General features: G+C 45.0%; 4 protein-coding genes and 1 long non-coding RNA gene across 6 annotated transcripts in view; all 5 read right to left on the bottom strand.

Annotated features, from left to right (window-relative positions):
- Positions 1-2,374: 2,374 nt before the first annotated feature.
- ESYT1 (extended synaptotagmin 1) lies at positions 2,375-24,778 on the bottom strand. Its single transcript, XM_031941199.1, has 31 exons — positions 24,323-24,778; positions 22,596-22,637; positions 22,293-22,427; positions 22,105-22,178; positions 21,441-21,513; positions 21,174-21,263; positions 20,842-20,897; positions 14,933-15,056; positions 14,663-14,839; positions 14,390-14,472; positions 14,146-14,194; positions 13,910-13,996; positions 13,725-13,817; positions 13,312-13,383; positions 11,602-11,688; positions 10,041-10,190; positions 9,724-9,882; positions 9,121-9,297; positions 8,877-8,959; positions 8,709-8,757; positions 6,050-6,139; positions 5,841-5,936; positions 5,614-5,685; positions 5,437-5,523; positions 5,117-5,257; positions 4,785-4,927; positions 4,591-4,689; positions 4,371-4,502; positions 4,170-4,275; positions 4,021-4,070; positions 2,375-3,208 (listed from the first exon to the last, which is right to left on the bottom strand). Exons 1-31 carry the CDS (start codon positions 24,689-24,691, stop codon positions 3,169-3,171), a joined length of 3,285 nt encoding a protein of 1,094 aa, XP_031797059.1. The 5' UTR covers positions 24,692-24,778; the 3' UTR covers positions 2,375-3,168.
- Positions 24,779-35,443: 10,665 nt separating this feature from the next.
- ZC3H10 (zinc finger CCCH-type containing 10) lies at positions 35,444-41,021 on the bottom strand. Of its 2 annotated transcripts, none has more exons than XM_031941201.1 (2): positions 40,944-41,021; positions 35,444-38,867 (listed from the first exon to the last, which is right to left on the bottom strand). In XM_031941201.1, exon 2 carries the CDS (start codon positions 38,821-38,823, stop codon positions 37,528-37,530), a length of 1,296 nt encoding a protein of 431 aa, XP_031797061.1. In that variant the 5' UTR covers positions 38,824-38,867; positions 40,944-41,021; the 3' UTR covers positions 35,444-37,527. The 2 variants fall into 2 exon arrangements, with proteins under 2 accessions (XP_031797061.1, XP_031797060.1); XM_031941200.1 differs by lacking the exon at positions 40,944-41,021 and adding an exon at positions 40,298-40,473.
- Positions 41,022-41,459: 438 nt separating this feature from the next.
- Positions 41,460-42,977, bottom strand: LOC100924059. The gene is made up of 4 exons (XR_001121220.3): positions 42,899-42,977; positions 42,756-42,780; positions 42,097-42,119; positions 41,460-41,835 (listed from the first exon to the last, which is right to left on the bottom strand). It is a non-coding gene; the product is annotated as an uncharacterized LOC100924059 (long non-coding RNA).
- Positions 42,978-48,665: 5,688 nt separating this feature from the next.
- On the bottom strand, positions 48,666-55,900 carry PA2G4 (proliferation-associated 2G4). Its single transcript, XM_031941202.1, has 13 exons — positions 55,687-55,900; positions 53,860-53,988; positions 53,509-53,614; positions 53,297-53,366; positions 52,927-53,019; positions 52,175-52,238; positions 51,864-51,942; positions 51,698-51,776; positions 51,444-51,577; positions 50,874-50,968; positions 50,582-50,709; positions 50,381-50,434; positions 48,666-50,164 (listed from the first exon to the last, which is right to left on the bottom strand). Exons 1-13 carry the CDS (start codon positions 55,772-55,774, stop codon positions 50,099-50,101), a joined length of 1,185 nt encoding a protein of 394 aa, XP_031797062.1. The 5' UTR covers positions 55,775-55,900; the 3' UTR covers positions 48,666-50,098.
- A 1,826-nt stretch (positions 55,901-57,726) lies between these two features.
- LOC100924586 (receptor tyrosine-protein kinase erbB-3) overlaps positions 57,727-69,214 on the bottom strand; it is a 16,519-nt gene continuing 5,031 nt past the window's right edge. Inside the window, exons 3-28 of the mRNA XM_031941203.1 lie at positions 69,050-69,214; positions 67,875-68,000; positions 67,208-67,273; positions 66,855-66,973; positions 66,556-66,697; positions 65,904-66,017; positions 65,679-65,799; positions 65,236-65,309; positions 65,021-65,111; positions 64,659-64,864; positions 64,335-64,467; positions 64,082-64,172; positions 63,664-63,818; positions 63,223-63,276; positions 62,802-62,943; positions 62,073-62,192; positions 61,678-61,776; positions 61,294-61,479; positions 61,006-61,161; positions 60,663-60,738; positions 60,352-60,498; positions 60,123-60,220; positions 59,860-60,036; positions 59,663-59,734; positions 59,202-59,490; positions 57,727-59,042 (exon numbers count right to left, since the gene is read on the bottom strand). The exon at positions 69,050-69,214 is cut by the window's right edge and continues 22 nt beyond it. Coding sequence (XP_031797063.1) covers positions 58,510-59,042; positions 59,202-59,490; positions 59,663-59,734; positions 59,860-60,036; positions 60,123-60,220; positions 60,352-60,498; positions 60,663-60,738; positions 61,006-61,161; positions 61,294-61,479; positions 61,678-61,776; positions 62,073-62,192; positions 62,802-62,943; positions 63,223-63,276; positions 63,664-63,818; positions 64,082-64,172; positions 64,335-64,467; positions 64,659-64,864; positions 65,021-65,111; positions 65,236-65,309; positions 65,679-65,799; positions 65,904-66,017; positions 66,556-66,697; positions 66,855-66,973; positions 67,208-67,273; positions 67,875-68,000; positions 69,050-69,214 — 3,752 coding nt within the window. The 3' untranslated portion in view covers positions 57,727-58,509. The remainder of the gene's footprint in view (positions 59,043-59,201; positions 59,491-59,662; positions 59,735-59,859; positions 60,037-60,122; positions 60,221-60,351; positions 60,499-60,662; positions 60,739-61,005; positions 61,162-61,293; positions 61,480-61,677; positions 61,777-62,072; positions 62,193-62,801; positions 62,944-63,222; positions 63,277-63,663; positions 63,819-64,081; positions 64,173-64,334; positions 64,468-64,658; positions 64,865-65,020; positions 65,112-65,235; positions 65,310-65,678; positions 65,800-65,903; positions 66,018-66,555; positions 66,698-66,854; positions 66,974-67,207; positions 67,274-67,874; positions 68,001-69,049) is intronic.

Genomic DNA, 69,214 nt, shown 5'->3' on the forward strand with positions numbered 1-69,214 from the left:
TAAATGATCAAAAGATTAACTATGCCCAAAGGACTATAAAATCATGCATATCCTTTGACCTAACAATATCATTACTAGGCATGAATCCCCAAAGAGAGTTTTTAAAAAAGGAAAATGATCTTTATGTACAAAAATATTCATAGCAGCTCTCTTCTCAGAGCAAAAGCCTGGAAATTGAGGGATGCCCATCCATCGGGGAATGGATGAATAAACTGTGGTATGTGATTATGATGGAATATTATTGTTCTATGGGAAATGATGAGCAGGATGCTCTCAGAAAAACCTGCAAAGTCCTTCATGAACTCAAGCAAAGTGAAATGTACCGTGTACGAAGTAATAGCAATGTTTTGGGATGATCAGCCGTAAATGACTTTGCTCTTCTCAGCAATACAATAATCCATGACTACTCTGAAGCACTTACATTAAAAAATTCTATCCATACCCAGAGAAAGAATTGTGTCTGAATACAGATGGAAACATTCTCTTTCTCAATCTTTTTAAAAAACTCTTTCTTGAATTTTTTTTTAAGGAGGCAGATTTCTTTTCTTTCACAATATGACTTTTATAAAGGAAATGTTTTACATAACTTCACATGTGCTTTCTTAATGAGGACTTGGGACAAGGATAAGGGCAAGAATCCAAAACTCAAAAGTTTTAAAAACAAATGTTAAAATTGTTTTAAGTGTAAATGGGGAAAAATTTTAAAAATATTAAAGAGAATAAAAGATAAATAACAGTATATACGTTACCTATACTATACATAGCATATGTGTCATGGCATATATGGCCCATATATATATACCTATATACAGGTAACGTTTATTTGGCATTTATATATAAAACTTATATGCTAAAATAACTCTTAGGACATGTATGCTTATATTGCATTTAATTTATACTTTAACATACTTAACATGTATTGGTCAACCTGTTATGGGGGAAGGGAATTGGGGAAGGAGGGGAAAAATTGGAACAAAAGGTTTGGCAATTGTGAATGCTGAAAAATTACCCATGCATAAAGAATTAAAAAAATGCTAAAAAAACACAAAACCTATATGCTACAGGTACACATATATACATGCACATTATAGGTATGGGTATATAATTTTTTCTGGTACTATGGTTGAGCGTGTTGAGTCTGCATCATGAAGAAGAAAATCAATGTGGCAGCATGGGCATTAGAACAGCGAATACCTTTCATGCTAAAGTGTTGGGAGGTTTTTCTCATGATATTCTCATAGGGACAGTAGCGGATTGAGAGGCCATCCAGTCCAATCCCTTTGCTTTAGAGAGATGGAAACTGAGGCCCATTGATTTACTCAAGTTTACAATAAGCAACAGAAGTGAGATTTGAACCCATACCCTCGGACCAATGCTCCTCCCTGGACCAGTGTTTATTCTCAGTCACTTGAAGTCATATCATGCCCCCCACTCAGGACAGTGCTATTCTCCCAGAATTCATTGCTAAGCACAGACATCATGACTCAGGCCAATGTCCAGCCCACACTCCAGCTTCTGACAATTGGTACCAAAGCCCATTTGAAGAGAACCCATAATTGCCTTCTCTGAAGTCGGCTTCAAAGGGTCTCCAGGCCAGAAGCCCAGCATGTTTTTCCTGATGTTTTGATCATGTCTCTTCCTCCACTCGTTTGTTTTCAGGGAAACATATAAAACAGTTGTTCTTAGCCATGAATTTCAGTAAGAACTCCCAAGAGAGGAAAAGGTTGAAGCCAAATTTCAGAGATGGGGATTCAACATTATAAATGGCTTAATCGGCTGTCTCTCTGAATATGGCTGAGACCTGCTGGTAGGAAGGAGGCAGACTGACTTAGAATCCCTGCCCCAGATATTTAAGAAAATGGATGAATGAGTTGTGGGATGTTACCAGCTGCAGCAGCTCCTAGTTCAGCCAGCTATCTGCATCCATGACTCCAGAGAGGTTGCAGGATGAAAGGGGCTTGTAGTGGACTGCTAGTGACAAGACCTGGGTTGGAACCCTGACTGTGTGTGATTCTGAACAAATTACTAGCCTCTCTGAGACTTAAGTTTTTTCATCTGTGAAATGAGAACGTTGGACCAGACTAATATCTTAGTTTCCTGAAAGCTTTAAATCTATGATCCTTCCAGTTGGGTGCTGCTTAGATGAGGTGCTTAGAAAGTGGTTTGATCCAGAACTTATCACACACTTTAAAAAAAAAAAAGGGGGGGGGGGGAAGAATTTTAAACTAGGAATGGGGAGAACAGATGAGTGCTATTCATTAAATTTTGGAAATTGTTTCACCCGGTTGGACTTTCTAGTTTCATTTCCCTCTCCGTGCATTACTGGGGAAGCAGGTCTCAAATGCCCACCTAGTGCTCAAGGAAAAGGCCCATGCCACGGACAATATTATTGGCATTTAATATAAGATACAGTAGACAGGCAGAGTCGATGCAAACAAAAAAGGACCAGAAGCAGATCCGGTTGTTGAGTCAATAGCTCAGGCACTTTAACAAAAACAAAAAACCAGAGTGTGGACAGCAGGGCTGGGGAGGCCCTCAGCTGGTACCTCACCTGCTGGAGGCCTCAAGATTGAAAGCAGTGAACTTGCTGCTCGGGGCCTCGGACAGACTCCTTAGCTGCCACAAAGAGATCGGCCCCAGCACCCCAAAAGGCTAGATGGTGGGAGGGCGAAGAGGACCAGGGCCCCCACATGCAACAGTCCTGGGGCAGCCGATCAGGATTTGCAGCCCGCTGCCTCTCCATCCCCTGCCCGGTACGGGGAAGGGAGCGACAAACAGGCTAAATAAAAACCAAGAGGTCTTTTTAAAAAAAAGCAGAATTTGGCATAAGCTAATGCCTTGGCTTGTGTTGCCAATGGCCAGGCACAGGTATAGAGGTCCCGGGGGAGAGGTACAACAGTGCAGGGTGGGGGGGATGGGGCAGGGAGCAGCCAGCTCAAGTACCTGCCCCAAGGGCAGGCCGTGCAGAGGGTCAGGGGGGGAGAGAAAAGTGTGGTCCTTCTCTTTGGTCAGGCAATGGCCCTCAGCCTGGGCCTAGTGGGGGAAAATGGGGAAGGATCTGGGGGCTCAGCCTCAGCCCCCAGCTTTAGGCTCTTCACATTGAGGCGATGATGCAGTGAGTCAGGCAGGAGTCAAGGGGAGAATCTTGGGCTTGCTAGCTCCTGGCTCCTAAGAGTTGTTCCTATCCTTGTCCTCCTTGAGGTCATACCTGAAAGAGCAAGGAAAGGGATGATTTTCTATGTTCCCGATGAAATCAGTAGTAATTACTCACATTTGTGTAGCACTTTGGGTTTAGTTTTTCTCACAATTGCTCAATCACTTATTAATAAAAATCAAATCAAGCACTTATTAAACTCCTATTGTTTGCTAGATGTTAAGAGATCTCAAATGCTTTCTACTCTCTGGAAGGAGTATAAATCCCTCCTTGAAACAGTATTCTAGGGACAATGGTGGATATTTTTATCTATTGTGCTTTGATAAAATTTTATTAAGGCAATTGCATTTAAGTGACTTGGCTCAGGGTCACACAGCTAATAAATGCCTGGGTTTGAACTCGGGTCTTCCTGACTCCGATGCTCTATTCACTGTGCCACCTAGCTGCCTCTATTTGTTTTTCTTAACTTGTGATTACATCATTCAAGAACTCAAGGAGTAGTACAAATAGTGTGTGAGAATCTTAGAACTCGATTGTTAGAAGGGTCCCCCTTTTGTAGATTAGAGGAAGAGCTCAGAGAGGGTGGCTTTCTTTGGGTCACAACTAGCAAAGCTGTGATAGTCAGAGACTTGGATCCAGATCTTCTGACTTTGGCACTTTTCCCAAAGCATAGTCCCTATACTTGGGAGGTAGCACCTGAGGGAGATGTTGTCCTTGTGGAATGTATTTTCCAGCTGAACTATAAGGTTCTCTAGACTTCATTCAACTGAGATTTCTCACCTTCTAAAACTCCCACCCAAGAAGTCACCCTTTTCTTTCTAGCTCTCTCTCTCATCTCTGGGAGAATCATCCACACCCAGACTCACCACTGAGCCGCACCCTGGGACAGATCCATCTCTGACAAGTTGAGCTGCACCTGTTGGGGAGAGGATGCTTTATTACTCTCCCCTCATTAGGGACCTGGAAGGCATTGCCTATATGCTTCTCCCTCTCCTTGTCCAAACCACCCTCTCACCTTCCCCAACAGTTCACGATCCCTTGACATAAAGGAAATATTGGACTTCACAGAGACATCGAGCTTTCGCCGGAGTGCTTCATCGAGGGGCAATTCCCACTCAAACCTGAGGTGGGGGGAGATAAAAAGTAGAGGCAGGGATAAGTAAAGGAAGCAGGGTCCCTCCAGCATCCCGGGCCAATGGTGAGAAGGCATTCTAACCTCTCACTGAATTCAGGATTCAGAGTTCTCTTCTTTTGGGAGGTCTTTCTCTTGGAGCCCCGGTTTTTATCCGGTAGCAACAGCAGCGACACATAGGGATCAGGGGGATCCCGGCTACTTTGTCGTAAGCCCCTACAAGAAAGAAGGTAAAAGTAAGAGACCTGAGTGCGCGAGACTCCCAGAGCACAAAAGTGGAGACTGGAAGGAGGTAGGGGCTCACCGACAGCTGTGGACAATGCTAACCAGCTTGCGTTCCTCACTGTAATACCAAACAGTCAACTTCACTTGGCCTAGAGGCCCAGCAGGGATTTCAGATGGACTGTGTTGAGATGGAGAGAGAGAAGGAGAGCCATGGGAAGTTATATATGCCTTACCACATTTCCCCCCATCTCTCCCCATCTGGATTTTCCATACCTCTCACTGTGGGGCAGACGCTGTCGGAGTTCAGGGGCTGAGGAGGTGACAAGGGGCAGCACCCCCCATGGCTCTGCCTCCTCACTCAAGGGAGAAGGACTATGGCTGTGAGCTTCCACCCCTGAATGCTGGGACACGAGAATCTGGGATGGGGAGCAAAGAGTTGTTAACTAGGCTGGAGAGCTTAGCGGCTCGAGTAGGCACTGACACTCCTTCCCAGCTGGGCCATCCTCATCGCTCTTTATTTTCCCGTTCCTCTTTTCTTCTTCCTGGCCCCCTCCTTACCCTCCCCACCCTCTTAAAAAAAACAAACAAACCACCCAAGTACTTACCCCCAGCTGTGCTCTGAGTAGCACCTGCCCCTGCCCATTGCTGAGTGGAAACCACCGATCCAGGCACAACTGGTCAGCGACAAGGAGGTCGGAGAGTTGCAAGGAAACTGAGCCCAAACTACTAGTCCCTTCTCCCCGTACCTAGAGAGCCAAGGAGCAAAGGTGATGGGCTGGACATAGGAGGTGTCACGGGTGAGTCTCTCCCGGCATTCTGGATTGGAAGGCTGGTACAAAGTGGAGGTGGTGACGGTGAGGGGCTTCTCGCCCCCGCCCCCTTGGAGAGGAGAGAGGGAGTCAGGGAACTAAAAAGAGGGCAGTACCTGAAGTTCCAAGCTCTCAATGTGCGGCTTTCTTATGAGGAAGGAGAAACTCTCATCCCATATCGGGGCGGAGGTCTGAGGACAAGTCTGGAGGAGACAATGGGATCTTCATTTGTGGGGAGAAAGACTCATATTCCCTTTACCCTTACCATTTTCACCCCTCACCTAGCCCCTTACCTTGGTCTTATAAGAGGCATCCCCTACGGTGAGGCTGGCATATGGGCTTGGGGGCTTGGTGCCCTTACGGAGCTGCCAGGGGAAATACAGCATTAGGCAGAAGGACAGACTTCCCCAGGCCTGCCCCACCTCAGCAAAGGCCGTCAGGGCCCAGCCCCCCCAAAACCTTGTGGCTTCAGAGCCAAAGACTGGGGCCAGGGAGGGAGGGAGGGAGGAGCATCTCTCACCGGCAGGTCTTCTGCCCGCTCCAGGTACACAGAAAGAAGGGCAGCGGCCAGCTCTGCACTCTTCTGGGTTTGGATAAGACTATTGACCTGTAGCACCTGGGAGGAGAAAGTGGTTGAGAAAGCCCTGAGGAACGGGACCCAGGCAGTCTTCCTTGGGTCAGGCCTTCCCCCTGCCCGTCTCAGATTTACTACCTGGGGTCTTTGTTTACCTCTTCCAGCTCCGTGGCAGTGGGCCGGGGTGTCAGACGCTCCAGGCGCAGGTGCAGGCGGCCTGATGGAACATCCTCCAGGGGTAGCCACTGGGAAACAAGGAAGGGGTTTGGGCTCTAGGAGAGCTCTACTTTTTTTTTTTTAAGGTTAAACATGTTTGATTCTTTAAAAAAATTTTTTTGGTTTTTTTTGCTGAGGCAATTGGGGTTAAGTGACTTGTCCAGGGTCCCACAGCTAGAACATATTAAGTGTCTGAGAGCAGATTTGAACTCAGGTTCTCCTGACTTCAGGGCTGTGTTCTAACCACTATGCCACCTCGCTGCCCCCCCAAATTTTAATAGCTTTTCATTGTCAAAATATATGTAAAGATAGTTTTCAACATTCACTCTTGCTAAAGCTTATGTTCCAAATTTGTCTTCTTCTGCGTCGTACCCCCTCCCCCAAGCTCTACTTTATACAAACAGGAATCAGAAATATTTACTTGATCTTTCCACTCCCACTAATTCTTCTCCTATCACTCTTCTGCACTTTGAAGCTGAACTCTTGAAAAGGCCATCTCCCCATTTACAATAGGTGTCTCCTTTATCTCTCTTCTCATTCTTTTCTTGATTTGTTTAAATTCAGCTTTTGACTTTGTTATTCTTCTGAAATAGTTATTTCCAAAGTTCCTTCTAGTTGTCAAATCAAATGGCCTTTTCTCCTCCTTGATATTCCCTTTCTAGGTTTTTGAGACATAACTTTTTCTTTGTTTTCCTATCTGATCATTCCTTCTCCATCTCCTTTGCCAGCTCTTCATCCAGGTGTCCCCTAGGGTTTGGTCCTGGTCCTCTATATTTCACTTGGTGATCTCATGCATTCAATTAACATCTTTATGATGATTCTCAAAACTACCATCCTGTCTATCAAGCACTGTTTTTCCAGTGCTAAGGCCAAGCAAGTAGGTTGTGCCCTGAACACGAAATAACAATCCTTTGTATTCACCCTTTGGCAAAATCACATAATTCTTGTATTTCTTTGATCCCTAGTTTCTACGGGCCTGGGAGCCTAGAGGCAGCCAATATGCTGCAGTAGAAAGTGATCAATACTGTTTCCTGACACCTGTACTTACAACCGCTAAGTGAACTGAATCAAGGACTGCACTCTTATTCCTGCTATGCTGTGTTCTGTATTCCACTTATGATTGTTCAATCATAAGGATCAATAAATCTGAAGACTTGAAACAATCACGAGGTTCAATGACAATGATTCGAATAACTTAAGGACTGTTCCCACAGGACTCATGAGCTTGTATATTTTCTCAAGAAATGTCAACTGTGGAAAACTGTTTTACTTAAGACTTAAGAATAATTGTGTTGTATTTTTGTCTTATTGTGATTTTCAGACTTATAAGATCTATCCCTGCCCCAGCATGTTAAGTCTTCCTTCTCAGGAAGGATTTCTGCTTGCAAGTATTTTCCTTACTTTGAAATTAAATTTCTGTTTGATTCCTAACTCTCCTGTCTCTAGCCTACATTGTTTGGCCAATTGACATGTCCCAATCTCTCTGCTGACCTCCAGTCTCATTCTCCAAACGCCTTAAAGACATTTTGAACTGGACATCCAGTAGACAGCTTAAACTGAGTATGTCCAAAATGGAACTTAACGCCCTTTTCCCTAAACTACTTCTATATTACTGTCTTGGCAATAGCAACTTTCAATTCCTCAAGTTCACAACTTGGGACTCATCCTGGATTCCTCACTATCTCTCAGCATTCACATATCCCGGCCCCCATTATCTTACCTGTTGATTTCCCCTTTGCAGTATCTCTCAAATATCCCCTCGTTTCTTCTGACACTGCCACCATTTTAATGCACCCTAATCACCTCCCACTATTACAATGGTTGACTGGTGGATTGACTTGCATCAGGTCTCTCCCTATTCCAATCTCTTTCATTCAACCAACAAAGTGGTTTTACTAAAATTCAGGTCTGATTAGGTTACTCCCCTACTCAATAAAAATCCAGTGACTCCAATTGGCCCTAAGATCAAACATGAAACTTTCTAGTATTCAAAACTCCATAATCTGTCCCCTTTCTACCTTTTTAGTCTTCTTCTTTTAGTGGGGGGGGAGGGGGAAGGGGAAGGGAATGTGTGGGGAATGAGGTTATGTGGCTTGCCCTGGGTAACATAACTAGGTTAGATTTGAAACTCAGTTCCTCCTGACTCTGGGGCCTGTATTCTACCTACCGCACCCCATCTGCCTCCCTTTCCAGTTTTCTTATATATTACCTCCTGACATGTACTTTTCATTCCAGGGATACTGGTCTCCTGGCTGTTCCAAGAACAAGACTTTTGGCATTCTCTCTGGCTGTCCCCACGTCTGAAACACTCTCTTCTCCACGTTCCATCTATACTAATTTCTCTGGCCTCCTTTAAGTCCCAATCAAAACCCTACCTACTACAGGAGTCTTTCCTAATCTCTCTTAATTGAAGTGCCTCCCCTCTGCTAATTATTTCCTATTTACTCTTTGCATATATTTATTTGCATGTTTTCTCCTCCATTACATTGTGGGTTCCTGGAGGACAGGGACTGTCTTTTGCCTCTTTTTGTAACACTAACGCATAGTGCCTCCAACGTAGAAGCAGCTTTATAATTGTCTATTGATTCTTGCGCTCACCTCATCAATGAAGCCACTGCCAAGGACCCTGGTGAGACTGACTTTACATCTGAAGAGAAACAGGAGGAAGAGAAAGGTAGAATAGAGCTCCAGGTCTTTTCTAACTTTAGAGCCAGGATAGTTTGACCTCCTCCCAACCCAGTCCCAGCTCTCCAGCCACCCCCTCACCGGCCCAGAAAGTCATCCTTGTCCAGGTCCTTGTCAAAGACATCCACCTCCAACTCTTGCCCTGGAATCGCTGTGACAATCACCTATTGGGAAAGAATGGGGAGGGGCTCTATTGACAGCTCTTCACAAAGGACTGAACAAAAATACTCTCACTCCTGCTTCTGAATATTTCTCTGGTGTTGGGGGCTGGGAGGATAAGAATCAATCACAGCAGTTCTAGGATTTGAGCTGCTAGAATCCTGACCTCGAAGACTTCATTCCAGCGTGGGTTGAGTTCTTCACGTACTACTCGGCTCCGGAAGCTCTTCCCAGCCAGCCGAAGCTTGACATAGGGATCTGACTTGCCTTTCACCAGCCCTCCCAGGAATCGGTCTTTAGCAATCAAATCCTGGGCTTCCAACACGTGAATTCGGAGCACATTCTGTAGGGACAAACAGAGACACGCCATAGCTAGTCCTGGAAAGGCTCTGGGCCATTTAGGATGGGCAGATGAACCCATGAACAGATGCCAGGACAGCTATACAAATGATATTCTAAGATGACAGAATTAGGAAATCCCACCTTAAGACTTAATATAGCTGGGGTAAAGTGGCACAGTGGATAGAGTCCTAGCCCTGGCATCAGGACTGAGTTTAAATCCCAATTCAGACCCTCATTAATTGTGTGACCCTGGGCAAGGCACTTAACCCTAAGTGCCTCCCTCACACCATGAAATATAAGTTTTAACAGTCACTTAACCCAGATTCTCATCTGTAAAATGCAAGGATTGAATTCCATGAACTCTAAGGTCTCTTCTGATTCAAAATCTATGATCCCCACCTTGTCCCTTATCGGGATCCCCACTTACCTCTGTCCCAAAGTGACTGTCTGGAGTACAATGACTTGGTCGCGGTGGGATGTCAACACTGCTGCCCATCTGGTTGCTTTCACTGGCTGTATCCAGAAGACCAGGAGAGCTCGGCGTAGTGGGGGGGAAATGCAAGTCTGAAGTGTCCAAGTACAGAATCTGTAGAGAGTGATGGTGTTACATTTGCTCAGTCAGCAGGATGGGGCAGGTTGCTCTTGTCTAGGAAAGCCCCTTCCATAGCTCCCATCCATCAGATAAACCTTCATTAAGTGGCAAATCATTTACCCCCAAACTTCCCACAGGAGAAATTTCCATACCCTCAGAACCAGTTTCATGTAGAGTCGGGAGGTGGGGCCAGAACTAGCAAGCTGGAACCACTGATCCAAGGTGAGGTCAGGAGCAGTAAGCAGATGGGCCAGGGGTAGGGTCAGTGCTCCTAGAGTCAAGGCCCTGGAGTCATCCTTCACCTGTGGGGAAACACCAATGTGGGAGCCAGTAGAAGAAGGAAAAATGAGGGAGATGAAGTGAGCAGATCACACTCTGGTCCCACTTGATTTAATCCACTTTATTTCTCTCTATTTTCTAAGTGGTCTGATTGCTGGCCTTCCAAGTACAGTCCCATCCCAACCAGATCAAAGCATAACACGATAATAGATCATAATGTAATAAATAATAATAATAAGATATAATTGGAAAATCTTTGACAAATAAAAATACAACACAGATAATGCTCATTTGTAGTTTTCTGAGAACCCTTTCTATCTGAGGTTGATAACACTACCTTGCTTACATTGCCTTCTACAGGGGATCTTCTTTCTCCCTATCCAAATACTATCATTACTTCAAAGCCCAGCTCAAGCTCCCTCTCTTCCAGGAAGCCGCACCAGATCATGGATCATTCTCTCCCTTCTAGCTCTGATTTCCTGAAGCTTTTAAAAGTCTATCCCCTATCTTCGACAAAGAGAAGATCTAATTCAGTTCCAATTGATCAATGATGGACAGAAGCAGCTACACCCAGAGAGGGAACACTGGGAAATGAGTGTGAACTGTTTGCATTTTTGTTTTTCTTTCCAGGTTATTTTTACCTTTTGAACCCAATTCTTCCTGTGCAACAAGAGAACTGTTTGGTTCTGCACACATATATTGTATCTAGGATATACTGTGACATATTTAACATGTATAGGACTGCTTGCCATCTGGGGGAGGGGGTGGAGGGAGGGAGGGGAAAAGTCAGAACAGAAGTGAGTGCAAGGGATAATGTTGTAAAAAAAAAAAAAAAAATTACCCAGGCATATGTTCTACCAATAAAAAGTTATAATAATAATAAAAAAAAGTCTATCCCCTACAGTTTAGCACTTCATTGTTCCTAAATTATTTCACCTCCCTAAAGCCAAGCTTCCTGAGGTTAAGGCATCTGGTCTTCAGTTTTCCTTGTTTCCCTGGGCATCTAATTTGTTGCTGAGAAGTGTAATTGACACTCAAATACCAATTTATCTAAGGGAGTTTCTTCACAATCCTCAAAAACAAAACAAACAAAAAACCAAGGAAAAACAAATAAGAAGAAAAATGCAGACAAGAAAACTGCTTAGAAATCCACACAAGGAAATTTAAATGAGTCAAAAGCCAATGAGCAAGCCCAAGAAAGGCTTGAATAAAAGAAATAAAAGAAAGGCTATGAATAAAAAAGTCATATGGAGACTGAGGGAGTAAGTGTGAATAGTACACTTGCTATTTTTCAACAGAGTTATTTGTGGACGTAGCTTATCTTTCTAATTGTCAGGCTCCAGAGGGCTTGGGCCTCATTTCTTTGAATTTTCCACAGAACCCAGAATAAGCCCACAGTAACTCTTCTTCCATGAGGGTGGGCTACAATCTCACCTGCACATCCAGCTCCTGGCTTTTTGGGTCCTGTAGGAAGAACCGGAATGCTTCTTCCCACACTGGGGAATTGGTGTTATAGACAGCCTGAGAAAGAGGGGAAAGAAGAATTTACATTAGCCTTCACCCAAAGGTAATCATACCTGTCATCAGGAAGCAGTTTCCAAGAGTATTTGAAATGACAAAGCACAATCGTGTAAAGAGAGGTTTGGAGAGGGTGCTGCTACCCTTCTGCACCCCAATCCCCCTGCAGAAATTGGGGAAGGGGCCAAGAATCCACAGAGATGGAAATTGCATATAATGTCAGATTTTTATCAATGGTCAGTTTTGCTCAATATTATTTCTCTTCCTCTTCTTAAAAAAAATTCTTAAAAGGGACTGGCCTTCATTTCCAAAACATATAGAGAATTGACTTTAATTTATAAGAAATCAAGCCATTCTCCAATTGAAAAATGGTCAAAGGATATGAACAGACAATTCTCAGATGAAGAAATCGAAACTATTTCTAGCCATATGAAAAGGTGCTCCAAGTCATTATTAGTCAGAGAAATGCAAATTAAGACAACTCTGAGATACCACTACACATTTCTCAGATTGGCTAGAATGACAGGGAAAGATAATGTGGAATGTTGGAGGGGATGTGGGAAAACTGGGACATTAGTACATTGTTGGTGGAGCTGTGAACACATCCAGCCATTCTGGAGAGTAGTTTGGAACTATGCTCAAAAAGTTATCAAACTGTGCATACCCTTTGATCCAGCAGTGTTACTACTGGGCTTATACCCCAAAGAGATACTAAAGAAGGGAAAGGAACCTATATGTGCTAAAATGTTTATGGCAGCCCTGTTTGTAGTGGCCAGAAACTGGAAACTGAGTGGATGCCCATCAGTTGGAGAATGGCTGAATAAATTGTGGTATGTGAATATTATGGAATATTATTGTTCTGTAAGAAATGACCAACAGGATGATTTCAGAAAGGCCTGGAGAGACTTACACGAACTGATGCTGAGTGAAATGAGCAGGACCAGGAGCTCATTATATACTTCAACAACAATACTATATGAGGATCAATTCTAATGGACATGGCTATCCTCAGCGATGAGATCAACCAAATCAGCTCCATTTGTTCAATAATGAACAGAACCAGCTACACCCAGCTAAAGAACTCTGGGAGATGGGTGTGAACCACTACATAGAATTCCTAATCCCTCTTTTTGTCCACCTGCATTTTTGATTTCCTTCACAGGTTAATTGTACACTATTTCAAAATCTGATTCTTCTTGTGTAGCAAAATAACTGTATGGACATGTATACTTATATTGTATTTGTATAAAATACATGTTAGTATATGTTAGAAAACTAACATATACTTTAACATATTTAACATGTATTGGTCATCCTGCCATCTAGGGGAGCGGGTGAGGGGAAGGAGGAAAAAAATTGGAACAAAAGGTTTTGCAATTGTCAATGCTGAAAAATTACTCATGCATATAACTTGTAAGTAAAAAGCTATAATAAAAAAAAAAAGGGACTGGCCTGACTGCAGCAAAGGCTACTGATTATAAAAGTGACTAAACAGAGTAGAGTTACAGTTTGATCTATTTCCCCTTCTTAGGAAAAAAAAAAAAAAATCAATAAACATTTTTGAGATGGAACTTATTCCTGATCATGAGACACGCCCTCCTCACAGTGACATCTCTTGGCCCTCACCTTGCTTTCTCGAGTCACATCTTGAACAGAGAGCTGCACCATTGGATTGGGTTCCTTGTTTCCTTTCTTCAGCTGGGGAGGAAGAAAAGTAAATATGGAAGTGCTGCCTTTCCTTTATTAACCAGGAGGAAAGAGAGGGGGGCTGGGAGTGGGGTACAGAAAATTCCTGCTATGTATGTCCTAGCTTCCCTCCTTCAGGCTCCTACACTGAAAGAACAACTTCTAGAACAAGCAGGTTAGAACTAAGTAGGGAAAGGGCAAAGGACTCTTATCTAATTGCACTCCTTCCCTTGGCCCATTTTTGGGAACAGAAGTCAGAGCGCTAGAATCTTTACCCCATCTCTCCCCTGTCACACACAACTTCCCTTTTAACCCCATGTCTCCAGCCTATCCCAACCAATCCCCAAACTCACAGGTAGATCTTGGGCTCTGTCCAAGTAGACAACCAAGATGGCAGCCGAGGGAGGTTCTGGTCGGGAAGAAATACCTCTATTCCACTGCAGTACCTGGGAAGAGATATTGAGAACAACTGATTTCAACTTTCTTGGTTACAGGTTCCTTCCCTTGCAGGTACCTATTCCCTACCTCCATCCATTACCTGTTCCAGCTTGTCAACATCTGGTAACAATGACAACCACTCTAGCCGAAGGTGAACTTGGCCCTGGCCTCCTTGTAAGGGGAACCACTAGGGAGTCAGAGGAGAAAGACATGGAAGGTGCTAAGGTGGGATGCAGTCAAATTCCTCCTTCAAATTAACCAACCATTTGTCTATATTCTGATGCTCACTGGATAAGATGCACAACCCCAACCCACCACCAGGCCCTCCTCACTCACATTGTCCAACACTTGAGCTTCGAGCACCTTCCCCAAGTCCAGCTTCAGTCTGAAGGAGGGAGGGGGAACTGCCATTATTATTTGGGAGTCAGCAAACCCCAGCCCTCCAAGTCCCTTTTTCTTTTGTCCCTAGGAGGATCTGATAGGTGGGACATGGGAACAAGGCAGAAAGGGGAGCAATAAATGCCATTGAGTCAAAGACATCCATTTGAAGAGTCCACCTGGGACTCCACCATAGTCTCACCTGCCTAGAAAGTCATCTTTGTCAGGATCTTTGTCAAATACTTCCACTTCTACCTCTTGTCCTGGGACCTCATGTACCATCACCTAAGGAGGGGAGAGGGAAACTTGGTTTTCAAAGGGTGTTTTCTGAGTAGTCAGGAACCTTCTCAAATTATACCCTAACTAAACTATGAGGTACCCTTTGATCTTGAGATTCTCTCCTAGGCCCACCATACCATCTTCCCAGGTTTTCCTCATCCCTCAACCCCAGGATCTACTTCCACAAGTTTCCTACCTCGTAGGTCTCTCCCCACTGAGGATTTAGGTCTTCATTAATGACACGGCTGCAGAATACCTGGGTCCCCACACGCACTATGGCATATGGGTCTGATTTGCCTTTAATCAAACCTGGCACATAGGTGTCCTTGGAGCTCAGTGCCCGGGCAGCAAGCAAGTGAATCCTCACAATTCCCTGAAGGGGAGGGAAGGGTCTACAATGAAGTATCTCAGGGCTCACAGTAAAGTCTGGGACAGTGAATTTAGGTGGGGAGGGGAAGGAACATACCCGAGGCAGTGGAGATCGAAGTTGGGCAACATCCTGCAAATCTGGCACAAGAGGTACCAATAGCCGGTTGGGCAGTACAAGGAAAGCAGCAATGGAATCCATAATCATTGTGTCAGAGAGAGAGCTGAGAAAGAGACAGGAAAAAAGATGGTCACAGCACTTATCTTGGTCTCTTTCAGATTCCTTTGTGCCCCTTCCTTCTCAGAGAACAGCCCTTCACTTGGGGAGGGAAGGAAGCATTTGGTTCATCCCTGTCCTCCTCAATAACCCTATGCACCCCTGCTTCTCCTCAATTTTCTCTCTGATTTCTCCTTCCCTGACAAGATTCCTTGATTTTCTCTTCTAGCTCCCTAATTACAAGTTTTTTTCCCCCCAAGGTTCTTTCCCAAATCTTCTCTTTTCTTTCCCTTGAAGCAATCCAACCATTCTATTCTCATGATCTCAATTTCTGCCTTTATGGTAGACAGCGGTTCTTAACCTCAGGTCTGTAAATTCATTTTTCTTTTTAATGTTCATAATTGTATTCCAATATAATTGATTTCCTTTGCAATCCAACATATCTTATTTTATGCATTATATGTTGGAGGGGATGGGGGAAAACTGGGACACTGATGCATTGTTGGTGGAGTTGTGAACAAGTTATCAAACTGTACATGCCCTTTGACACAGCAGTGTTACAGCTGGGCTTATATTCCAAAGAGATACTAAAGAAGGGGAAGGGACCAAAATGGTTGTGGTATTTGTAGTGGTTTTGTAGTGGATAGAAACCGGAAGAAACTGGAAAATGAATAGATGCCCATCAATTGGAGAATGGTTGGGTAAATTGTGATATATGAATGTTATGAAATATTATTTTCGGTAAGAAATGACCAGCAGGATGAATACAGAGAGGCTTGGAGAGACTTACATGAACTGATGCTAAATGAAATGAGCAGAACCAAGAGATCACTATATATTTCAACAATGATACTATATGAAGATGTATTCGGATGGAAGTGGATTTCTTTGACAAAGAGACCTAATTCAGTTTCAATTGATCAATGATGGACAGAAGCAGCTACACCCAAAGAAAGAACACTGGGAAATGAATGTAAACTGTTTGCATTTTTGTTTTTCTTCCCGGGTTATTTTTACCTTCTGAATCCAATTCTCCCTGTGCAACAAGAGAGCTGTACGGATCTGCACACATATATTGTATCTAAGATATACTTTAACCTGTTTAACATGTATGAGACTGCCTGACATCTAGGGGAGAGGGTGGAGGGAGGGAAGGGAAAAGTTGGAACAGAAGTAAGTTCAAGGGACGATGTTTTAAAATTACCCATGCATATGTTCTGTCAATAAAAAGCTATAATAAAAAAAACTGCCAAAAAATAAATAAAAACCATTATTCTGAAAAGGGGTGCCTAGTTTTCACCTGATTGTGTCCAAAAAGGGTTAAGAATTCCTGGTCTATGCCAATGACCCTAATTCCATCTCTGGTCCTAAAAATCTCTCAGTCTTTAATCAATTCAAGGTAATGGAGATATTCATTTTCCCTAACAATTAAAAAAAAAAAAAAAACTCACCTTGCTTCCCTTTCTTTCATCCCTCTCTCCTCAGTTATTTTATATATAGGGAAAAAAATAATATGTAAGTTCATATGAAAGTTAGTTCCTAGAGAAGGCACTAGACAATGGAGAGGGGGCAAGAAGTGAGTACAGATCTAAAAAGATCTCATGGCTTGGGATAAATTTTGAAGGATTTCAAGAGTCAGGAATGCATTCATTCTGAATTTTAGGCATGACAGATATTTTTACTTGAATGTTACTTCAAACTCAATGTGTCTAAAATTAAGTTAAATGTTCTCCCCCAACGTCTCCCCCCACCAAAATGATCTACTTTCTTCTCCATTTCTATCCATATATGAAATCATCCTTCATCTTTTCAGATCCCCAGTCTAGAAATTTGAGTCAAATTAAGGCTAAGGAGTGGAACAGGGATCAGACCTGTGATTTCACTGGTATAAGTAAGGGAACTTCCAATGCGGTCAAAGCTTTCTCTGCAACTTATACTTTTAGAGAACTACCTAGAGATTGCAAGGGATAAATTGGAAAGAGAAACCACTAAGTGGTGTGAATCAGGATTTGAATTCAGGTCTTCTTGGCTTTAAGGTTTCTCAAACAGCAACAAAATTCACTGTAAATATAATAGTCAATGATCCCAACTTAGACTCATTAGAGCTGGATCCTTCCCTCTTCCTCAACCCTATCTTCCAGGGCCCTGCCCTGAGGCTTGATAGAGGATAACCCAGTCTTGAATCCATCTTCCTTTAACTCAAAGCATTATTCCCATTCAGGTCTTTGTCTCCTCCCTCCCGATTTGTGGCAATAAACTCCTGATTGGTCTTCTTGAATCCCCTCCAAGCCATCCTTCATATAGCTGCCAAATGGATGCTTCCAGCAGAGGCGGGACAATGTCAATAAACTCCAATGGTTCCCTATTGTCTTTCCAGTAAAATACAAACTCTTCCATATGCTTTGTAGTAATCATAACTTGATCTCAATCTAGCTTCCCAGGCTGATTAAACAGAACATCCTCTTATATCCAATAGGTATTCCCAGCCAAACTGGCTTTCTTGCTATGCCTATATATTGACAATTTAATGATCTCACTTCTACCCTTTGGAACTCCTGCCTCACTTCTGGGCTCCACTCAAATGTCACTTCCTTTAAGATATCTTTTCCAGTCTTTCCAGTTGTTAGTGTATCCCTGCTTTCTTCCCAATAAAACTAAGCTCCATTTTTTGAATATCTAGTGCTTAACACAGTGATGAGCATAGAGCAGTTAGTTGAATGAATGAATGTTCCCATGCTTTGTTAAAGTAAATGCTCTAGTCTTTTTGATTGATACACTGGTCAGTAACAGGAAAAAAAGCTCACTCTGTATAATCATCTGAAACCACTGTGTATTTTTTCCTTTTTTGGACTGAGCCAGTAATTTTATGAAGGGAGATTCTGGCAAGGAATTTCCTTCAGCAAAGACAATCAGCCTTTTCTCAGCAATTTATAGTCTTAGGAAATTGCCTGTGGCATAGAGCCCGCATGTGGGGAAAGTGGGGCTTGAATCTGAGTCTGACTCCTAGGCCAGCTAGAATGTGCCATGTTTCATGATTCCCTTCAACCACTTCTTCAGGTTGTTCCCATGAATTTTTTTTTCAGAGTGTCCCTTCCCTACTTTGGTTTTGTTTACTCTAAAATGGAAACAAAAAAATAAAATTAACCAAACCTCCCAAATCTAATCCAAGAAGCGCCAATTAAGCCCTTATTATGTGCAGAATCCTACTCTAGGTACTACATTAGATGGAAAGACATAATGAAAAATAGTGCCTGCCTGCAGGAAGTTGGCATTATATTTGGAGCAACAAATGGAAAACACCCGCTGAGCCATATGATCAATTAAAGAGGATATAACCTTCAGCACCTAGGGGGAACAGGGAAGGTTTCCTACAGGAGGTGGCTCATGAGATTCTAAGAGGTAGAGGGAGTGAGGATGGAGGGAATGCCAGCATGGGGACTGTCCTGTGTAAAGTTACTGAGGCGAGGGCTGAGAAAGCTAGAGTCCAAGAACAGCAAGTGGACCAATTTGGCTGGAATGCAGAATCTGTGAGGGGGAACAGCATGTGGTGAAGACTGGAAAGTCAACAGAAGCTCAACTGCAGAGGTTTTCAATGTCAGGCCAAGAAGTTCTGCATTTTATCTATCCTAAGGGCAACATTTTTATTCATGAGAGATATAGTCACACCTTGCCTTAGAAAGATGATTTTGGCAACTGTGCAAAGATGCATTAAAGTTAATGAAAGTAAAACCAGAAAAAAAAAAGTGGAACCAGGCAGACCCCTGAGAATGCTATTTACTACCACAAAGACAAAGAGTTGGGGCAAGAAGGAATGAAGACCTGGCCTAGGGCAGTGGCTACCAGAGAGGAAAGAAAGAGACTGCCTTTTATGGAGATAGAATGGACAAGACTTAGTCACTGATTGGAACTGGGACACGACTTGCTAAGGATTTTTCTCATATGGATAAGAATCAAAGATGATCCATTTTAATGCTTATATCCATACATACTCTTTCTATATATTTATCTATATCTACCTGGATATAAATGTGTAGAGAGTCAGTACTGAGTGGGTCCATGAGCGGGAGCAGTCCACTCCAGGTATTGCTTGGGACCCGCTCTCTGTGAGGGTTTGGCTTGAGGCACTGGCTCACCATCTCCTTAACAATCAATAAAAACTGTACTGGAAACAAATTTAGGATAATCTTGAAGGACAATGCATGTGACAGGAACAAGACATCACAATTATGCTATTTATGACTGTCTTGGTAGATACATTGGTATGATAACTTCTGCTATTTATGATTGTTTTGATAAATACTTTGGTATTGATAAACATCACAACTATTCACAATTCTGTGGGTATTGATAAGCATCACAACTATGCTAGTTACAATCCTGTTTTGATAGGTACCTTGATATTGATAGCTAAGGTGGATACTGAAATGTCAAAGTGTAGTTTATGTATTAACTCTGGAATGTAAATGGCATCACCTGGAGGTAGCTGGTGTTAATGTAAACACGAGCTTAAAGAGTATATAAACCCCGGCACTCAGATTAATAAAAAGAAATTTCAAAGCATATCTTCCGCCTGGTCTTAAGATATTCATTGACACTCTAGGTATTCACTGGAGCTGGACTCCGACATAAATGAATATATAACATTATCTATCTACATATATGTATATATTGTGTATCTATACATATACACACACAAATGCAATGCTTATATGCATAGATCCAGTGGGTTCTCAATCTTCTTATGTCATGGATCTCTTTGGTAGTCTAGGAAAGTCTTCTGGGTCCTTTCTCAGAATCATATTTTCAAATGCATAAAATGAAATCCACAGGATTACAAAGGAAAACAACTACATTAAGATATAAACCTCATATTCTATCCGGGTGACCTCCATTCTTCCTTTCCTACATCCACCCCTCCCTCGGCACTCTAAGCCCTTATCAATCCTGACTTAGACTATTATTGTAATGTTTTATTAATGCCTTTTTTGGCATCACAATTATCTCTCAAAACAAGATCCTCTCATACACACATACACACATTTCTAAGAAGAGATCAACCAAATATCTTCTAACAAAAATGTACAACATCCACCTCCATAGTCCCTGACATTTGTGGGAACAGGAATGTCTCGCAGCTAGACTCTTGCAATAAGGTAAAGGGTTTACTTTTTCCAATGTTCAGATTAGTCTTCCCGAAGCTCTTTTATCACATCTCACTCCTTCGTTTAGATTTCTACATGGCTGCCTAACAAGAGGTTAATGTTCAAACTTTAATCTGACATTCAAAGACTATCCACAATCACAAGGTGATTCATTTAGAATTGGAAAGTACCTTAGAGGCATCCAGTCTAAATGGTCTCATTTTAAAATAAGGAAATGGGGCCCAGTAGATGGTGATGTTCAAACTGAGTCTTTTTAAAAATTATTATAGCTTTTTCTTGACAAAACATATGCATGGATAATTTTTCAACACTGACCCTTGCAAAAACTTCTGTTCCAACTTTTCCCCTCCTTCCCTCCACACACACACCCCTAGATGGCAGGCAGTCTCATACATGTTAAACATCAAACTGTGTCTTAAAAAAAGAGAGGGATTCTATGTTTACAGGATGGAATCTACACTTATCCTGATTTTCAATGACTTCCACAGGTTTAGAATCATATCAACAAAGCCTAAGTTATCTTGTATCCACTAAGTACACTGTAAACTATTTGAAGGCAGGTACTTTTCTGTACACCTTATAATTTCATAGTGCAGTGCTGAGCACTTCACAATGCTTGTTAATTCCTACCTAAGGCCTGGGATATCTAGCAGATTGGTCATCCCCGTCCAGTTGATGTCCAAGGTCTGAAATAAAAATAGTAAGGCAAATATCATACTTTAGGTGGAACTTTTGAGATGATTGTTCAACTCTTTTCTTCTCCCAACCCAATCCTCTTTCCCCATAGCTAGAATGCCATTCTCTTTCTCTTTGATCTTATTTCCCCTGGGATCTTCTTCAACTGTAGGAAAGAAAGTCTGAGGGCTGATCACCTCTCCATTGCTATGGGGCATTATCTTTCTCCTAGGTCTTCTCCTCTCACTGTCCACCCCTACCCTTTCCCCTCAATAATTTCTCCTTACTGGACGACGGATGAAGAACATGGAAACAGCTCCAACGATAGGAAGGTCTCCCATAAGTGGTTCAAGAATCACTCTTAGGATACCATGTAGCTGGAGCAAAAAGAGAAAATCAGACTTTTTTTAATCATGTTTGCCTACCCAAACCCCCTACCTCTACCCAATATACTTAACTAGGACTTCTGCAACTCTTACCCTCTACTTTTTTATAGCCTCTCACAACTAAAAGCTAAGATATATGAATATAGAGGATATTACCCTATAACTCACCTGCATACCTTTGACTCCAGCTTTGCAGAAATATTTCTTCACTTCCACATCAATCTGCACATCTCCAACATAGCTGGGGAGTGGGAATGGGAGGAAAGGAAGAGGCAGAATAAAACAAATAATGTTAGGAGTTTAAGTGCAAAAATATTGGTAGCAACTCTTTTTGTGGTAGTAAAGCATTGGAAAAGGAATGGATGCCCATCAATTGTGGAATAGTTGAACAAGTTGTGGTATATGAAGGTAATGGAATATTGTTCTTTAAAAATGATGAACTAGAATAGAAAGGCCTAGAAAGATTTACATGAACTGATGCTAGTGAAACCAGCAGAACCAGGAATGTACAATGATCAACTATGAAAGGCTTGCTTCTTCTCAATAGTTCGGCGATCCAAGACAATCCCAATAGACTTTGGACAGAAAATGCCATCCAGAAAAAGATCTAAGGAGACTGAATGTAAATCAACACATGATTTTTCTCTCCCAATGTGATTTATAAAGCAATATGTATTAAAAACAAACTTACTAAATAAAATAAAAATATAAAAATAAGTAAATAAAAAATTTAAAAAGGAATTTAAGTTGAAAAGGGGATGGGAGAGCTTAGGAAAAGAAGAGAGACACCAGGAATAGATAAAATGAAGTAGAGTGATGGCAGGGAAAGTACCTGACATTTAGATCTAGCAGGATCTGCTGTTTGTTCTGACCAGTGTGAACCTTGACTCCCAGGATACGTAAAGGCTGAGAAGGGAATAGATGGAAAGCAATACACATTTGGGGTTAAGGGAGTGTTCCTGCACGATGACCCCCAAATTGAACCCTCCCCATCCTCATAACCTGTGCCATTCACCTCACCTTTTCACCTAGTTCCACCCGAGTAAATGTGAAAGTCTGCAGATGAGTATTAGATGCCCGAACAGCCGGGGCCACTGTTTCTGCCAAGAGCTTCTCCATATACTGGCCCAGGAAGGGCCACGCCTGGGCCACAATCTTGGGATGACAGAAGAAAAGTCATGGGGAGGATTCACCTTTTCTCTTCCTCATGTAGTCAGCCGCTCTCTATGAACTCACTTCCCCACTTTAAAGAGGGGACAAGACTCGCTTAGAACTGGGAGCCTTCCTGGCTGGCTGTCACTGCCCACCCAGGGGCCAACTCACCTTATTCAACCACTCCACTTTCTCCACATCGGGGAAGTTGACCTGGAGGAAAGGAAGAACATTCGTTTGGATCATTCAGCTCAGAGATGCTCAACCTTTTTCTGTGTCATGGACCTCTCTGGTAACAGAACTCTAGTCAATGTTTTTCAATGTATGGAATACATAAAGTTACAAAGAAAATCAAACACATGACAAAAAGACGCCATTTCCCTCGCAGAGTCCCGGACCCCCGTTAGAAAAGCTGCCCTCGCTCTGTGGCGGGCCTGTGTGGTTAGGTCTGAGGGTGCTATCAGCGGGAGGCAGGAAGTTCCTGTGTGTGTGCCAGGGTGCCCACTGACAGTGCTGCTGAGTGGGGGAGCGACTAGTGGTTTCTCTTCCAGGAAAGCCTCCGGGGGGACATCTCTAGGGGTGCAGGGGCGAGTTCTTCTCGTGTTACTAAGTCAGGCTCAGGCAGCACAGGAGCCCCTTTGTTTCCTAATGGCTCCTTTGCGGGGGAGGCGGCAGTCACAGCTGCGGGGCCTAGCTTTGGTACATTCTTTAGGAGGAGGAGTCCTCTGCTCTGGACATCGAGGCTCATAATAACACTTAGCGAGAAAGAGAAGGGCACCTGGAAGTTACATTTCCCCACTCCGACAGCGCTTGGGGAGGCCAAAGGGTTAAACGAAGCGGAATAAGGGAATTGGCCCGAGGCACCCCTTTTCAAGGGGGGGAGGTGTGGGAGTGGCAGGAGGGCTGGAAGCAGGGGGTGGGGAGGAGGCTCCGGCTGCACAGTCCCACACCAGAGCAGGGCTCCAGGGCGGAACTCCAGGAGCCCCAGCCGCTCCTTCAGGAGCCCAGTGGCACTCAGTCTGTGCTAAGCTTGGATTCCCTTCTGGATAAGGCAACTCTGCTGGAGGTGTGAAAGGGAGGGGCCCATCTTGGTTCCTGGGCTCAGGCTCTGTTTCCCCGCGGCTACATCCGGCCTGTCCCTACACCGCAGAAAAAGGGGGTATTTCTGGGTCCCCACCCCACCTCTACCTCTAGCCCTTTCCCGCTCCGGGGTCTGAAGAACTGGGTGGGGCTGAAGGAGATGGGGGAAGGGTGTGGGCAGCAGACACTGCAGCATCTGCTCACAACTCCCTCCCCTCCTCTCCCCCCTCTCTCTCTCCTCTCCCCCCCCAACTCCTGCAGCCAACCACAACCACTACCGCAGTCTAAGCAGGAGGCGATGCTGCTAGAGATGCCCAAGGAGGAGCGAGGGAGGGGGACAGGCTGGGTCCTGACGGCCTCAAAGTTGGGGGCGCAGGGGGAAGCCGTACAATAAAGTAGTAAAAACGCCCCGGGGGGGGGGGGCAGGAGGACGCAAAGGAGGGCAGGGAAATCCCTCGGAGCAGAGCCGGCGGGGAAGGTGCCCGGGGGAGGGGGAGAGGGAGGATGAGGCGGCACCCGTGGCAGCGGGGGGCAGGGGGAGGCGGCCTGCCTGAGATGAGGTGCCGGAGAGCGAAATGAGAAGGAAGCATAGGGGGCCTTGGCAGCACCCACTAGAAGGGGATGGGAGGAGGAGAAAAGAATCTGGGTAGGAGCGGTGGCGGACCCGCCAGAGTTAGGGAAGACGGAGCTGTAGGGTTCGGGGGGAGTCTGGGGGACCGTCCCGGGGACGGCGACGCCCGAGGACGGAGAGCGGACGAGGTGGGGGGAGCCTCCCGAGCCCCGGCCGGGGGCGGTCCCGGGAGGGAGGCCCGTCTCACCCAGGCCGGCAGCTCGCGGTGGCTCAGGTAGAGGGTCTGCGCCGTGAGCCTCTCCTCGTTGTCCAGCAGCCGCCGCGCCGCCCGCAGGCTCCGCTCCTTCTCGCCGCGGACCCGGCGCCAGCCCAGGTAGAGGGCCAGGCCGAAGAGCACAAAACCCACGCTGAGCCCCAGGGCCCCGGCCAGATACACGGGCACCAGCACCAGCAGCCTCCGCCCGAAGGAGCTCAGCACGGCCAGCGCCTCGCCCGCTGCCCCGGGCGGCTGAGGCGGCGGCTCCGCGAGGCTGGGATCCTGCTTGGCCGCAGCCTCGGGGAGTTGGTCAGCGGGGTCGGCCTCGGGGCCGGGACCCTTTCCAACGGGCCGCTCCATGGTGCCAACGCCCGCACTGGAGCCCAGCTCCGTGCTGCCCCGCCTGGCTGCCCCGATCCCCCAGCAAACCGAGAACCCCGGGGGCGGGGCGGCTACTTTGGACCACGCCCCCACACGCAGCTCCCATTGGCCCGCGCCCCAAGACTAGGGATGGGCCAGGTGTCTAGGCCCCGCCCCCTTGCGAGGAGGCGGGGAAATCTATTGGGGCAGGGCCCTCTCTGATTGGGCTGTGCAACACTAGGGAGGGTTCGCTCCCGGAGATACGTGGAAAGAAGAGTGTGATTGGTCTGAAGGAGAGGAGGAGGCGTGGCGCACAATTTAAAGAGGGGAGGCCGGAGTGGGAGGTGTCCCCACATGGGATGGGTGGGGTTGGTGAGTGACGCCATGGCGAGCTTCCCCTCCACAATTGCTCTGTTTAGACTGAGCTGGCCCAAGTTTTGTGGATGTTTAAGAGCCATCACCCCCAAATATGGATGGGCTGGGAGGGACAGCCCGGGGAATAGTGGCCTCCCCCTTTCCTCAAGCCCAGGAGGGCAAGACTCTGCTCCCAGGGGTCTTTCAGAGATCCCGACGGCTATGAAAGGTTTTGCCTCCATCTTCGTCTTCTATCAACCCCGAGGGAATGGGAGTTGGAGGCACTGGAAAGAGAGCTCTGAATTTAAAGTCCTCCTCCCCTCCCCCCTTCAACTCCTGACATTGTTCTTAGTCTACGTCTGTGACGTCCACTGTCAGATTAGGGGGTGGGTTAGATTATCTCTGATTCCAAATCTGGAGAGCTGCAAGGCCAAGAAGAAATAATGAAGGCCTGCAGAAGGCTCATGAAACACTTTTTTAAATTTCCCAAAGGTTACTCTGCCACGAAACATGTGTTTGGAAATAGATGGACTTGATTGCAACTGGAAAGGATGCAGTGATTAAATCTTTGTCGTAGATAGTGAATAGACAGAGATATTGATGAATCAAATAAATCAGCAAGGTTAGATTAGATTAGATTTCTACTAAAGCGGCAGAGGCACTGAGTGGAATTAGCGGTAAGGTATAGTAGGAACAACTTTTCAAGCAACACTTTAAAATGTTTTGTAAATTTTTATTTTTCTAAAAGCTCTTCTCCAATAAAAAAAGAAGACTCCAAATCACCGATAAGAAAAATGCAAATCCAAACAACTCTTTTGAGGTTTTATCTCACACCTAACAAACTGGCAATGATGGATTAAAAAAAAAAAAAAAAAAAAAAAAAAAAAAAAAGGAATAATCAATGGTGGAAGGGCTATGGGAAGATAAGCACATTAGTGCATTGTTGGTGGAGCTGTGAATTGGTACAATGATTCTGGAAAGCAATCAGGATTTAGTCTCTTTCCCCCCAAAGTGACTAAAACTTTTTTGACAACAGTAAAGGCTCCAAAATATTTATAGCAGAACTTTTCCTGGTAGAAAATAACTGGAAATAAAATAGATTCAGTAATTGAGGAATGGCTAACTAAATTGTGATATATTTATATGTTATTGTGTCGTAAGAAATAATGAACATGATCAATGAAAAGAGGCTTGGAAAGACTTGCTAAATGGTCGAAGGTGAAATAAGTGGGACAGGAAAAACAATATTGCGACAATGTATATAGAAAGAATAGTTACAAAAAATTGTTTTTGAAGAATGTTGTGAAATTTTATAATAGCCTTGACCTCAAAGAAGAGATATGAGAATATACTTCCTCTTCTCTTTGCAGAAGTCTATGATCATGGACTTACATTTCATACAAATGTCATTTAAAAATTTTTAAAAAAATATGTCAGGTTTTGCTCATCTTTTTTCTCTTCATTTTAAAAAAAAGTTTTAGCTCTCTAGGAGGGTTACAGATACCATTAAGGGGGAACATCTAAGTGACATAAAACAAAAAGATATCAATAAAAGTCTATTGTTGGACATAAATGCTTAAAGGTCAATGCCAAAAAATTCCATTCTCAATAACACATAAGAATTTTTTTAAGAGCACTGTATTCCAATAATAAGGAGTGAACTTTTTCAAATCTCATCTACAATGCAAAAATACATTGTTCTGTGATCTACAGACATCTCATTGAGTGACTCAAGGATGTTGTAATACTTCTTTAATGAGTTTCAAAGAATCTAAAAATCACATGCTGAATTAGGAAGGGTAGAACTTCAAGTAGACTAAAGGGGGTGATGATGAAGATGTTTCTCCTGATGTTGAATGTGAAGTGAGAAGAAAGAGCACATTCTATATTCCACTTTCAGCTCTCACTGGTAACTGAGTGACTCTGGACAAATCATTTAACTACTCAGTGCCTTTAGCAATTCTTTAAGACTAACTAGACAAATCAATGGGTAAACATTTGTTAAGTAGCCTCAATATAGTAATAATATTCTAGGGACTGTGCTAAACACTAGAGATACAAAAGGAGGGAAAAGTTAATCCCTACCCTCAGGGATTTACAATCTAAGATGGGGAAACAATATGAAAACAAATACACATAAAGCAAACTGGTAGAGAAAATTTCCTCACTATATCAATGAAACCACTGGGCCTAGAAGGGGTGGAGGGGAAAAAAACTCACTTTGTGTGTGTGTGTGTGTGTGTGTGTGTGTGTGTGTGTGTTGAGAGCTGAGGATTGTTTGGGGACTGAGAAATGAAAGATGCCCTTGTAGATAGGTAAATCTATCAGAGTGAGAAGCACGAGAGTCTTGCTCTGTGTGTGATCTATGCACTTGAAGTCAGGACAGATTTAGGTTGCATCCTAAATGCAAAATTAATTAAAAATTAACTGGGTAATAGAGTTGTACAATGTCTTGGATCTTCAGGTTCCTCTTTTGTAAAATGAAGCATAACATTTGCTTCACAGCAACCCTCTGGTACTTCTCTCTCAGGGTTGTTAGGAGACACAACTGGGATAATGTAGGTACTTTGGAAAATTCTAAAAAATGTCGGTCATTCCAGTTCTGATGGATCAGGCCCTTCTCAGCAACGAGATCAACCAAATCATTTCTAATGGAGCAGTAATGAACTGAACTAGCTATGCCCAGAAAAAGAACTCTGGGAGATGACTAAAAACCATTACATTGAATTCCCAATCCCTATATTTATGCACACCTGCATTTTTTATTTCCTTCACAAGCTAATTGTACAATATTTCAGAGTCTGATTCTTTTTCTACAGCAAAATAACGTTTTGGTCGGGTATACTTATTGTGTATCTAATTTATATTTTAATATATTTAACATCTACTGGTCATCCTGCCATCTAGGGGAGGGGGGTGGGGTGGGGGTAAGAGGTGAAAAATTGGAACAAGAGGTTTGGCAATTGTTAATGCTGTAAAGTTACCCATGTATATATCCTGTAAATAAAAGGCTATTAAATTAAAAAAAAAAATGTCGGTCATTAGGCTAACAGTTTGTTGTTCAAGAAAAGGAAGATCAGAAATGGAAGGCTGGTTATGTAATGAGAGTGAGGAATAACAGATGGCCAGTAAAGAATGTTGCCCAGGTACCCATGAAATGTAAAGTTAATTTAGATCCTTTATGGAGAATCTGTGGGACAACAAGGGCACTGGATGAAACTATGTGGATAAGTTTTGATTTGCACAGGTGGAGGGAATATCCCATCAACTGAACCATGAATAGAGTTGAAGTCCTTATCTTTCTAGGCTAAAGGCCAGATTAGTTAAATTCGAATGGTTCATCCACATGTTGGCTAATGACTAATAATTTTTTTAACATCAGGAATCATCTATCAAGTGATATCTAATTTTGAAGATGTCTGTGGGGAGAATGCTCACACCAAGGAAAGCACAGGTCCTTGTAGCACAAGTTTCATTATTAAATGGTAATGCCAGAGAATCAGGCACAGCCCCGGGTCTGAGCCCCTCCCTCCCTCTGCTCAGGAACAGCACAGTTGGATGGTAGAGAAGATGTGTGCCACACTGGAAGATAATTTATCTGGCTCTTCAGGATGTGGATTTTATCTGCCATCTATTTATCTACTCTGAGCCCCTGGCAGTGTTTCATCAGACCTGCTCAGAATCTGTCCCCGCCCAGTAGTTTAACCTCAATTCTCTAATCTGGGGTTCCCATTCCCCCCCCTTTTTTTTTAATAACTCCCTGAGGCTGGTTGCAACTAGGAGCTTCACTTAGTCTGCAAAATCTGCTAAAGATCCAGACTGTTTCCATCTTCCTACCCCTTGTCATCCATCCCTCCATACCCACAAAAAGGAGTGAAGTTGGAGTAGGAGGGAAGGGCAGGATAGAGGAAGGCTGCCTGTGATTGATGGCTCCATTCATAAATGAAACAGCTTTGTTGCAGGGAGAGAAGCTCTTAAGGTAAGGGTTATTGAGCACTGGAATAATGGGGGAGGCCAGGGATATGTTATTCCTAGAAAGGCTTTTAACAAAGAGGCAATTCTTACACACACACACACACTCACACACACCCTCACTCATTGGCCCCGACTGCATCTACAAGTTAAGGAATCTGGAAGTCCCTAACCTTTCTTATCTGAGCATCGGAACAATTTGGCTCTCACTGTGATGGGCAAACAGGACAGAGAGCCCGAATCCCTCAAGTCCCCTCCCCCTCAGCTGGAGTTAAGAAGTACCCAAGCCCAGAAGCTGCATTGCAGACATCTGGTACATAAACACCTCATCTTCCTGCCTCTCCTTGGCATCCCTACTGCCTACGTGCCATCTGGTGGTGGTTGGAGGTAATGAAAAGACTGGGAAGGTGGCGGGGGAAAGGGAGGGAGATAGTGGCTATTTATCAGCAGTATCATTTCTAAAGAGTGGGGCAGGGGAAATATTGAAACTTCCTAGGATTACAACTTTTATTAATATGTAATTTATTAACATTTACTTTGTAATTACATGCCACATAATTATATAAAAATTAATCTGTAATTTATAAATATGCCTGATGCTTACTACTTGTATAAATGCTGGTAAATCACTGGGCTTTAATGTTTTCATCTATAAAAAGAAAGGGTCTCTGACGTCCTTTCCAGCCCTAGAGCTATATAAGATCCTATGTATAATCCTCTGAGCTTAATTTAAACAATCCCATGTGGCAAATACATCATACATGGGGTGTACTTTGCATGGGATTTTGTAACTGACACTAAAGTCACTCTTCAATGCCTCATTACAATTCTAAGGTTATCCTGGGTTCTTGAGGCAGAAGACCACAAAAGAAGCACCAAAGAAAAATGAATTTTAGTTTATGTCTGTAGTCCCAAAACCCATTCAGAGAAGTTTCTTAACAGGCTAGACAGAGTCTGATGGATTTTTTTAGCCACATATAGGAGGATAGGGATTGTAACCTGGTCAGAAGATACAGTACCCATGTTGACAAGAACAAAAGTCTATGAAGTATTATTCTAAGGAAATGGTCTAATTTTGGATAGTGATAGAAAATGGAACAGGTACTAGGGATCTTGTGTTGATAGAACTGGAGGAATTCCACTTTAATATGCTTCTTTGATAACGAGTCAACAAGCATTCATAAAGCATACAAAATGATTTAAAGCAAAAATGGGAATTTTGTCTTCAAGGAGTTTACATTTGTTAAAGTCCCTCTTTAAATGTAATACCCAGATCTGAATCCAATGTTAAACATAGATGTGGTCTGACCATGGCAGAGGACAATAGGACTGTCACCTCCTATTAATAGTACTCTCTCTACGCTCTCCCACACCTATCTTCTCCAAGATAAACATCCCCAGGTCTATCAATCATCCCTAGTGACATAATTACAAATCCCTTCAACTAGAACATTGTAGCATAATTTTAAGTCCTGGATTTGAAGTCAGAGGTTCAGGCTCTATTATACAACCTGAGGGCAAGCTATAACTTCTCAATTGTTTCAGAAAGTGATTTCAAAGATTCCTTACAGTTTTAAGTTTGATTTTAATGACGCTCTACTTCCCTGAATGCTTCTTATGAATGAATTTGATTTTATCACATACCATGTTGTTGACTAGTATCGGACTTGTGTTTATCCCTTGTCTTTTTCACATGAAGTGCTCTCAATATAGGAGTTTTCCCCTCCCCCCCCCAGCCCTATATGAAGTCCAAAATTGTGCAATTGATTTGTTGGATCAATTTGTAAGATTTTACTTTTTTTTTTCTCATCATGCCCTCTGGCCCTTTGATCCACTTTAAATCGATTTCAGCTTAACTTGTTTTTATGCCCCTATCTTGACTCTTGTTTTTAATGAACTTTAATGAAGCACTAACCATCCTAAGTCACAGAACTAAAATTGCCATACAGTTCTCTCCCATCTGATGCCATTACCTTTTCAATCTTCATCCTTGATAAATTCCTGATTTGATTTTTTTTTTTAATTCTTGCTCCTGGTTGCTGAATGTTACCAGAGGAAGTTTTATGTAACCCTTGTTCATCTGTCTCATATATGTATTATTTTATGATTATTTACCTTTGGCCCACAATAATTATTCATTTTTAAAAAGAGCTTGAGGACTTCTTTCCGCTTCTCAGGAAAATCAGAGATCTTATACTTGAAAATGCTCAAGAAGGTATAGTGGACAAGGCCTGGATCTTGGGGACCAGAAGTGAATGTTTCTTTCTGTTGCCTTTGGGATTCTGGATTTCCTGCTTCCTATGCAAACAGAGAATGGTGGCGCTCCTAAGAAGTAGATTAGACTTGTACCATGTGAGAAAATTGTTGAGACCCAACACTCCTTGCTGGTGATTAGAACCAGAAGAGACAAAATCACGATAAATCCTCCACTGAATCTTCAGCTCAGAAAACTGAGGTAGCAAGTTCTATACTACAAAACTGGGACTGAATTAGTCAAGACCAGAAGCTCTCCTGGATGCCCCGTGCTCCCATCTTCCCTTACAACTTTTCCATGATCAGTAAATGTGAGTGGTTTGAGAACTTCCCCCACGTCCCTAAAGAACTGGAAGGGCAATGCAGAGGAAACTTGAGAGATAAATGTTTAATCTGTTTACTTTCACTTTTGACTATATTCTGTAAGTTATTTAGCCACATGAATATTCATGTCCCACTTCAACAGTGGGAGTGTTGATGATTAAGAGAACAGATTCTAGAAGTGGGGTGGAAGATCTAGTCACGGATTTCAAATTTTTGTCATTTTGACTGAAATCTGAATTCCACCAATGTTGGGTCTTAATGCTGCAAGTGACATGCTGTGGCAGTCTGAGGAGCACCCTAAGCATTTGTAGGCTGAGCATCATCTGGTGGCCGGTGAGGATAATACAGCCTACAGGCTGACTACAGACCTATTTAAGAGAGGAACTGAGATGGTTCCTGGGCTAGGTATTGGGCTCAAGGACAGTGCCACTCCATGGACAACTTAGAGAATTAGCATAGGGACATGTTGGCTTTCTGAGGCATGGGCTAATTTAAATTAGACTGATCCTGCTGCAATGTCCCATGTAGTGTACATACAAAGCATCACATGGAATATACATACAAAATGTTGCATATGAATTTTATTTCATACAAATTTCTAATGCAAAAGCTTTCATGGATCCTCACTATTACTTGACATTTTATTCTGTTTTCATTGTCCTTCTATTTCAATTCCAAGAGGGGTTGCTTCGAGCTCTTCCCTAACTCCTTAGCTTCTAATAATCATCCTTAACACTTATATGAGATGGAACTAGCCTCCTATTTTACTCTAAGACGACTGAGGCTCCTTCAACTTTTCTCTTTTATGCCAAAAAAATTCTCATTATTTTTACCCATCCTTTTTTTTTCTGTATCAAAAGAAGGGAGCAACTAGGTGACAGTGGATGGAGCACTGGAATTGCAATCAGGAAGACTAAGTTCATTTGTGGTCTCAGACACTTATTAGCTGGGTGACCACTTAACTATTTACCTCAGTTTCCTCATTCATCTGTAAAATGAATTGGAGGAAATGGCAAACCAGTTCAGTATCTTTGCCAAGAAAATCCCAAATGGGGTTGGGAAGAGTTAAGACTCAATCAAACAAATTCTTGTTGCTAAGAGCAATCACTTCAATCCTTCAATATGCCTCCTTCTGCTTTCTTCATGACTTTGTTCCAGAACTCATCTTGTTATATTTATATGGCTCTTATATATATGGGCTTTTATTATCCCAATTTTGTAATGAGGAAATTGAGTTTCAGAAAGATTATGACTTTCCAAGTTCACATTTATTACATTTGAACTAAAATCTCTTCTGACTCAAAGTCTAATGTTCTCCCTATTTCAAAAGGTCATCAGATTATCCATATTAACTTTTCTACCCATGTAGTTAAGTTTTCTGAAGGCAAGGAAGTAGAGGGGACTAGACTGCTTAAGGAGAAGCAAACAAACCTAAGTCATTAACAGAGTCTATGCTGACCAGCAGTAGGGTCCAGCTAAGTGGCCACTGGCAAGATAGAAAGACTTGGGTCTCAAAAAAAAAAAAAAAAAAAAAAAAAGTCATGTGAAATCCAATGGTCTTTTTTCTAGCCATCATCTTTTCTTGATTTCTTTTTCATATGACATTAATGATCTCTTCCTTTTTCTGACTGTGCTTTCCTGTTTTAGTGTTTTCAATGGCCTATTTCTTTAACCAGTCCTATTCTTTTTCTTCATCCTTATTTCTTAAGAAGGGTATTTCCCAGAGTTTGTACATTAGTTCTGCTCTTTTTCTACATTCTTACCTGGCAATCTCATTGCTCCCCAAAGCATTAGCTTTCATGGAATGAGTGAATGAAAAAGCATTTAGTAAGTAATGGTTATGTGCAAATTATAAATACAACTCATCTATCTCTAGCTTTGGTCTCTCCTGACTTACAGACTTGAGTCTCCAACTGGCTAATGGATATTCTAAGCCAAACCTTTCTTATGTTTTCTATATATACCTGTCTGTAGGTGTTCTCAGAACACCTCTACTGCTGCTCTACTCACCTCAATTAAAAACCTTTCTGTTCTTTAAAGTTCAACTCAACTGCCATCTTCTTCCTGATCCCCTAATTGGTAATGATCTTTCCATATCTCATAAATATTAAAAAATTATTATTGTAGTAATTTGTTACACAGCCAGATTAAACTGAACAAGTGTAGGGACCATGTTTTGTCTAAACTTTATATTTTCCTAAGGGCCTAGCAGTGGGTTCTACACACAGTAAAGATGCTCAATAAATATTTGTTGAATTCCTATTAAATTTTTTGGCTCAATGAAGCATTGATTAAGCTCAATCAATAAGCATTAAGCACAACTATATGCCGAACATTGTGCTAGGTATGGGGCATACAAAGATAAAAATGGAATTGTTTCTGCCCCTTAAGTGTGTATATTAGACAAAATATACACATATAAGTATATATAAAATAAAAACTAATTTTCCCCCAGGTTGGGGCAGGGAGTTGAGGAAGGAAGGAGAAGAAGCACTAGTAGCAAAGGAAATAGGAAAGATTTTATATAGGAGATTGTGGTTGTTTTCAATCCTGATGGAAAATAAAGATTCCAAGCATCAGAAAGATAATTACAAGTGCATCCTAGTCACAAGAGGATCCAGCATACTAACCTGTCATTTCGTTTTGATTCTGTCACTTACAATATTAGCAATTTCTTCTCACTTTGTGTCATTCACACACTTACTAATTCATAATTAAGTCAAAGCTTCTTACTGTAAGTTTCAAGAATATGGGGGTCATGAAATTATGATTTATTATCAGTAAACACTTGATTTGTATGCCTGTTTTATATACCTACGTACCTAGAGTTGCATAAGAATTTCTCAGGTGAATAGGGGTTGTGAGTGAAAAAGCCTTGATCTAGGTCAACGATAGAAAGATTGAAAAAGAACAGAGTCCTGCAGAATAAATACCTTCATCCTGGGCAGCAATTAACTCTGGATATGCCCACCTAAACAATGCTATCATGTACAACTCCTATTTCTCCACTTTATCCACAAAACTGTCATGAATATCAAATGCTTTGAGCTTCATTATGCAAGTAAGGTTAAGGGCTCTTGGTCTAAGAAGTAGAGATTTATTTGCTAAGGGAATTGGGGAAGATGTACGCTGGAGTTACAGAATTGGTCATCCACATGAGAGATAATAATTGCAAGACAAGGGAGACAATCACATTAGCCAATTGAGATTGTATGTAGAGAAAGGAGGCAGAGTCTTGAGAGACACACACTTAAGAGGATAAAAGAGTAAGAGGCAGTGAAGGAAGGCACACAAATTAGTCAGAAAGGGAAAAGAGTCATTAGGAGAGACAGAAGAGAAGGGAATGGGGGATAATCAGAACGTCAAAATGGAGAATGAAGATTTAAGAAGCAATTACTAGATTATGCTATTATTAGATTATGCTATATTCATTAGTAATCTTAGGGACAACAGTTTCAATACTACAGTTTAGTTAGAAAGCAAACTGAGGAGGGAGTAGGAACTGAGGAAGAAAGGAAGTGTCAGTATCAAGTCTAGACTTCTTTTCTCCTGTATTAGTATTGAACTGAAGACAGAAAAGCAATTTACAAGATAGTGAGTATATGGTCACAGGGAGATTTTCATTAGGAGACTTGAACATGTTTGGAGGGTTAAGAATGAAGAAGAAACAATGAAGCAACAGATCAGTGGAGCAAGGTTATGGAGGAGAATGAAGGAAATGTGGAACAGATTTAAGTATTAATTAATAATTAAGGTTATCTTGGCAAGAAGATGCACCTTATTTCTAGAAGGAATCCACAAACATTTATTGAATGACTATGGCATATCTGAGGACACTAAAAAAAAAAAAGGGGGGGGGGGGGAGATAACCAATTCCTGTTCTCAAGAACCTTATCAAACCTTAAGTTTGATAGACTTATCAAAGGATGGTGAGAACAGAGAAATCTTAAGCTGTGGAGATGAGGGAAGAGTTCAAGGTACGCGGTTTCAATCTTCTCAGGAACATTGTAAACTAGGTGCACTTTTTGAGAAGAACAACCATTTGGGGAAACTTGCTAGGGAGCAAAAAGGATGAGTGAAAAGATTGGTAGGAGCATGAAGTGTGAGGTTCAGATTTAAGAGCAAAAATTTGTGAGGGAAGACAGCTTGCTTTTGTGACTTCCTCCAGAAACTCCAGTGCTTGTGAGGAGCAGAGCAGACTGGGACAAGAACATCACCCTGCCAATGAGCCCATGCTGGCTCCTAGCACACACCACATTCTTTTTTAAGTGCTCATGAACAATTGTTTAATAATCCAGTTTTAGAATTCTTACAGGGATTGATGCCAAGCTTACTGGTCTAGTTTCTAGAAACTATTATTTTTAAAAACTGGAACATTTGGTTATTTCCAATCTTCTGAAATCTCTTTTTCGCTTCTGACCCTGAATCTGACCATGGGGACACAACCAAAGAAAGGAGAAATCAGGTGTTCTGCTCTATTTTAAAGACCCTAAAAGATATCAGAGTAAAGTTCAAACCAAGCTCACCTTCCCTACTTACAAACATGATGTCCAATTTTTTTCTCAGTTCAACCAACTACTGAGGTTTCAACTTGCCAGAGAAACTGATATCAGCCAATGAAGTCTCGTACTGGTAATTTTAGGGGTTGCTATGGAATCCCTTTCTTAGCTCTCCATACAGTGACAGGACAAGAGTCAGCTGAATAGTGGAAATGGATCTTAAAAGAAAGGATGCATCTACCACAATATCATCCAAGGTCTTAAAGCCTGACATGTTGGCTTCTGAGATAAGGAGGGGCAGGAAAGGCATCTGTGACCATTAAAACAATTTCACAGATGCAGCTGGAGAGGGAAGAAACCTTGCTTGGCGTACAGTTCATTTGCCATGGATATCTCCTTCCCCTCCCCCACCCCACTTCTCTAGCACCTGCTATTTCAAAGTCAAGGAGAAAAGAGCAGTTAGATGAACACCCCATCCCAGCTTCCCAGCAATACCTTTCACTACCCCTCCTCCACCAATGACCCTAAAAGCCCTGGTTAGAAAGACTGCCTGGGAATAACACTGCATTCAAGACACAGACAGGTTATTTTTAAACCTTACCATGTGTTGCAAGTCCCCTTACCCCCAACTTGAATCTTTACAGATCCACAGAGCCTTTAGTCCGGGGACCTAGGGCTCTTCTCACTGTCCCCTAAAAAGCCATTTTCACATTGTCCACGGTGGGGCTGTGTTCAGATTTAAAGCAGGACTCCCAAAACACATAGCCTCTCAATAAGTCTCCGTTGTCTCCTTTTGTTAAAAATAATTATTTTATTTCTTTGGAAAATGGTGGGGCCCTGTTCTGTGGACTCCTACCCTCATCTGGGTTAACAATTCCCTAACCCACTGCCCTGAAACACTAGGGCCTCCTGGTATTCCTCTTCCCAACCCTGGGCCCAGAGGAATTGACATTGAGAATGGGCTGAAGTCTCTGGGTCTGAAAGCTTGGTATTCTGACTTTCCTTGACCCCAATCACTCTCCTTTTTCAGGATTTGGACTCATTTTCAAAAATCAGTGCTAGAAAAATGAGTCTATGCTGGGGGTGCAAGGGGAGGGCAGTGTTGGGAGAGCTCCATATCCCAGCAGCCAAGTCTTTCTGGGGACAAAAGCCCTTCAGTCCTCCCTGCCTCTCCTGGCAGCCTGTAATCCTCACTCCCTTGTCACCCCTCTGGTTGGGCTTAGGGAAGCTGAAAAAGGTGCGCTTCCTAGGAAGTGGGGAAAATCTGACTCTCCCTCACCTCTTCTAAGAGAGTGCCACCCAGGAGCCATAAGTCTGCTCATCCTCATTTTCTCATGAGCTCCCTTCCACACACGGAGAGAAGAGATGAACGAGCCCCCTTCTCTCGCCCTTTCTGCCAGGGAGGCAGCATCAGAGAAGTGTCCAGTGACCTGGTCAGTGTGGCATGGCAGTGATGCGCATGCTCTGTGAGGCAATGGGGTAAGTCACCATGGGGGTGGTGGTGTGGCTCATTGTGATTCCCGCCAGCGGCTGCGCCATTGAAACAGCCACAGGGGCAACAGACACGGCCACAGGGGCCATGGAGACTGGCGGTGGGGCCATGCCTTGGGCAATTGTCTGGGCCAGGGCAGCTGAGAGTGGTGTGATCTCTGGGTTCAGGTGAGGGGGTGGTGGGGCTGTGGGAGGTGCTGCATTAGTCGGTGGGGCAGCTGGTGCACCTGTGGGGGCTACAAGCTCTTGCTGGGATACAGGTCTAGGCTGCAGGGCCTGGCTGCTGAGTGTGGTGTGTGTCTGGGCAATGCCATGATTGTAGTTGGTGACAGTGCCCACACTGGGTGCCAACGTTTGTTCCGTGGCTGGTGCCGTGGAGCTAAGAGTCATGACTTTGGCCTGGTTACGGAACTGGGCGTTCTGCTCCAACAAGACTTCATTGGTGGCCAATAAGTTGTTGACCTGCTTCTTTAGCTCCTCCACGCGCTTCCTGAGCATGGCATTCTCCTCTTCTAACAACCGGCACTCCAATCCCCGGGGTGGGGCCAGGCTGTATTCAAATGTCTCAAAGTGGGAACCATCTTGGGGGCACCCACCCCCTCCCCGACGACGTTTGGGGCATGGCTCATGATCCTCAAAACCCCGGTCCGAAAGGTCATATGTGTCATAAAGATCATGGCGACGGCTGGTGGGTGCTGGACCTGCAGACCCTCCTCCACTGGTACCCCCCCCACCCCGAGCTTCAAATTCAAAATCCCGCTGCAGATGGCGGAATTTGCATTTGGCTCCACGCTGACAATCCCCTTTGAGAAAGTCCCGGCAGATAGGAACCTCCTCTTTGCCATTGGGGAGGTCAGCTGGGGAAAGGCCCAAGCCAGCTGCCACCTTCTGCCTTAGCCTTGGGGGGAGTTCACCTGTCTTCTTGTAGCCATCCTCATCCTCCTTGGAGCCATGGATAAAGCGGCAGTTCAGGCGACTGCACTCTTTGTTCTGGAAGTCATGGCAAAAGATGAATTCATTCTTGCTCACACCCAAGTTGGAGACTTCACTCATATCCGGGTGACGGTAGCGGCAGCGTTTGCCCCGCTTACACACGTTCCTCAGAAAGTCTCGGCAGATAGCATCAGAGCTGCCTGAATTAGCTCCTGCCCCAGCTCCACTGGTCTCCTCATTGCCACCACCTCCAGAGCCTCCATTACTGCTCCCTGTGCCATTGGTATAGCTGTCTCGGTCAGGCATTCTGTTCCCACTCCAAATGAGTGGTTTCTTCCTTTTCCACCACCCTTGAGTACAAATAGGAAAAAAGAGAGCAGTGTTAGATAAAGGGATCCCTGGAAAAGGTCCTTGCGTCCTCCTATTCTTGGCAGTGAGAGACTGGCCCAAGGGGCCACTAGTAGATCCTGTGCCTACCATTCTTACTGGTCCTACTGCCACCACTGGAATACAAATAGTAGGAGAAATCTTGCCCAACCCACTGTGTACCTGATCTTGTTGGGAATGATTCACTTTCTTTTCTTATTTTGGGCAGGTGAGAAGGAAAAGGGGGGAGGGGAAGTTAAACCCCCACCTGCTGGTCAATGAGTTAGCTGAAAAGAAGGATAGTGTGTGATTTTTGCCTCTCCCTCTTTACTGACCTTATTAAAGTCACTGGGAATGAAGTCAAAACTTTTCATAAGTATTTGAATAAGCTTGGGGGGGGAGGGTGTTGAGGGAGAAGGAATGAGAAGTCGGAGACAGGATGTCCAGGGCACTAGAGAAAAGGATAATAGGAGCGCAACCTTTATTTTTATGCTCTGATCTACTCTGTACCTTTTCCAAAGGTCTCTTACGTGGCTGCTAGCTTCTATATTCCTGAAACCCTGGAGAAAGGGAGTAGTTTGGGAAGCCCCTAAACTTTTCTGGGTGTCTACGACACGGAGAAAGGAGGGACATAGCAGCTGTTGTTTTCCCACCCCCAGGAAAAAAAGTTTTTTGGGAAACAAGGCCAAAATGGGAGGAGAAAATTAACACGAACCACCCTGTCAACTCCACAGAAACCTTTCAGTCCCTCCTCCTCCACCACCCCTTCTCACCTCCTACTCCTCAAAACCCCACCCCTGATCAGATGGGAGTTCATGAGAGGCTTGACTTCACTCTAAGCCAAGCTACTCCTCACCCTCATAAAGCTCCTATTTATTTATAGACTCCATAAAATCCTCTTAAATCTTCCTCCTTCCTCAAGGGACATCAGAACTATCAAGTCCACTGCCTGCCCCACCCTCTGGCCCAGGCTTGCTGTGTCTGTTACCAAGTCTTACCCCCAAGTATCTTCCTTAGGATACTCAGGCCCCCTCTGCTGCTCAGGGATGGTAGCACCATCATTCTTTCCCTTTAATCATCCGAGTCTCTCCTGCCTTTGCTCCCATCACCCAACTTATCTCTAACCCCAATCCCTTCTCGGTCTCTTCTTCGGGCTGGCCAGTAAGCTCATAACTGACCTAAAATGCCAGCACGAGGTGACCCCAGAAAGCTGGCTCTCCCAAAGCCCCCACAGCTGTGAATCGCAGACACAACCGGCCTTTCCTGGCAGAGATGTGGCCACGATTGGGACTGACACCAGTCGCGGGGAAGAGGAGAGAGGCCAGGAAATCCCGCCCCGCAGGCTCCCTGCATGAGGGAGCCACTAACAGGTTGCCCCCACACCTCATCTGCCCTCGGGCCCCCGGACGGATACCTAAGCGATCTCAGGCACGGCCTGGGGCTGCTGCGGGTCTCCGCTCGCGCATCACTGAGGGCCCCCGGGGGGGCGGCCGAGCTTTGGCGGAGGCCTGCGGGTTTCCATGAGGCGGCGCCGTCCCACGGGGCAGCGCCGAAACGTCTCCACTCGGGACGCGGGTGCCGGCGGCTCCGCGGCCCGGTTCTGCTTCCTGCCTGTCAGAGGGAGGGAACGTGCAGGGGACGCGGGAACAGGAACCACACACAACGGAGGTAACAAAGCGCGGAGGCAGAAAGCGTGGGGAAGCCGAACTTTGGGCTAGGAAAAGTGCGGGCAAAACGGCTTGGAAGCGGAGGGCGAGCCTGCGGCTGCGGAGACCGAGTCGGGCCACACACGGAGAGCGGCCCTGCAGCTTGCGAGGCCCGCGCCGCGCCGGGCAGAAGGCGAGCCCGGCCCGAGCCGAGCTCCCCGGTCGGGAGGCCGGGGATCCGTGACGTAACGGGGCAGGGAGAGGGGTGTGCTGAGCCAAGGGGAGTCCCTGGGCTCGCGGACCCCGGCGAGGGCCTAGGCTAACAAAGCGGCCCCGCCGGCCGGCCCGCACCGGGTGGGCGTTCGGGGCCAGTCCCGGCTCCTCCCCTTCGGGCGCCGCCTCCCCCTCCCTCACCTGCCGCCGGAGCCGCCGCTGTCCCCGCTGCAGCCGCCAGTACCGCCTGCCGGCTCCTCGGACTCCTGACAAAGAGCCGCCCACCCGCACCACTTCCGCTTCCTACGGAAGCGCCGACGCTCTAGGAACCAGCCCCGGAACCAAACTCGATCGACGCTGCAGCGGCGCGTTCGGCCCCAGGAAGCTCCCAGCAGGCGCCGCGCGTCGCGATGGTAACACCACGCTAAGACCAGGAAGTAACGCGCCCGTGGTAACCTGGTCCAGCGCAAACCGCGGTCCCCAATTCTCATCACTTCCCCGCCCGCCCTTCAGCCACAATCCCGCCCAGGCCCTGGCCTCATCCCAGTCCCTTCCATCGCATACCCTCCTTATCAGTGTTCATCCCCTCGCCCTCTGGGCAGAGCCAGGCTTAGTCCTTCCCTTGATCCGAAACATTCCTATAAAACCTCAGTTCTGCGTTTCCTTTATATCGCGTCACCAATAGGAAACCAGGCTTTGAAATAACACACAAGCTCATTTTTTTTCCGAACAAGAAAGTAGCGAGGATTTATTATACAGATGTGCTAACACTGAGCCACAGACAAATCAGTCCAGAATGACAAGAGTCCCATGGCACAGAAATCGGGAGGCAGGCAGATGGAATCTGTGCAAAAGATGGAACAGGCATTGGAAGATGGCATGCGCTCGTCAGGCAGGCGTCAAACGGTGGTGAGAACCCTTTATCAGATGGTATCGCCAGCAGTTCTTCCGAGGGGTGGGTCGTGTTGCCCGGAGCTCTCCGCCTTCCCGACAGTGTCACCAAGGGTCATTTCATCCCTGCTTTTGTGGCCTGTGGTCAGCACAATCTGTTTACTTGGACCTCTGCCTCATCTTTCTCCTCTTGCGTTTCAGCCTGTAACGGGGAATCAAGTAAGCCCTCCAGCTTTCTTTCCCAAGGGAGTCACCCCCAAAGTCATCTACATACATGCATTTATTAGTTTTGTTTTCACACAAGCAAAAAAAAGCAACAAGAAATTAACTCAAGTTGTCCCCAACGTTATTTCTTTTTCAGCATTTATTTAAAAGCCAATTTTATTTTGAAGCTTAGAAAGTTTTTTTTTGTGCAATCTTTTCAACCAGTCACCCGAAACCCCCCCATCTGAAGTCTACCTACCTACGCATTCGCTTCTTCCTCCACTGGGTTCCAAAATGAGCCAGGGTAAAATAAAGAGTCAGTTAGTGCCAATTATAACAAGTTCCACAAGCAAACTGAGTTCACAACTGCTTCCGTGTTTTAATATCTACATTTTCCAAAATAAAAACCGGGCGCTCGATCCTTTCTAAAGATTTAACAGGAATCTTTAAAAACTCCAGAAAACTCGGTGCATTTATCAAATTACTTGGAAAAATGCTGTGTTGTTCATTCCACCCCAGCGTTTTCAGTTAAGAAAATAAACAACTCTCTATGTCCAGGATATTTGAATCTCTCCGGGTCCAACGAAACCATCCCCTCCCACCGCTCCGTGAGCACAAGACCGCCCTTCCAGACATCTTACTCCCTTTTCCCTTGCCTTCCCACCGTGAAAACGCTCCTCTCCTTACCAAGCTCCCCGAGCCCTCGGACGGAGGGAGGCCGCAAAGAGTCAAGACACGAGCTGCTCCTCCCCCCCCCCCCCCCCCCCCCCCCCCCCGGCGGGGGGGGGGCGCCAAGGAGAAAAGCCACGGCCGCCCCCCCCCCCCCCCCCCCCCCCCGCCTTTTCGTTTAGGCCAAGCAAGCCTCCCCCCACCCCAGCAATTCTTCTCTGTTCTAAAGGCCCAGGCAGCCGCACTTACCTTGGCTCTCATGGCGCAATGGGAGCTGTAGGGAGAGAGGAAAGCAACAAGGTTAGTTTGGAGGGCGAGGAGCAAATGCCGAGTCCAGATGGCAGCGGATTGTGAAGCTCGGCTGCGAGAGAGAAAAAACAGAAAGCACTCACTCGACAAGATGGCGCTAAGAAGAAGAGAGAGAACGCCTCTCGCGCGTCTTATTTAACAATGCGATCGTGTCGTCACTTCCGTTCTAAATCCCTCACGTGTTCACCCCCGGACGGGGGCGGAGTTTCCCAGAAAAGAACAATGGCGGCCGTCTTTTTTTTATTTTTGCTTCGTGGGACCGCGATTACCTGGCGTACCTACGGAAAATCGTCGGAGAATATATTCCCTGAGGAATGGCGACAAAAACACTCACCAATCTTCACACCGCCAGCTTTTTTTCACTTCACTGTCTTTTTTCAGATTTTTCCATTACTCCGATACTGGAGCAGCTGCCCTTTTCCAACATGGCCTTTGGTGGATTAAGGTCATTTCCGCCCTCAATCTAATGCTTTCATGGGAATTGTAGTCCCTTGATGTCAACCGCCATTTTACTGTGGATGGTCCTATTGCACGTGCGGAGGTGAGGTTCAGTAAGTGGGAGTGGGGAGAAAGTGGGAGAAATCGGGAGAAATCGCCTTCTTCATGTTTCAGCCTCCGTTTCCAGTGTTTATCAGATTCAAAGAAAATTTCCAAAACAAAATTTTTATTTTTTTTTAAAAGAAATTATTCATATGTATTTTTAAAAAAGCAAAAAAATTGCCTTCTATCTTCTCTTTCCCGCATCCCACTCCCATCCCCTTTGCGATAACTTCTCCCTTTTCTAGCTTGGTAATGAAAGAAAATCCACACTCCTGTGTATACACAGGTATAGTCAATTAAAACAAATATCTGCAATGATAATGTCCGGAAAAAGAAAGTCTCATTCTCTACTCAGTCCCTTCCCCTCTCATGTTTCATCATTAGTTCTCTTGAAATATGGCCGGCCTTTACACTATTAAAACAATTCCTAATTCTTTAGGAATTTAGGAAAAGTGGACTATCATTTTATTGTCTAGTATGAATTGTCATCTTGGTTCTTTAAATTCTGCATCAGTCAATGTAAATCTTCCCAGGTTTCTTTGACACCATTTCCATCATCATTTTTTACAGCACAATAATATTCCATCACATTTATGTACTATAACTTGTTCAGTTATTCCTCAGGTTTCCCCATAGATTTCCATTCCTTGCCATCTCAAAAAAGACAAATATTTTTGCAACCTTACAATTTTTTAAAATGTAAGTCTAATCTTTCCCTGTGGCTATTTCCCCATTCTCCCTTTTCCCATTTTTGTATCCAACTTTGTGTATATTTTCCTTTGAACAGTTCAAATGAGAGTAAGGTTCAAAGTCAGACATCTCCCCCATACCCCACTCCTTGTATGTAGAGATGTCTGTTTGCTCACCCTAATTATGTAAAATAATTTCCCTATATCTTCCTTTCCCCATCCTCAATATATTCTTCAAACCCCTTATCATTCCATTCTTCTCTTAAAATAAATAACAGAACCAATCCCAGGCCCTCCACCTAATTATTCTCTGTGACCCCTGATGGTGACTGGCTAACCATATTTCCCTTTTCCCCCTAATGCCCAAGTCATCATCACATGCTTCCTCATTTAGGTTCACTGTACTCTGCCTGCTCTGCCATTAATCAGTTGAATGCCTAGACTCGTTAATTCTTCTCAATATTTCACCTATTCATCTTCTCTCAGAGTCACTATCTTTTAAGGCCTTTATCACCTTTTGCTTGGATTATTACAACAGCCTCATATTTCTCCTCTCTTCAATCTTCTGCATTGTTGCCAACATGATTTTCTTAAAGCACTCTCCTATCATCAGTTCTCTGCACAAAAAGCTTCTGTGACTATTTGCCTCTAGGATAAAATCCTAAATCTTGTTTGGCATTTTAAACCTTTCACAATCTGGTTCCAGTACATCTTTCCAGATCGGTTACACCCTTCTGCACCAGTCAAAATGACCTGTCTCCTTGCTACATATTCAATGGCCTTCTGCCTCCTTGACTTTGTTCCCTATGCTCCCTCCTCACCTCTACTTGGAATTGCAAGACGATTTTAAGGTTGTCTCCTCCTTTAAAAAAATCTTTCCTGATTCTTCCAGTTGTTACTTCCTCTAAATTAACTTGTATTTATTTTGTGTATACACTATATTTACTTTATCTGTGAACCTTGATGTATTCTTCCTTTTCCAAGTAGATGGTTTGCTTGTTAAGGTAGGGAGTCATAGTGCTAAGTGTTGGGATTATAAAGACCCAAGCTAAATAATCCCTGTCCTCATGAAATTTACATAGTACTATTATATAAGTATAATATAGTATATAATAGTATAAATACTATATAAGATTACTATAGAGATAGTAATCTTGGAAGGTGGGATGGAGAAGGAACTACAAATTGGGGAGATGAGGAGGTATTCTTAAAAATTTGAAGAGAGGAGAGAAAGCATTCCAGGTGTCCTGATTATGTATGAGGAATGGCAAAAAGGGAAGTCTGGTATAACTGGTGGAGGATAATGTATAATAAAACCAGAAAAGTGGCATGCATGATGCCAGATGGTAAGGAGCTTTAAATGATAAACACATAGGTTTATATTTGATAAAGTTGGTAGAAAGGCACCAAAATGTATTAAATGTTCACACCTCATTAGTGCTCTCTGTTCTTGTCTCTTGTCTTCCCTTCATTAGATTGTAAACTTGCAAGGACTTGTGTTTAGCACCGTACCTGGAACATAGCAGGCCTTAAGTGTTTATTGACTGACAAAATCATAGCTATATTTTAGGAAGAGACTAATGGTTCTATAGAGGATGCATTAGTGAGTGAGGAGAGACTTAAGTGACCAATGGCATAGCTATAGTCCAGATGAAGTGAAGTAGTCTTCAACTGGAGTAGTGATTATGATAGTGAAAAGAGGATGTACCAGAGAGCTATTTTAGAGGAACAGACAATAAAGTTCAGCAATTCTTGGGATATGTGGGGAGAGCGAGATTGAGATGTCAAGCACACCAAAGTTTGGAATCTAGCTGACTAGGAGGACAGTGGTGCACTTCACAGAAATATGGAAGATGAGTGGGTTTGGACTTTTGCTTTAGACACATTGATTTTGAGGTGACTACAGGACATCTACTTTGAAATGTCCAAGAGAGTTCTGGTGATGGATGGTGGCTCAGGAGAGAGAATGGAGATGAATATAAATTTAGAAATCAAGATGATAACCCTTGGGAGATGAAGAAATCGGCTAACGTGAAAGTTTAAGAGAAAAGGTCCATAACAGCAGTTTTTCCAAGCTTCTTGGCAAGTCATTCTCTGGATTTTAGTTTTTTCATCTGTAAAACAGGGCTACTATTTCACAGGGATCTGCCCTATGAGTAGCAAAGGTCATGTTAGACAAAATAAGCAAAGTGCTTTGTAAATTATAAATCACTATATAAGTATCAGTTATTATTAGGAGCATTCTCAAAGTGTAATTGTTGAAGGAAGAATGTTAGAGATAAAGAGAAACTTAAAGGAAAATCATCTTTTCCAAGGAAAATAGGAAGATAGTTCTACCTGAAAGACAATAGATAACTTTAATAATATCAACAATAATGTTTTTATTTATATAGAATTTTTTCTATTTTCATTTGGTCTTTCAACTTTTGTTGATGTTTCAGAAACCAGATGGAAGTCATTAGTATCCATTAGTATGTCATTAGTCATTAGTATGGAAGAATTAGTATCCATCTGTAGAGGGCAGGAACTCTGAAAAGGTATATACTTAAGTCTCAGTATGATTGATATAATCTTACAAGATGTTAACTTGGTGGAATTGATGAGATAATGGTTCCCTAGTGATAGAATGATTGGCTTATACTCAGTATGCTGAATTGATGTAAGTATAATAGAGTCAGACCAAAGTCAGAGACTGAGATGTGCAGACTACAGACTGGCAGACTGACTGACTGACTGAGACTGCTGGCACAGACTGGGAGACTATTATTCCTGACTATTCTCATGGCGGATTATTCTGCTGAGACCAAGGCTGGTCCCAAGGCCCTTTAGAAAGCTAGTCCGGACATTACATCTATCATACTCACTGCTATTTATTACTGCTTCTTCAGCCATTCATTCCTCCAAGTGCTTGGAAGTTTAGGAGGAAAACAAAGGGTAGAAAAAGGCAAATTCATCATTAAATTTATAAAAATCAGAATAGAAACTATTCTGCAAGTTCTACGGGGAAAGGTTCTACAAGGGAAAAGAAATTCCAACTGGCAAAGCTAAAATTCTAATACTCAAGGAAGAGCCTCAAAAGTAGAAATGGATTGACACATCAACACCCCCCCACCCCCACCCTTTGTGAATAAAATCCCCAAATGCCAGTTCACTACTACTGCCATCTCTCCCTAGGGAATAAAGGAAACATCCTCCCCTTCCCCTAAATCACCTAATTCAGCCTCTTGAGGCCTGAATCTCATATATAAATGTGTTCAACAATAGGCATCTATGAAGATCTCTGCTAATTGGGAACTTAATAGCCCATTCCACTTCTGAAAATTCTGGTCTTTACTTCCCTATATCTTGACTAAGAAATCAGCTAGTTTGGTGTATAAAAAAAGAGCACTGGTTTTAGAACTGAGGCATTTGTGCTGAAATATCTTTGTTATTTGGATGATTAAGGGCAAAGTCATCCTTTCTTCTTACTCTTCCATTCACTTTTGGCTTCTAGTCTTTTTGAGTGAAGAAAAATCTATCTCCTGACAATATCTAAAATGCTTCATAGGGTTTTTATAGAAGTTAGAGCTTTAAGAGAACTTAGGAATGTTCCCTCATTTTAGAAGTAAATCATCTCTAAGGTTCCTTCCACTTCAAAATCCTGAGGTCCAGATAAGATTGTAAAGTCATGGGAAGTGATAAGAGCAATAATACTACCTACCATTTTTTTTTATATAAAACATATAATTACATGTATCTATAATACTTATTAAGGTTTACAAAGCATTTCATAAAAACTATCCAATTTTATCTTCACAGTTCTGGGAAGTAGATGCTTATAGCTTAATAAAGCTACTTATTTACGATCATTAACTAGTGTCCGAGACCAGCTCTGAACTCAAAATTTTCCTGACTGCACATCAGTCTCTCCACATGGGCCATCCAGCTGCCAGGATTTAAACCCCAGTTGGTTTCCAAATATTATTATTTTAATCTTCTGAAGATGTCAATCCCATTTTCTCTAGTTGCTTCAACTGTTTTTCACAATTCCCTCCTCCCCCCTCCCCTCCCCTCCCCCCCCAGGTTTCTCACTATTATGGTTAAGTTTTAACCATGCAGTTTAATATGATTTTTGGATACTTTGGATCCAATTTAGTTCAGTGCCTTTCCCAAAATGTTGATCAGAATTGAATTGAACTCACATGAGTGACAGGTGTAATATTAGAAATGGAAGTCACTTCTAAAAACTCATGAGCCTTAAGTTGAATCTGTGTCCAACAGACTTGTACATCATATGATTTCTGCATCTTCCCCAATCATAAATACCAAATGAAAACAGCACTTGTTATTCCTATTAGAGGAAACATCACCAGATTATTGTAGCTTGTCAAGATCTTTTTGGATCCAGAGTGTCATTCAACAATTACCTATCCTTCCCACATTCTCAAAAAAATTTTATATATACTTTCATTCAGAGTACAGCTATTAATGTTGATTTGAGCAGGGCCCTGTAGAGATTCAAGGTACTGTCTTACCTTACCTGTATATTAGAATATTAATAAACATGCTTGAACTTCCAGACTTATCTACCTGCTGCCCTCCCTCCAACTAAATCCATCCACACACCGAACACAAATATTACTTATCAATTTTATTTTTAAAAAATAACAGAACATTCCTGGGGGAAATAGGAGGTGGGTTATCCTATTATTTCTGAACAAATGGACTTAGCAAGAGGTACATTTCCACTCCAGAAAAATTAAAACAACCATAAATCCCCCCACTTCCTACAGACAAATCTTAAATTCTAATCCAGAGAAATTAGTGGGATTTTTTATTACTCTTTCATTTCTCCCAAAGAGGACAAAATATAATTTAAGATTGTATAAATGGTCCTCCTATTAGGACAGTGGGGAGCCATCATATTCTAGGGAACCTGTTCCAGTTTAATGGAACTTGCTTATCCAAGACATATCTTCTACCAAGACCACTCCCTCCCCCCAACCCATCACCAAATGAGCAGCATTACAAATGGCACATCAGAAAATCATCAGCAAATCCAATTTCTTTTATTGACGCAATCTCTGCGTTTAAAAACCCCATGAGTTAGTGGGAGCCCCAGCTCCCCAAGACCCCACTTACTAACTGCCCCTCCCACAACAACCCACAAAGCCCCAAGAATCTGTACAATCCAAGTCAACAGCTTCAGAAAGGAGGAGCCTCCTTAAGAGTCAATCTGCTCCCCTGACTCTTGCCCTCTTTCAAGAGGGATCTTAGAGCACCACACACAGGAACCAAACTGGCAGATGGGGCTTTCAGCTCTAAACTGGGAACTATGGGCAATTCCAGGAACAAGGTTGAGTTGAGAAGGGTCATTTCTTTATAGTTCTTTGAAAAAACTGGATCCTGTCCTTGTAAAAACTAAAAATTTAAACAAGAGGATCCATACAACAGAAGATCCCCGAATTACTGGCTCCAGCTCCTACAAAATGGGAGGGGCCTGACCAGACAGCCTGGATCTGAATAGGATTCTGCTACATAAGAATCAAAATGAGAAATGGAGGAAGACACCTCCCCAACCCCATTTTGAGGCAAGACAAAGACTTGAAGAGGCAGAACGGGGCTGGCACCCCAGACAAATAGTAAGATATTGACCACTAGGAAAGATGAGAGTAAAAAATTTCAGGGGAGGTGGCAGCGGTGCATAAGCTAGATCGGCCATCTACCTCTCCCTGTAGAGCTGGGCCATCAACCTTGACCAAGCAGAGAGCAATACAAAAAGTTAGAAAGAGGGGCTTGAAGACAGGTTTTGACTCCTGATTTTATTATTCAATTTCTTTTTTCTGTTTAAAGTAGTCTGCGATGGCCAGGAGCCCTAGCCTCCCAAGGCCAGAGTCAGTCGGAGCTGGTAGTCATTGGAAGGAGGGTTGGTTGTAGGAATTGGGATGAGGGGAGAGAGGTTCCCCGCTCTGCCAGCGGTCCTGGGTGGAAAAGATGAACCACTCTTTTTGGAGCCCAGGGTGTAGTAGGAGGGGAAAGAGGGAGGAGTACTGGGCTAAGGAGATGGAAACCATCTCAGTCCCCGGCTTCATTCTCTTCTGCTGTTTCCCCAGTGGTGGCATTCTCTGCAGTCTTGGAGGCCTGCAATGGAAAGGACAACTAAAAACCTCTTAACAGTTTGGGTTAATGTCTGGGTCAATCTGGAGGGATCAGGAGACAAACTCATCTTTATTTTGCTATAAAGATCAATGGGAGTCTTAAATCCCTCGACTATACCCCCACTTTCATTGAAATATTTTCTGACAAATGCACGTTAACAGAAAATTGTGGATTTAAGCCATGAGAATTATAACCAACCTTCTTTTTTTTCTTTTTCTGGGTCTTCCGACTGGCTGAACTCTGAAGGAGTGCCTAGAGAAGAGAAAAGAAAGTGGCTGGTGTGTAGGGAAGACACTCAGCATTTCATAAACTGAACTCCTTTAGGCCTTTTACCCCCTCATTTTCCTTGCTGGTCAGTTTTTGGAGGTCCTGGATCCCTCTTCCCATACTACTACTCACCTTTAGCTCTGCATCCTGGACTTCTAGTTCAGACTTGTACAGCTCAGGCTCAAAGGGACCACTGGTTATCCGCATGGGACCATTGGGCATGAGCAGTACTGTGAATTTGAACTGGGCAACAAATTCACCTATGGAAAAGGAAAGAGAGGTTGGGGGGTGGAAGGTCAATGATTCCTCTGATACACTGAGCCCCCACCCCAAAGTTACTAGATTCCAAACTCAAGAAATGAGAGCCGAGAACTTAATCATTCCCTGAACACCCTCCATGTTGTCACACGATGTCAGCACTCACCTTCCTTCTCATACAGAACATTGAATGGTTGTAGTAGCTCATGTTTAGCGCATTCCACCACACCCATGCGGGCTTTCTTTTCATCTTCAAATGCCCTATATTGGAGAAAATTTGGGGCTTTAGGTACCTACATCATCCTATGTATGCTTTCAACAATTCAACCAACATCTATTCTCCTAATACTGAGTATACACAGACAATAAAATCCTGATCCTCAAGGAGCTTACATAGGGAGGAGAGAAAACAAGAGGTACACCAATACAAAGCAACTTGAGGAGGAAGAGTATACTGACATCTAGGAGAATCAGGAAAGGCTTCAGGGAAGAGGCAGCCCCTGAGCTGAACCTTGAAGATAAAGATTCAAAGAGTTGAATATATCCTTAGCATCAGGCCCTTACACTTCTTTCTCATCACAATTCAAGAAACCATCATTAAGTATCCGCCTGCTCCCTTACACTTTTTGCTTGGGGGAAACAAGTTTGGGCAGGTCATGGATAGAAGTCAGGATGGGTGTGGGCAGGCCGGCTGAGTCATTACCAGTCCCTTATTTGTCCCCACCAAGACAGGCACCTGAGAGTGAATGGCATGGCATCGAATCGCCTCTCCACCTCGCTAAAAAAGGCACGGGAAGTTTTCATTTTCAGACCATACTGTTTTGAAGGATCTCGTTTGTAGATGGTAGTTCTCTGTCCTGCATCCTTGGCCTACAAAAGAACAAGAGACAAGTCCCTAACTGGATCCTTCAACCAAACTTTCTTTACTCAGGAACAATGGAAGGAAACCATGTCTCTTTTGCTTCCCCCTTTCTCCTGGAGGAAACTTACCTTGCCCTCTCCTGAGCTCACAAGAACATCCACAGCATAAACTTCGTGGACTTCAAACTCAGCTTTTTCATGGTCCTTCCTGTGGAGGAGAAATGAGGATTAACAATTAAGGTTAAAGAGACTAGGAAGGAACATGGAAAGATAGAGCTGAGGACAAGGGACATACTTCTGCTGGTCTGTGGGGTTTTGAATGATGGTTTTTTCTCCATCGATGACGTGTTGCTTCAATTGGTGAGACAACATCCCTATAAACAGAGAGAAAAGAGTGACCCTTTGGTACCTGCTGTCATGAGGAGGAAGTTGTTAGAATCCATCTCCCTCAGCAGTTTCTAAGAGAAACTATTCAGAATAGACAACAAATTTGACCCTGAATTCAAGAATGAGTTTTCTCTGCTCTGGACCAGAATGGATCCCGAGAGTCTTATTTCATGGCTGAACATTCATTCTGGGACACACAGACAAAATCCACAACCTTACCTTCTATTGGTGTGCAGTTAAATGAATGGGCAACTTTATTCCAGGCATCTGTAACTTGTGTGTTCTAGAAGGCACAAGATTCAAAATCAGCATAAGGTAGCAGAACCTTTGCAAATCAAAACTCACCATTCCAGCCCCCTTCCCTCCCAGCGGAGGAAAAAAATGAGAACTATGTTAGAGTGCTGGTTCTCAAACATTTTTTGGTCTCAAGACCCCTTTACACTCTTTATATTTTGAGGATGTTCCAAAGATCATTTATGTAGCTATTATTCTATTTAAATTTATCACATTAGAAACCAAAATGTATAAGTATTATATTTTGACCCACAGACCCCCCCCCCCATGTCTCCAGACTAACTTTGAGAACTAGTACCAGAGAAGAATGACTTTTAAACATTTTTTATTCTCTTATCTATTACCCTTACATCCTTAAAGCTATGTTCATATAAGCTTTATAACCCTTACTGAAGTGAAGATTATCTTAATTACTTTCAGCTCTGTATCATGTGAAAGGGATAAATGAAAATAGGAAACAGTGAAAGCAACAGATTGCAATAAAGTTAAGAAAAAGAGAAAAGGGAAGAAAAGGCCAAAAAGTGGTGACTGGTTTTAGTAAGACCCACAAAGAATTGAGGTTAGGAAACTGTCCTGGGAGGTAGCTAATCTGAGACAATTCATTGTGAGGCTTGGGCTTAGTCGGTGAGGCTGAACATAAAGCACAAATTTCCATACCATGTATAAACCATGTATACCTGGTTTCCAGGCTTGACCAGACGCAGAGCTGCCTCAGCACACAAATGAGCTGCCTTAATCACATCTGCTTTTCTCCCTGTCACTGGGGTGCCCTGCAGATAGAAAGAAGCAATCAGTAACCTTTTCTTGAATGTGATTCTTGCCATGTCCATCCAATGAGTAAAAAGGAAGAAAAGTAACTTTTTTCTTAGTGATCAGAGGAAGGAACTTAGGGAAGGAGTTCTTTAAATAATGTCTTGGTTTATTTGTCTGTAGAAATAGATGTCTAGATATTTTAATGGCTTGGGTTTGGGTGGGACAACACATCCACAACCACATAACTTCTTTCTGATACCAAAAAAAGGGGAGCTTCAAGGTCAAGCTACACACCTTAGATGCATCAACCACGAAACTGTGGGCCACATTTGCAATGAAACCATCCACATGGACTCCCAGGTCACTAAAAAAAATACATATGGAGCAAAGTGTTAGGAACAGGATTCCACACATGACACCAGCCTCTCCATGAGTGTATAAGAATCAGCCTAGGCACTGGGCTAGATCAAGGCTGATCTAGGGCCCTTAATTGGTCAGGGACTTACATTTTTACTAAGTCACCCTCCTTGAGGATGTAGTCCTGGTCGCTCTTCAAGGGGGAGAAGTGACAGACACAGTTATTTACCGAGATGCTTGTAGGGAAGGCAATACCTGTAAAAAAAGTGACTGTCAAATCTAATACCTGCTTTGCCCTAATTCTAGTTACCCCTAAGCCAAATGGGAATAGGTTCTTTACCAGAGACTCCACTCGGGAGTAGCCACTTTTAATGGAGGACAGGTTTCTGATCCCCTGCCCCACCTATACTCCCAAGTATTTCAACCCCAGAGATGGTTGCATAAGTTTTGGATCATGAGTCTGGGAGAAATTTAGGATAAACAAGTGGGGGGCTTGTTACCTTTTTTCATCTCCTTTTCCTTCTTGAAGATCTTTCCTGTCTCCTCCATGATCATGGCATCTCCCTTCTCACACAGACCCAGCACAGATGCACCTGAGGTTGATGCTTCTACTACCACCCTCAGGACTCCTGATAGGATAGATGGGTACCTTGGTTAAAATTGCACCACTTCAGTTACAAGCATTAAAGTACAATGTTGATGAAATAACCTGGATATTGAGACCTGCCTTCTTGGTAATGTCCCTAGATCTTATATCTCAAAAAAACTTGCTGGAAGACTTAGTTTCTCCTCAATATGTAAATCCATCCCCATTTCCTAAGAAAAACAACTTTCTTCTCCATTGGTGGTCATAACATGATATAACAGACTAATATCTCCAACCACAGCTTTTTCTCTCCCTTCCCTTGTCAGGAAAGTGGTACTTATGACAAAGGCAAGGTTTATGAACTTTTAAAAGAATCCATTGGGGAACCCATGTGCAAGAAAAACTAGTTAGAAGGTCGTTTATAGGCATCAAGAACAGAAGGAAGACCCATGAATACTGAGACTGATGCCTTGTTAAATGCCCTCTTCTTCCATCTCATGATACCCTCAAATTAAATGGATGTTATGAAGCACAATTCACAAAACCTTCCTTCCCCATTCCTCACAAACTTCCTAAAACTTCAAAGAGATTAAATGCCGAGAGCACATGGGTCAGAAGCAGCAGAGTATTCCAAATGCTAAAGTGAACCAGTGACTTTCCATGTGAGCTATCATCTTCCAAAAGCCCTCTTTTAAAAAGGTTCCAAAAACCACGGAAAAGGGCTTGCTTTAAGGTGTTGTACGTGGGGATGGGTCTTGAGAAGCTATCGAGTCTGAGCTTGGAGTTTACTCAAACCTCAATTTGGTTCTACGTCTTTAGTAATCTTAAAAGACACGGCTTTCCCCAGCCCGATCAAATACCTCAGACAGTATCAACCTCCACCTTCCTATTCAAAGACCCTAGGACAAAGGAAAAGGCATTTCTCCTCGTTGGAGAATGATCAGGGATATAGTTCTGAGAAAGTCCAAGGGGTTTCTAGAGACAAGTGGAAGACCGTGACACCTGCCCGGCAGCGGAACGGCAAAGGGACGACCGCTGCTCAAGTCACAGCAAGCCAAATAAAGGAGAAAACTTCTCCCGGCTCAGAAAACAAGCAGCTCTCCACCTGGCATTCCCTAAACCCGCAGCGTGAGCGCGGAGGGACTCCGAAAATGCCCCAAGGAAATGTCAGTTCTCAGGGAAATAGCGAATCCGGGACATCCCTCCGGGGAAGGGCAGAGGACGAGAGCCCTGGGACGCTGCCGCGGGGCGGCGGGCAGGCTGTGGCCGCCCAAAGCTCTCGGGGAACCCCCGTCATCCAAGCGGAGCCGGGGGAGCCCCCCGCGGGAGGCCGAGGCACAGAGAAGAAAAGGCCCCGGAGAAGCACGTGGCGGGGCAGCTGGTGTCAGCGGCGGCAGGGGAGGAGGAGGGAGCGCCCCGCTTGGGGGACTTGGCAACACGTGCCCGGGACGGCCCCGGAGCGCCGGCCAGATGCAGAGGCCAGCCTGACCCCCCGGCCCCGGCGCCGCCCCGGAGAACCGGCCCCGGTCCCGGCCCCGGCGCCGTTTCCCTCGAGGCCCCCACAGCCCGAGAGGGGCGCGCCCTTCCCTCGCAGCCAACTGCCCGGCGCCCCAACCGCCCTGGTCCCCCGCTCGACCCCAGCCCGGCTCCTCCGCATGCCCCGAGTCGCGCCCGGAGTCCCGGAGCCCGAGGCTCATTCCCGCTGGATCCCGCCCGCCTCAGCCCCCCGGGCCGCACTCACGGTTGGCGATGTCGCCCCCCATCTTGTACTTGGTCACCACCAGGTCCTCGGCGATCGTCTGTTCCTGCTGCTCGTCCTCGCCCGACATCTTCCCGCCGCCGCTGCTGCTGCTGCCGCCGCCTCTGCTGCTGCTGCTGCTACTGCCCCTGCCGCCGCCGTCGCGGTAGCCTCCTGTTCAGCCGCCGCCGCTTGTGGCCGGAGCCCCCGCGGTACGTGAGGGAGGAGGGAGAGCTAGCGAGCGAGAAAGCGCGAGCGGGCGGGCGGGAGGGCAGGCGCGAGCGAGCAAGCGCGCGGTCCCGGCGTAGAGTACTCTGGGATGGCGAGTCTCCGCCACCACGGGCCACCAGTAATACGCCGCACCAGGCGGACTACAATCCCCGGCCTGCCTTGCGCCAGCCAAGTCAGGCCCCAGGGCCTTGCCTTGCATGCCTATCCTCACGCCGGGCACGCTGGGAAGAGTCAGTCGGCCGGCGGGAAGGCGGGGCTGGTGGTAAGTGGGAGGAAAAGAGAAGGGAGCGTCCCGCCCTCTCGGTTAAAAGGAAAACTACACCTCCCAGAGGGCATCGCTACAGGAATTACGTAAACAGGAGGCGGGAAGGTGTGTGGGGCGGGGGGGGGGGAAGAGTGCCTGGAACGCCGAGGCGCGGGTGGTTGGGTGTGTCCGGAGGAAAGCTCGGGCATCCTGTTGGCTGACGTAGCTTCCTCGGTGGCTAGCTGGTAGGGCCGGCTGGGCTAGCTGGGTGGGTTTGGGACCCTGAGGGGAGGGAAGGAAAGGGGGGGAAGGTCTGGGGCGGAAGGGCGGAGCGCCCCATCCCCCGGCGGGGCCGCTGCGCCTGCTGGGCCAGTTCCGCCTGCGCAGGCGGGCCTGTGAGAGGGCGTGCCAGCCGACTACCTGTAGTCAAGGGCTGCTCCGGGTGTAGAGCTGCCGGCGGCCGACAGGGGGGAAAGAGGCCAAGAGATCTGACCGGTCACACAGGAAACAAACACCCCTGCTAAGCTTCCGAACCCTGACCCTTTTAAGTCCGAAGCCGCGTTCTGAACCCCCGAGCGCCTGGTAACCGGACACCCTGCACGTGTTCAGGCTGGGGTCGGGAGAGCCTGCCCCGGCCCTGACGCCAGGGGCAGCGTCGGAGCCAGGCTCGAGGGCGGCTTATGGAAAACCTCCCGACCAGAACTCCCGAAGTGCGCGTCCTGGGTGGGCATGCGCGGGGTCTCTCCTCAGCCCATGCAAGCGCTCATCTAGCGCCTCCTGTAAGCCAGGTGCCGCGCTAAACTGAACTTTGCCCAGCCGTCCAGGGCTTCGCTCCGGGCAAAGTAGTAGCGTAGGGACGGGCTCGGCATAGAATACACGGGATCCACGGGAAAAGCTCTCCTCCCCCTCCCCCCCTCCCCGGGCTCGAGCTGAATGAGCCACTTGGGACCCTTTGATTTTCCGTCTCGGTAAAGGCAGGGGATCTGGACTGGGGATGGGGGGGAGGAGAGGAGGGGCCAGTCCTACTCTTTCTTGCCCACGTGGACAATCTCAGTCATTTTAACTTCCATATCTCAAAAAAAAAAGGGAGGGGGGGAGAAAGGGGGCATAAAGTTGATCCCTTCCAGCTCTGAATTTTTGAGCAAAACGATGAGTTTAATAAATGCTTCATTAAAATGGCCAAAACCTCTCAGATCCTCCATTCCTTCAGCTGAGTTGTGGCCGGGGGCAGAGAAGTTAAAGAGCGGTTTCCTGAATTCTCCTTTACATTCCCCATCAATCTGGAGGGGAGGAAAACTTTGGCATTTTTATTCAAACACGTATAAAAACAAACAAAAAATAGCTCCTTCAGCTACAAACCTGAGATTCTCCACTCACTCCTATTCCCTCGATAAAGAGATGAGTCTTGGGGAGTTTGGGCCCTCCTCCCAGGCCAAGTAGCAGGTCAGTCACCCCAAGTCAGCAACCTGCAACCTGTGCCCAAATTGAAACCCAAATCTTTGTCTGGGATCAAGGTCCTTAGTTCCAATTTGGGCAGCCCAGACAAACCTTTTCGAGTTGGTAATTTGCTTTGGATTGTAGTCCTTGAATTATACGAAGGTAGCTTTTCCCACATGCACAGAAGCACAGTTAAGTATAAATGTGAATGGAAGGAGGCCCTTTCCTTCTGGTCAGCCTTCTCTATTGCTCCAGCTTCATATATGTATGTATGTATGAGTACTTTGGTCAGACTTATAGTAAACTTAAAAAAAATTTTACTTCCAAGCACCCTATCTTCATAGTTTTCTTTACCCCCTCCTTCTCTCTGTCCTTTGAGCTGTGTTAAATAGAGGAGGTAGTAAATAGCTGGTCTAGCTCCTGCCTTTTGCCAGCCTTGTGTGGGTAGATGGGGAATAAATTGTCCCTTTCTACCAAGTAGCCAAACTTCACACTACATAAAGTAGAGGCTTATTTAAGAGCCCAGAAATAACTGGAAAATTTGGACAGAGGAATAAGGATACAGGGATTAATTCTTCATATCTCCAGGGATTCCCCCTAAGGGAGGTGAGTATGGCACACAATATAAAGGAAACCCTCCCACCCTTACCAGATCTTTTTGAGGAGGAGCTAGAGAAGAAAGTGCAGAGTTGGCAATACCACATACATTTTGTTTGGGGTAGGGAGAGAAACTATTTAGAAGGTTTCTCTTCTCCCAACCAAATGGGTATGAAGGGAGACAACTTCCAGGGCATAGGAGGAGAGCCTGGAAATAGAGAGAACACTGGAAAGGAGTACTGATAGAGAAGAGGGAGTACCCTCTAGAGGTACCAGCTGCCATATAAAGCCTCCCGAGTGTGGGCAGGGAGGAAAGGTTATGTCCCCTGAGTACTGGCCTTGGAGAAGAGCCGGCTATGCCAGTAGTCGGGGTTGTCAAAGGCAGAGTGAGTGGCTTCAAGGGTTTGAAGCGGCTTGAGGTGGGCATCATGGATGCATGGGGCATGGTGCCCAGGGCTCTGAAATGATCCCATTTCCTCATAACCTTGCTCAGCTGCTGGGCAAGCCCCCATGGCTGCATAATCGCTGCCAGAAGTTCCTCCACCATGTCGACGATTCATATACTCATAATCCTCATCGGGAGTAGTTCCTGGAACAGGCATGATGGGTACAGGATGGAGTGGGCAGCTATGGGTGCTGCCTAAGGAGGCACTGAGGTCCGATCCTACGTCCATGTACTCATAGCCCAACTCCTCCAGAGATCCTGGCCTTGGGGGTCTTGGCAGACTCTGCTTTCTTCTCCGATTCATATATTCATACTCATCATCTTCATCTTCTTCCTCTTCAGTGCCCAGAATGGAACTGATACCCACAGATGATGACAAAGTGCCATCCCGAGAAGAAGGAATACCTGGGCAAGAGGAATAGAGAAAGACATTGAGGGCTAGGGAGAGGTATTCAGAGTGGTTTGTGAAAACAGTAATAGAAAAGATCAGGATAGGAAAGGATCAGCAGAAACTAGAGATTTCAGAGACCCCAATGTCAGAAGGCCCTGCCCAAATCCAAGCACCTTTGGTATGGGTGTCCGGCATCACATAACCATTGACATCTTCCTCCTCCAGGCCTGGCGTGATGAGCGGAGTGAGGGGGGTGAGCAGGCTGTGGCGCTGGGAGTGATAGGCACTGTCACCTCGAGGTCGAGGGCTCCGGCTGCCACACAGAGATTCTGCCTCTTGCAGCTCAGCCTCAGAGCTTGTCCCCCGGCCTTCTGATGATTCAGAAGTGAGTCGGCCTCGCGGGTTCTGGAGCAGAGAGGATGGGCAGGGGCACTGCTCACCACTCCCACGGGTCACAGACCCCTAAGGAAGGAAACAGTTACTCAGACATAGGAAAGACAGACTTGGGCTTCCAAATCCTCCAAATTTGTTTTCTTTTAAATCCTAAAGCCTATTTTTATAGTGGACCCCACCACTAAAGCCCAGGGGTCTTCTGGTCTCCCAACATCTTTTCACATGGATGGATGAGCATTACCTGTCTAGCCCCTCCAATGTTGCTCTGGTTCATTGGCATATATCCAGATGAAGGACTTAGGAAGCTCTGACTCTGAGGAGAAAAAAAAAAATTAGATAAAAAGTGGCTCCCCAGAACAGGGACACTTATGAACTCTTCACTTCTATTTACATACTGTATTGTACTATTTTTGGAGAGGAGACAAGGTAAGGCCTTACCCCACGTGGTCGGGACAGCGTACCAACAGGCAAACTGAGGGCAGAGCCTAATGTGCTTGCCAGTTCTTCCTCTTCCAGCTCCATGTCCAGCTCTAGCTCCGGCTCTACCTCCTCCAGTTCCTTGTCAGTCAAAGCAGGTATCTCTGCCCCAGGAGGCAGCCCAGAACCACTATCCCTCTGTTTGGGGGAGAGGAATATATTGTTAATACAACAGAGGGCTTTAATCCTTCCCCTTCATCTTCACTCAAAGGCTACCTTCTCACCTTGATAACCAAATATCGTGGTGGATCTCGGGCCATTCGGGTGAATTCATTGGCCAGTTCTTTGAATGTTGGTCGTATGTTCTCATCAATCATCCAGCCTTGGGTTGAAATAAGAGAAGGAGGCATAAAAAAAGTGCTACTGCTAATAAAGTCCCTGTGCAAAGTCAAAAGAGATGAAGTCAGTGAAGACACAGAAGGGGCAAAGATCAGGGAGGAACTGATGACTCACACTTAACCATGACCATGTAGACATCAATAGTGCAGATCTGCGGTTGTGCTAGACGCTCTCCCTTCTCCAGCAGGTCAGGCACTTCAGCTAGGCGAAGCCCTTTATAGGGTATGTCCCCAAATGTCATCAATTCCCATATCGTCACACCTGGCCAAACAAAGTATGAGTAAGATAAAGATAGCAGACAAAAAAATATAGCTTGATAAAATGGGTGACATTTTATAAAGTGTCTAGCAGGAGAGCTCTTTGAATTTGAAAGACATTTGAAATGTGTAGGGTGAATGGTGATTATGTGAAGGATGAGTACTAACCATAACTCCAGACATCACTCTGGTGTGTATATTTTCCAAAATGGATGCTCTCCAGGGCCATCCACTTGATTGGTGTCTGGTGAGTTTGGAGAAGAGAGGATGTCAGTTAATCATGTAGCCCTCAATTTCCTGAGATCCCTCAAAACACTCACCTCCCTCCATACCAATGCCCTTTTTGGTCTGTCTTTGCCTTCTGAACTAACTAGTCTTCTTCATGTCTTAGATATGTCTCATCCTTTGTAGCCCACCATGCAGTAAGTAGCAGCTTGTTATTAGCTGACTTCTTGAGTACTTTCTACTACTTTAGTACCAGTGCTTTCGGTATCTCTTCCCCATTCCTTACCTTAGCCTCACTGTGCAACAGTTGTTTATCATCAGGTGGTAGCAGATCAGCCACTCCAAAATCAGCAACTTGCACCTGACTTGGGGACTTCAGGAGCACATTTCGAGCAGCCAGATTTCTGTGTACCATGCCATGTTCTTCCAGGTAGTACATACCCTAAAAGAGCAGGAGGAAACTTTGGGGGAGGGGTGCTAAGATCCAGAGCCAGCCCTGGATTCTCAGAGCCTCAGTCAGCATTTCTCCCCACCAGCCCATCTAACTGATTCGTACCCACTGAGGATGTCTCACCTTGGCAATCTGCACAGCCCAATTGAGAAGTAATTGTGGTCCCAGAGCCCCCCGATGTTGTCGCACGTGGTCTAACACTGATCCCAATGGCAGAAATTGGGTGACTAGCTGCAGAGATGATCCTGGACATAGCCCCAACAGCCGAACAATGTGCGTATGATCTAAGCTGCCAATGGCTAACATGTGCTAGAAGACACGGAATAGATTTTAGACAAAGGGCAGATGTGTTTGGAATGCTCACAAACATATTTTCACATGTTAATATGACTAGTAGTGGCCTCCTGTTTCTGACCCAGCCTCACCCTACTTTCCCCCACATAAAAGAGTTGTGCTCCCCTCTACCACAATCCCCACACTTCTCCAGCATGTCGTCTCTTCACTCACATCAGTTACAGCCTGGAAACTCTGCCGTCCACTCCGGTCTTCGATGACCTTAATGCAGACTGGGATCTTGATGGACTCACCCTCTGGGATCCATATGCCCTGGGATAATTATGTGATGTTGGAGTTATAAGGAACTTTAGAAATCTCCATCCTCATTTTAGGCCCAGAGAGATGAGTGGCTTATCCAAAGCCATATGGGCATTAAGTGACAGAAGCAGAATGTCAGTGCTTTCGCTTTAGCCCAGGAGTATCACATCAGCCCAAAGCCATTTTCCTTGGCCAAATCAAGTACTTTTCTCCCAGCGCTTGATAGTCTTCCTCTTCCATTGATCCCTTCTGCTTTTCTGGCCCCAGTGCCTCAGAATCCCTCTCTAGAAATTTCTGTGCCCCCTCACCTTGTGCACAGTTCCAAAGACGCCTGAGCCAAGAACTTTAAGTTTCCTCAGCTCTGTCTCCTTGAAAATTCGGGCCAAGACCTTATTGGCCTTTTCACCAGGGTCCAGAGGTTCCAGGCTCTGTAGGAGATACAGGGGAACTATCAAGAAGGTTTCTATAGAACAGCAAGGTGTGAAAGGAACTAAAGGCATAGTGGTGAAAGGAAGAAGAAATAGCATTTTTGAGAAATATCAGAAAGCTACCAGGGTCAGAGGTTATGCATTAAGGTGTCTAGCAGAGAACGTATTATTTCCATCATGTCAGGGATGACCAGAGGGTGTTAACAAGGACTCAAGAGGGACATTTTACCTTGGGATATGTGTGTAGGGTTTAGGGAGAGGAGAAAAGGGCAAGACATCTATTTAGATGCTCTTTCACTTGTATACCACCTGACAAGGTACTTTCACATTTTTTTTTTATTATAACTTTGCAATAATTATGTGAAGGAGGTTGGATTTTATCCCTTTTTAAAGATGAGGAAATTAAGACTTAGAAAGACTAATTTACTAGAGGTCACATAACCAGTATTGTAACTCAGTTGAAGTTTTCTTACCACTGTACCACACTATTTCCTTGAAGGGAAGGGATTAAGAACTGACTGAGAATGATTGAACAGTATGGTGGGGAGGGGAAGGGAGGTCTCCACTAGGAACTGTTGGGGTCCTTTAAGTACAAGAAGGAGCATTCACCTCACCCCGCTCCAAGTAGCGCCTCATTGCTCTCTTCTTCTGGATCTTCCGCCCTCTCAAGTAGAGCAAGGTAAGTAGCAAGGCCAAAGTGATCACTATCAGCCCTGCTACCACAGCTAGACCCACAGCCACGTGGGTCTTACTGTAGGAAAAAGGACATCAGAATGTAGCTTCTGTATATAAACCTTACATCCATAGCAAGAGAGATGCCAATCAAGAACCCCATTGCCCCACTCCTCATACACTAGTCTAGCCACAGTCTTTTATGCAAAAAGTTAATTCAGTCCTGACAATCCAGCCTATGTTAGTTAGTTTTAGAAGAGGGAGGATAAAAAAACCAATCCATGCTTCCTTTCACAGACTTCCCTTTCCCTTTTCACCTTTCCCCTCCAGCAATTCAAATCCTTGAACTCCAACCTACCTGCTGATGGCCTGTGGTTGTCCCAAACAGTCATGGAGTTCTGGTCCATTGCACCTGGAATAGAATAAGACCCCTTCAGCTAGGGATTTGGACAACAGGCATTCCTTTCTATGGGTTCTTCTCCTCAATAAAACTAGTCCTAAAGCCTCCAATGGTTTGCCCACAGTGAAGTCCATATTTCATGTGAACCTATCAATGGGGCTTGATTCTCTGATCCCTTCTTTTTCTCTCTGGATCCCGCTTTTCTGTTTCTGGCCTGTATTTACCCCAGCTCCTCGGGACATTTTCTGTGGTGGGACAGACCTCCCCACCCCAGCCCTCTTGAATCTCTGTTTGTTGAGTCTGGTTCCTCTACCTCCTTCTAATCTTTTCCTCTCCTCATTTTTTGTCTCTTGTCCTATGACCACCCACCCCTCCGCCACCCTTTTTCCCTTCACTGACCCTTGAGTGCAGTTCTCATGGCAAGGTAGACACTCTCTATGAGCATCTGGGTACTTGTAGATGAGTCCTTTGGCTCCCAGGAGGCCATGGGGGCAGCTGCTCACACAGTGTGGTCCATCCCGGAAGTGGGCACACTGAGCACAAGCATCTGAGCCCTAGGGAAAGTGAAAGACAAAGTCAAGGACAGAAACCCGAGCATCCTTTGAGCCCACCCAGGTGGTCTGCTACCCTGGGTAAAAGATCCAAACAAGTACCACTTATTTCAGACCCATGAAGCACAGTTTTGCTTTTACATTGATATTCTTAGTACCCAGCATCCCTTTGAATACTTTAGTAAATGTTGATTGATTTCCTGTATGCTATTCAGCCTTTGAGTAGCCCCCTCCCTCTCCAAGGAACTATGGGATTTATACTGTACCGAGCCATAGCAGGTGACATTGCCCTCCACAGGCTGGCACTCGGGATGGCAGGAGAAGCACTCATCCTCATTGGCAAACTCTCGGGGTTCTCTGCAGGGGGGTCCGAGGAGACGGCATCATTTTCAGGTTCTGCCTTCCATAAGTTCTTCTCCCACCTCCAGCTCTATGTAGCACCTTCCCCACCAGCCCTATATTATGCTTCTCCATTTATACCCTCCCCCCACAAAAGCCCCTTTTAGCCTCCTATAGTACCCATTCAGGAAGTTGCATTGGGTCACACAGACTCCCTCTCTGCTGTAGTTTCGACAGGATAAACACTGGCCAGGACCAGGGCCCCAGCAACCCCCAGATGAGCACAGTGGGTCACACACTTGACCCTCTGCCACTGTAGAAGGAGAAAAGGGTCAGTCAGGAGAGCCCTCCTCAATCTGCCCACCAAATCCTAACCACTGGGCTTGGCCCAGGTCCCACAATCCTCAGCTCAGAATCTTGCCTCCCATTCACCTCCTCATTCCCCTGGAACTTCCACATCACCACTGTCTGAGTCCTGGGGCCTTCACTTCTCCCCTTACTTACCACAGTCCTTTTTGAGGCGATTGTGCTTGATATCCAGCCTCCCTTCCTTTGGGCCCCGAAGCAGCCTGGTCCAGTTCAGAGAGTGGTAGTAGCAGAGCTGCTTGTTGGCACTGATATAAATACGCCCAGCGCTGACTTCTTTGAGGGACCGGAGGCCCAATGATGTCACATTCAAATTTTTCATGATCAGCAGTGAGAAACCCAGACTGGGGAGAAGGATGACAACATAAGGGAAAACAATTAGAGACCAGGAGCCTGAGAGTGTTGAGTGGAAACTTTCTTTTTGCCCAATGACCCAAATTCCTGCCACCTCTTCACCCGAAGGAAGGGCAATCGGGGCACCTCCTTCTTCAGAGACTCACTTGTAGAGGCTTCGGCCACCTATGGTTGTCAGGTTGGAGAAGACACTAAAGTTGTGCATGTGAGGGGGCCATGACTGGATGTTCAGGTAACCTATGGAAGAAAGGAGCTCTGCTCATGGAGTCTGCCCTCTTTCTCCTCGGCACCTTCTCACTTGGTGGCATCTCTGTCCCAGCAGCTGGCCTACACTTGCTCCTTCTTGGGGTCACACACTTACCTGTAATCTCCCGAACTGTCTGGAAGACACTGAGTTTCTCAGGATCCAGGGCAGGAATGTTGTGCCAGGGGTCTCTGGGGAAGAGGAGGAAAAACAGGAGTTTTCTCCAAATATTTTTTAAGATGAGCCGAAAGGGATTGATTAGGTCTTGATTCATTCTAAGGCCCAGAACTAGGGGAGGAAATGACAGGGACTGAAAAGGAATTAGCATTAGCAAAAGCTTGGCAACAATTACAGCTGTAGGATAAGCTGCCTTCCCCCCACCTCCACACTCTGGAAAGCATGAGTCCCTCCAGAAAGGAAGTATTGGAGCCCAGAGGAGGTAAGCAACTATTAGGGACATTAGAGAGGAGGGTGCATGACTGGTGTTATATGATCATTTCTTCTGTTAGAATTGGGGTGAAAAGAAACCAAGAGGGGTTTGAAGAAGAGGCAAGTCTAACCCTTTGAGGCCGGTGATAAGGAAGTCCAGGTTTCCCAAGATCTTGGTACAGTTCACAAACCCATCAATGTTGCTAGAATCCACAGTCTGAAATCGGCTCCCTGAGCCTGTCCCCTCACAGGCTGCAAACAGAAATGGGGTGGGAGGAGTCAAAGCAAATTCTGAGGGGTTAGATGGGAGGCACTAAGAGGAGGCTTAGGGGAATAAAATTCTGACCCTGACCCACCTTTGGGACACAGCCCTCCACAGGGTTCACACATCTTCAGCCCGTTCTTTTCTACCTCCATCTTGTCCCCAGGACAAGCCCTGACACAGGAGGTGTGATCTATCACAAAGTTATCTGTGCAAGGAGACAAGACAGGAAGGGAAGTGAGAAAGGGCAAATCTCACCCTGTCAGACCTTCTGAGGATTTAAAACTGAGCAGGACCTTAAAGGGTAGGGAGTCTACTCCCTGCATTGGGCAGATAAGAGAACTCCAGGCAGAGCTGAAGTGGCCTCCAGAAGGCCACGGGTCCTGGTTCTGCCAGGCTTCAGACCAAGATCCCCGTCTCCCAAACCAGTGTTCTTTCCACTATGTAATACACCTAGAGCAGACAGAGCTCCCTCCACTCCTGTACCCTCTCAGGTGTCCCCAGGCCTCCAGGGGAGGTTCTGGCAGCTCCCTTTATGTCATGTCCTCAACCAATGTTCCTGGATCTCCTCCCCAAGAGTCACTCAGAGAGGGGTCATAATCCCTGTGTCTCTCCCTTTATAACCTTCCCTCCATGTGACCCATCACTGTCCCCATGGACACACAACATCCCTTAGAGTGACTTTTCCTGTTCCTGTTATCAGTCTCTGCCCAGATTTCCTTTCTCTACCTGGTGCAACCACTTACGGGGACAGCTGGCCACACAGACCCCTCCATACTGGTACTTAGTATGGGGATTGGGCTCTAGTTGGAAGGTGAGCTTGTTGTAGACAAGGGGAAGAGGACACAAAGACACACAGGCTCCACTGTCATTGAAGTGTCGACATGCCTGTGAAACATGGGGAGAGTCGGGGTGCAGGAAGCCTCGTGTCCACCCATACACTCCCTCCAGCCACCAGGCCTCCCTCCCCAGCCTCTCCAGTACTTTGTGTGCCAGGCCCAGGCACACTACAAAGGTCCCCCTCCCCCATGCCTCCAGTACATACGAAGCAGTCTGTCTCCCGGGGACCTCCACATCCACCTGCACACTCATCATGGCAGCACTGGTTGGGATTGGGCCCAAAGCAGTGGCCATTGCATTGTGGGGCACAGATTGTCTTTGTCACTGGTTGAGGGAAGAAAGGTACAAGGGTGACCACCAAGGTCTCCCTCAACAGCAAAGTAACATCTGATTTGGGTTATCTTCAATCCACTCTCCTCTCCACTCCCTTGCCTATTCATTCCCCTTCCCTGTAAGTCCTGGCTGGCTGAACCCACACTAGAGTCTGCATTCTAGCTAGCTTAAGTCACAGGGAAGATGTAGGAAATGGATGTTCAAGGACGTGAGAAGGGTACACACATGTTTGGCAGTCTCCTGGTCCGGGACCCCAGCATTTCCCTCCACAGGATTCGTGACAAGGAGGACCTGATTGAGGAAAGAGGCACAGACAAGGAAACTATTAGGATTGTCCGTTAGTATTTTGTGCTGTTTTTCCTAATGGAATTTGGAAGGATCATCACTCTCCCTCCTTGTCCCAAATCTATACCTTTTCTTTAACACCTCTGTGAAATATTCAGTCAGACTTTGTTTGAGGGTACAGGGAGCAGGAGGTGAGTTCAGCAGAGTAGGAGCTTTGAGATAAGGTTAGAGGGTAGAGGTATTTACTCTAGGAAAGAGCTTGGTTGAAAAGATGAGCATGTTAATTTTACAATATTAAAATATGTCTAAGGCTGAATGAGTATTGAGAGTCTGCAAGAGCCCAAATGAATATATAGGATATATGAAATCTGGCTAGATAAAACACCCAGGGAACTTAAAGGATAATTTTTGGAACTTTGCTCCTGGGAGAAGGAATAGCAATACCAGGCTATTAAAAAGTATTTCATTCTGGGCATTTATTTACTTGAAGATGTTGGTTTACCCTGAAACCTGAAGAATATGATGAGGGATGAACTTATTCAGTGTTATGGATTTAGAGAAAGCTCCTTTGGAGGGAAGACTTAATGAATGTGGGGGAGTGACTCACAATTTTTGCCATTGTTTTTGACCACAATCTCAGCCTGTTGGTCCCTCACGATGTCTCTCCAGTCAATTGTGTCCATGTGACAAAGTTTATCATTCCTTTCGATGTAAACACCCCCAGCTAGGATCTCTGGAGGGAAAAAATTGGTAAAGTTGAAATCTCCAGGACAAAACTGAGTTGCTTGCCAGAGGTCTTCTATGTATGTCTATCCTGGTTTTGGGATATTTGAAAAGATAGGTAGAAGGTAGGTGGGTTTAGGTAGAAGAGAAGCAAATTGCAAAGAAGTTGGTTCTGTTTGAGGATAGGGAATGAAGCCGAAGCAGCTCTTGGTTTCCCCAGACACCTGTCCTAAATCTGGTTTAGTCAGTAAAAGACAGGCAGAGCAAGAGGGAGGCTGGAAGATTCGGCTGACTCAGCTTTCCCCACTTGTCCCACTCCAGGATGCCCTGCCTATTTATTTTTCAACTGACTGGGGCAAGGAAGTAGGAGGGAGAGGCCAAGGGCAGAAGAGGAGTGAGCCAAGTCACATTTAACCAGCATGCTTTTCTCTAGGGAGACAAGTAGAAGAAATTAGGACTGTGTTTTTGGGGGTGGTGAGGTCAGAAAAGTAGTAAAAAAAAAAATCAGAATAAACAGAGTATAATAACCCCCAAAACAAAGCCAGATCTTAGCCATGATTCCCCCCATTCCCTGCAAAAGCATAAGACCTTTGTTCTTCTCTGGATCTTGTATAAAGGGTTTATGATAGTCAATTTGGTAGGGAGATGGTTATTTGAGCCGTTAGAAGAAAGAATGGATGAGCAGGGATGGAAAGAGAGTTGAAGAGGTGAATGGGCAGCTTTCAATGAGTGGTCAGAGTAACTTGGAAAGGCCAGTGCATTGGTCAGAAAGGTCAATGCAGTGGTTAGGGTGATCAGTGCAATAGTTAGTCAGGCTAACTACATGGTACAGTGGATGGAGCACTGGGCTTAGAGTCAGGAAAATCTGAGTTCAAATTTGTCACACAGATGCTAGCTGTGTGATCCATGGCAAGTCACTTAGGCTCTATTTGAATTAGTTCATTATCTCTAAAATGGGGACATGCTAGAGAAGAAAATGGAAAGGCATGTCAGTATTTTTGTTAGGAAAACTCCTATGGAGACAGATAATTGAACAAGACTAACTAAATAGTAACTAACCTGTGAGTTGATTGAGGCGGAGCTGGCGTAAGGCATGGCTGGAGTTGGTGTTATAGTTTAGCATGACAAAGATGGCAAACTTTCCATCATAGACCTGGGCCCCCCTTACCACACGAAGATTGGGGAGTGGCAGAGTTGAGAACTCATTCATAGCGATTAAGACGT

The sequence above is a fragment of the Sarcophilus harrisii genome, chromosome 5 (genome assembly GCF_902635505.1).
Source record: "Sarcophilus harrisii chromosome 5, mSarHar1.11, whole genome shotgun sequence".
NCBI classification, from domain to species: Eukaryota; Metazoa; Chordata; class Mammalia; order Dasyuromorphia; family Dasyuridae; genus Sarcophilus; species Sarcophilus harrisii.

Excerpts from the sequence above, each read along its gene's own strand:
- ESYT1 (XM_031941199.1), bottom strand. The coding sequence starts at position 24,691 with ATGGAGCGGCCCGTTGGAAAGGGTCCCGGCCCCGAGGCCGACCCCGCT. Across the intron at positions 10,191-11,601 it reads GCCAGGAGCTGGATGTGCAG|GTGAAGGATGACTCCAGGGC; the intron begins GTGAGATTGTAG and ends GTTTCCCCACAG. Across the intron at positions 4,690-4,784 it reads CGTCTGCCCCACAGTGAGAG|TCCATCTGAAATCCCTGCTG; the intron begins GTATGGAAAATC and ends ATCTCAACACAG.
- ZC3H10 (XM_031941201.1), bottom strand. The coding sequence starts at position 38,823 with ATGCCTGACCGAGACAGCTATACCAATGGCACAGGGAGCAGTAATGGA.
- PA2G4 (XM_031941202.1), bottom strand. The coding sequence starts at position 55,774 with ATGTCGGGCGAGGACGAGCAGCAGGAACAGACGATCGCCGAGGACCTG. Across the intron at positions 53,367-53,508 it reads GAGGGTGACTTAGTAAAAAT|TGACCTGGGAGTCCATGTGG; the intron begins GTAAGTCCCTGA and ends TATTTTTTTTAG. Across the intron at positions 50,165-50,380 it reads AGAAAAAGAAAAAAAAGAAG|GCCTCCAAGACTGCAGAGAA; the intron begins GTTGGTTATAAT and ends TTTCCATTGCAG.